Here is a 72,089-nt window from a genome sequence, read left to right as displayed (position 1 = left end):
TATTGATTTTACAGTCGGGTCTGTCGCCGGCTGTTCGGAGGGCTGCAGCAAGACCCCCGTGGGACAGAGGATGGCGTGGGAAGCCTCATTAGGATCCGGAGGCTTCCCCCACCTGAGGTGAGTACCCACCAGGGGATGTTTTTGAGGTTACAGAGTCTCTTTAAAGGTGGCCATACATGGTACAATTTTTCAATTAGATAATTTAGTTCGATTATTCCATTAGATCGAATATAAAGATTTTTCCAGCATGTCCGATAATTTTTCCAGAAAAAACGGGATAATCGTTCGAATTTCTTGATCGAAAAAAAAAATATTTTCAACTTTCATTCAATTCGATCATTTAGATCGAATAAACGGGAAAATCGAACGTTTTTATTGTACCGTGTATGGCCACCAAGATATGCTTGTTTTGAGCACTGTAGCTATAGAGCTGTACGAATACAACCAAAGTCAATAAAAGCGCACCTCTGGTGTAAATAAAAAATGCCTTGATACATTGTGTTACTGATAAGATTAACCAGAGCACAGATTGAGCTGGGTTCCAAGCATATAGCTCCACCCCTTTGCAAAAGCTTATTTTCCATCCCTAGGGCTGGAAATACAGAAAAGGCTGAAGCCTTTTTTCTGTAAGAGGATTGAGCTACTCGCTGGAACCCAATTGAAATGGGGCTCCTACTGACTTTAATGCATTTAGTGAAACATGCCCGTTTAGGAATATTCTCATAAATGTGACTATGTAATACTTTCACGAAAATGATGGTGAGAATATGGCCATAGTTGCCACCTGCCCACGTCAAGTAGGGATCTTCCCCTATATGTGCTGCCACCCACCCACCTCAGGGAGTGATTTTGCCCTACATGTGTTGCCACCCACCCACCTCAGGTAGTGATCTTCCTCTACAAGGGTTGTCACCCACCCACCACCAGTATGGATCTTCCCCTGCATTGTTGCCACCCACCCACCTCAGAATCTTCCCTACAAGGGTCGCCGCTCACCCACCGCAGGTATGCATCTTCCCCACATGTGTTGCCACCTCAGGTAGGGATCTTCTCCTACATGTTTTGCCACCCACCTCAGATAGGGATCTTCTCCTACATGTATTGCCACCCACCTCAGGTAGAGATCTTCTCCTACATGTGTTGCCACCCACCTCAGGTAGGGATCTTCTCCTACACGTGTTGCCACCCACCTCAGGTAGGGATCTTCTCCTACATGTGTTGCCACCCACCTCAGGTAGGGATCTTCTCCTACATGTGTTGCCACCCACCTCAGGTAGGAATCTTCTCCTACATGTGTTGCCACCCATCTCAGGTAGGGATCTTCTCCTACATGTTTTGCCACCCACCTCAGGTAGAGAGCTTCTCCTACAAGTGTTGCCACCCATCTCAGGTAGGGATCTTCTCCTACATGTGTTGCCACCCACCTCAGGTAGAGATCTTCTGCTACATGTGTTGCCACCCACCTCAGGTAGAGGTCTTCTCCTACATGTGTTGCCACCCACCTCAGGTAGAGGTCTTCTCCTACATGTTTTGCCACCCACTCATGGCAGGTAGTGATTTTCCCCTACATGTTTTGTAGGCGTAGCTAGAGATCATGGGGCCCCATAGCAAAACCTTCATGGGGCCCTCAGATGTAGGCACTTAAGCGATACCAAATGCCCCTACACTAGGGATATGAGTTACCGTAATTGGGCAATTTACGTTCTTATGCATTTAACACTGCACATAGTCCATGGGCACTGAGACAAGGCCAGATGGTGAAGAAACACAAGTGGTGAATACATGAAGTACCCACTGGGCCCCCTATGTTCCAGGGCCCCATAGCCGCTGCTATGGTTGCTATGACTATTGCTACGCCCCTGCACCCACCTCAGGTAGAGATCTTCTCCTACATGTTTTTCCACCCACCTCAGGTAGGGATCTTCTCCTACATGTTTTGCCACCCACCTCAGGTAGAGAGCTTCTCCTACATGTGTTGCCACCCACCTCAGGTAGAGATCTTCTCCTACATGTGTTGCCACCCACCTCAGGTAGGGATCTTCTCCTACATGTTTTGCCACCCACCTCAGGTAGAGAGCTTCTCCTACATGTGTTGCCACCCACCTCAGGTAGAGATCTTCTCCTACATGTGTTGCCACCCAACTCAGGTAGAGATCTTCTCCTACATGTTTTGACACCCAGTCATGCCAGGTAGTGATTTTCCCCTACATGTGTTGCACCCACCTCAGGTAGGGATCTTCCCTTAGATGTGTTGCTAACCACCCACCAGGAACCATAAGTATCACAGGCTATGGCTGCTGGCAATACATTCATTTATAAATTGAAGGATATAAATATAAATATCCTATATAATAATACCTAAGAGTCTCTGCGTCCCATGTCCCTGTGTGAGTCCTTTTGTTGCAGTGCGCATGTGCAGGGAGAAACGCAGAGACATAGAGAGCGGTTTGCAGGGAAAGACGGGGCCAGAAGGGGCGACGTACGTTCGGCGGCGGGCGTTCGCGCGCGCATGTGTGGTGACAGACCTAGCCCGGGCTAAGGTCACTAGTATATACAGTGGCTTGCAAAAGTATTTGGCCCCCTTGAAGTTTTCCACATTTTGTCACATTACTGCCACAAACAGGAATCAATTTTATTGGAATGCCACGTGAAAGACCAATACAAAGTGGTGTACACGTAAGAAGTGGAACGAAAATCATTCATTATTCCAAACATTTTTTACAAATCAATAACTGCAAAGTGGGGTGTGGGTCCCCTGAGTCAATACTTTGTAGAACCACCTTTTGCTGCAATTACAGCTGCCAGTCTTTTAGGGAATGTCTCTACCAGCTTTGCACATCTAGAGACTGAAAGCCTTGGCCATTCTTCTTTGCAAAACAGCTCCAGCTCAGTCAGATTAGACGGACAGCGTTTGTGAACAGCAGTTTTCAGATCTTGCCACAGATTCTCGTTTGGATTTAGATCTGGACTTTGACTGGGCCATTCTAAGACATGGATATGTTTTGTTTTAAACCATTCCATTGTTGCCCTGGCTTTATGTTTAGGGTCGTTGTCCTGCTGGAAGGTGAACCTCCGCCCCAGTCTCAAGTCTTTTGCAGACTCCAAGAGGTTTTCTTCCAAGATTGCCCTGTATTTGGCTCCATCCATCTTCCCATCAACTTTGACCAGCTTCCCTGTCCCTGCTAAAGAGAAGCAACCCCAGAGCATGATGCTGCCACCACCATATTTGACAGTGGGGATGGTGTGTTCTTGATGTGCAGCGTTAGTTTTCTGCCACACATAGCGTTTTGCATTTTGGCCAAAAAGTTCCATTTTGGTCTCATCCGACCAGAGCACCTTCTTCCACATGTTTGCTGTGTCCCCCACCTGGCATGTGGCAAACTGCAAACGGGACTTCTTATGCTTTTCTGTTAACAATGGCTTTCTTCTTGTCACTCTTCCATAAGAGACAACTTTATGCAGAGCACAACTAATAGTTGTCCTATGGACAAATTCCCCCACCTGAGCTGTAGATCTCTGCAGCTCGTCCAGAGTCACCATAAGCCTCTTGACTGCATTTCTGATCAGCGCTCTCCTTGTTGGGCCTGTGAGTTTAGGTGGACGGCCTTGTCTTGGTAGGTTTACAGTTGTGCCATACTCCTTCTTAATGATCGCTTGAACAGTGCTCCGTGGGATGTTCAAGGCTTTGGAAATCTTTTTGTAGCTGAAACCTGCTTTAAATTTCTCAATAACTTTATCCCTGACTTGTCTGGTGTGTTCTTTGAACTTCATGGTGTTGTTGCTCCCAATATTCTCTTAGACAACCTCTGAGGCTGTCACAGAGCAGCTGTATTTGTACTGACATTAGATTACACACAGGTGCACTCTATTTAGTCATTAGCACTCATCAGGCAATGTCTATGGGCAACTGACTGCACTCAGACCAAAGAGGGCTGAATAATTACGCACACCCCACTTTGGGGGCCGAATACTTTTGCAAGCCACTATATATACATATATATATATATATATATATATATATATATATATATATAAAATATATATATGTATATGTGTGTGTGTGTGTGTATGTGTATGTGTATGTATATGTATATGTATATATATGTATATGTATATATATGTATATGTATATGTATATATATATATATATATATATATATACATACACACACACACACACACACACACACACACACACACACACACACACACACACACACACACACATTGTTTTTTAATTACAACTTGTCTTCTGTTTCTCTTAATGTTTATGGTCTTATATCATTCATGCTAAATTTTTCCTATGTGCATTTTTACTTACAGCAAAGACATCTGCTGGTGTCACAAAATTGACAATGAAGGCTTCTTAGTGAGAGAAGAGCTTGACATGAATGACTATGTATTCAACACTACATATATTCCACACAACTTGTATATGACACATTCAAAACGGATCTCAGTGAAACCAGCCTCAGTGTATACCGTGTTCAAATGATTTGGCATAGCTTGGTTCTCACATATATGCGTTGTTGATTTGTCAAGACATATGCTGTACAACGTGGAGCAATTACCCAGAGTCCTGTATGTTTTTATTTTTAGAAATGGACGATTGGAGTTGAAAGTTGTTACATTGTAATGTTGTCTATTACGGATGCAGTAATTGTTTTCATTTATCTTAATAAAACGTTTTGCTCTGTCTACTGTATGAAGGCCTGCGACTGGCAATTATTTCAGTGGCAAAAAAAGTTATCTCTATTTTAAGAACCTGCCATAACTTTATCCTAATGTAATCTAATAGCCTTTAATAGTTTAAATCAACACTTCCTTTTTTCCAGATATTCTTATGCATAGGAGTGAGAGCAACTGGAAAGAGTATTTTGATTGCAAAATATGTTGAATTTTGAGCATGTGTGTTTCTCGGATCATGGTTTAAATCCTGTCTGGAACCAGTTACCTATTTAGTAAGGGCAAGACTCCCTAATGCTCCAGGGTGGCCTACTGATCATACTTGTACTGGTTGCAGCTCTCAAGCATATTGAGTCCGACTGGGCAAAAACACTATTCAAAATGTTCACATTGTTATTATTAACCAATTAGCAGCTTCAACAGAGTTATCTCGTTTGAGATACGTGCACTGCTTTTGACCTCAGTTGGTAGAACCCGTTGTGCTGTAAATTATCAGAATGTTTGATCTCTTTCTACTAGCATAAAATATAGAAACCTAAAGTAGAAGTCCTCTGTTATTGTCTCACACTGCCCCCCAGTGACAAGTGGCCATAAATACATTTTACAGCAGTACTAATTAGAAGCATAGAAAATGTAACAAACAAGAAATAAAAAATGTGCTAAAATAAATTGGCCTGGAGCACTTGCAAGCCTTTCAATAAATTGGCTGCTAAAGTGTTAAAATAATCACTCTAAGCATTTTCCCTGTGTTTATCTAGATGGATCTGGAAAACGAGTTTATAGTAGAATGACTTATTTGAGAAATAGTTGTGTAGTACATAGTCAATTTCAAAAAGTGATCCTTTTTTTGTAAACAAGTCTCTGAAAATGCTGGGAGGTATATATGGGCATAACTAGAAACCAGGGGGCAACATTTTGATTGGACCCACCAAAGCAGAAAAAAAGACATATAAATACAATAAATTAGACAGTATAATCAGTGCATATACTGTTTTCCATAACAAACACTTCTAATAATCTTATGGAAAAACAGCCACCTAAAGTTAAACTCCACTTTTCATGCTGACCAAGGCCCATATGTGTCTATAAGCACACATGCATCACCCTCCATTGCAATGGTACAAGTGTCTTAAACTGTTATGGAGATTTAGACTGTTGCTTAAAATTACTTCAGTGAGCTATGGCACCCTGCACATTTATTATATTACCAGGAACAGAATCTTTTTGGAAGTCTAAGGTTTGATTCACATGTTTTCTGCAGGCGCCTGTCATTGTCTGTTACTGCTGGGGTCTACCGAGGCCAATATTGAGATGAATTCATTAAACCTGCATGGAACTTTACTCACATGCAAGCTTTTGCAAAACAGTCAATACTATGCATTATCTACTGAACCACGGAGAAGGGAACACATAATCTGGACAACCATCATTTTTGATGTTCGGGGGGCATCAGCACTCAGCAGGCCAAGTTTGAAGAGTTATGGGTTGGGCTAAACCATGAGTGTGGTTACATTTTTTTCAGTTAAATGAATGGTTACAGCAGGCTATTTTCAATGGCATTTTTTAATTAGCCACCCCTTCCAATTGCTGGTGTAGATAGTAATGGTTGTTGAAATATCTCTCTAAACCTAATCACTCTAAAGGCTCTGGAGGCGTACAATAAGGATCCAGTACTAACCACAGCCAACAAAGGACCCCTGCGTAAAATAAACAGAGCAGGGCCCATTCAAAAACATAGAAGGTGTGGTCACAAGAAAGTGTGTGCGTGAACAGTGAAGTCAAATAATAGCTATAACATATAAGTACGTGAACCTGGGCTACCTGCTTTAGGCACTCTATTTGTGTGCCACTCTTGTTTTACCCATAGGCTCTGCTTTATACTGTATATGACTAACCCACAAGCAAGCATCATGACACAGTGTTACATATGCTCCTTAGCATAATAAACAATAATAAAATGCATATCAAATGCCCGTCCTGCTGATTTTGATTAACCCATTTCTAGGCTGAATACATTATGCATTAAATCTGCATGCCAGCTGGATTATTAGCATCCTAATGACCATCTCTAATTGATACGTACCAAATATCAATAGTTTACCTGGTATACCACCTTGCACCAGTAATATTAGACAAGATTTCAGCATCTTGTTTAAAGCGTACCTGAAGTGGCATGTGACATGGGGTCAAATTCACTTAACTTGGGTAAGATTGCCATGTGGAGGCAGAGCACAGCAATTTTGCCGATACTTACGCAGTCTACAAGGCGCTACTTGTGTAGGGAGCATTACCCTAGCAATGTGAGTATTACCCAGGTAACGTGGATTGCATTAATTGCATAACGTGCTCTGTGCAGTCTGCATGAGTAATGATAAAACTGCAGTGCGTTGCCTAGACATTGCTATCTTACCAAAGTATAGTGAATTTGGCCTATGATAAAATATACAAAGACACAGACATTGGCAAGCAATCAGCCTAGTTGCAGTCCTCACTCTATTTACTTTGTCCGCTCCGTGCTGCTCCATTGTCCCATCTACCTCCTCCACAGCATCAGAACTGTTGCCTGAGGCATTTAGTCCTAATCCCAGGGGGCAACAGTCCTCGTACACCTGTTTGAGGCTTCACTGAAAAAAGTTCCAACCAAGAGGTCCAGAGACGATACAACTTCACTAAGGCAAAAGAGGTAGCATACACAGCATGAATAGTGTATAAATAATTGAAGTCATAATAAAAGAAAAGTTTATTCAGCTGGACATTTAGTTATCATAAACAGACATAGTGGCAGTGTAGGTCTAAAATCCAAATCTGTGATATTTATCCAATGGACAATTCCCTGAAATGTGTTATTGCCGAGGGGTTATTTCCTCAAAGGATGGGTGAAAAGGGTGTATGAAAAAAATCTAGCAGGGCACAATGGACCTAAAAACCTAGTAAGGTGTAATTCTATTATTCACAAAGACAGCACAGGGCACTGCCATCATCCTGGAGTTTTGCTTCTGCAGTGAACCGAAGCCAAGCCTGTTATACTACAATAGTGTAAGAATTTCAAAATATCATAACTCAGCGTTCAATTTCAAAGAATCTGGTGATTTCATTTTATACAGTACATAACTTCATAAAAATGCAATGATAAAGAGATCAACAGAGGCACCAACAAGATAAAATACACTAAAATTTATTTAAAAGGGAAGTAGTGGTGGACTTACCTCCAGGTATACGATACAGGTAGTCTATTTCTAAAACAGGTTTAAACGGTCATTAACCCATTCGCGGTCCGTCCTTTTCACTTGAGAAATTTTTCACTTTTCACTTGAGAAATGTTCACCTCCCATTCATTAGCCTATAACTTTATCACTACTTATCACAATGAACTGATCTATATCTTGTTTTTTCCGCTACCAATTAGGCTTTCTTTGGGGGGTACATTTTGCTAAGAGCCACTTCACTGTAAATGTATTTTAACAGGAAGAATAAGAAAAAAACGGAAAAAATTCATTATTTCTCAGTTTTCAGCCATTATAGTTTTAAAATAATACATGCCTCCATAATTAAAACTCACGTATTGTATTTGCCCATATGTCCCGGTTATTACACCGTTAAAATTATGTCCCTATCACAATGTATGGCGACAATATTTTATTTGGAAATAAAGGTGCATTTTTTCCGTTTTGCATCTATCACTATTTACAAGTTTAAAATAAAAAAAAAATTTAGAAGTATTTCATCTTTACATTGATATTTAAAAAGTTTACACCCTTATGTAAATATTTACATGTTGTTTTTTTTATTGTAATGTTTTGTTTTTGTTTTTTATATTAAACATTTTATTTGGGTAGTTTTGGGAGGGTGGGATGTAAACATGTGATTTATAATGTAAATGTGTGTTTGAAGTTTATTTTTTTTACTTTTAGTTGTAGTTTTACTTTTTGGCCACAAGATGGCGGCCATGAGTTTGTTTACATGACGTCACTCTAAGCGTAACACACGCTTAGAGCGACGCATGGGGTACGTTACAGCCAGAAAAAGCGAAGCTTCCGAGAGAAGCTGTCGCTTTTTCAGCGGGGGAGAGGAATCAGTGATCGGGCACCATAGCCGATACACTGATTGCCTGGCTAACGAACCGTGGGCCAGGAGCGCGCGTGCACGTGCGCGATCGGTAGCGCGCATGGTTCCTGGACGTAGTCTCTACGTCCAGGAACCAAAATAGGTTAAAAAACCTACACTTGCAACTTGTTTCACCGGAAGCTCCTGTTTCTTCAAGTAAAAAATTATGTAAGGTAAGTCCAGCATGTGCTCTGGATTTTAGTGTATTACCGTATATCTTGTTGGATCCTCTATTTACATACTTATCATCGCATTGCTTACCGTCCACCCTTGCGATAAAAGCAACTTTTTTCAACCTGAGTGGGGTTGGGATTATTCTACCCACCTGCCTACACAGAGGTTGCCTTTGAGGTAACCCACCTTTGTGAGTATCACTCTTAATTAATTGTGAAAAAAAAACTATGCATCAGTACCTACTTACTACACTAGATTAGGCTCTTGTTTTTTTGTTTTGTTTTGTTTTTTGTATTTTCAAATTCCAACCATAATGGCATAAAAGATTGTCAGGCAATTTAGAGAAAACTGTATGCAAAGCACAAGGCCAAAAGCCAAATTTTACCAGCCATGATTTTGGACCTCAAGCAGATCTGAATTAAAGAGAATCTGTACTGTCCAATTTGTACAATAAAAACATACCAATCGAGTCACTGTGATGTCCTGGATCCCTCTTTGCCGTTTCTGACGCTCCCCGCCGTTATACTGGCTTTTAATCGCCAGTTTTAGGCAGTGTTTACAAACAAAAAACATGGCCGCTAACCAGGAAGTGATGTATGTGTATATATATATACCATGTTACAGTATACTACAAGTTTTTATTACATAGTGAATTTTCTGTACTCCAGTCAGGGATTCACACAGTTTCTCAGCATGGGCAGCTCCTTCCCCCTCAGACAAGCTGAAATTGAGAGCAGAGACCTGTCTGTGAGGGATAAACAAAGCACACACACAAAGCCTGCAGGGGGCGTGGAGGGGGCGTGCATAACTTCTCCCTATCACAGAGCAACTAGAAAAGGCTGCAATAATCCAGACCACATTAGAAGGTGTAGGAACTTATAGGATAGAAGAAATAAGGCTGAAAATAATGTTACAGTGTCTCTTTAAAGCAGATATATTTCAGTAGTGGGCTCAGGATTGTTTTCACAACATTTTCACAATTTGTGTTGTCTGTGAACACAGCTCATTGCCGTATCCACTGCTCTCTAATGAGACATTATCTACTGACTCTGTCAGCCATTACAGCTGACACCAAATTGTGGTTTCTTGCTACTATTCAACATTGAGTCCATGGTGGCACTTAAAGAGAAACCGTAAACAAGAATTGAATTTCATCCCAATCAGTAGCTGATACCCCCTTTCCCATGAGAAATCTTTTACTTTTCTCAAACGGATCATCAGTGGGGTCTGTATGGCTAATATTGTGGTGAAACCCCTCCCACAGTGTGATGTCAGGACCATGGTCTTGACAGTTTCCTGTCTGTGAACCTCATTGCATTGTGGGAAATAGCTGTTTACAGCCGTTTCTAACTGCCAAAAAAGCCCAAGGAGAGATAAACCATGAGTTAAGTCAGTTTAGGAGAAATAAATCATGAGTTAAGACAAATAAGGAGAGATAAATCATGAGATACCCAGATATGGAGAGATAATTAATGAGATACATTTTATGTATCAACCTCTAAATGTGTTCAAACTCTAATGTTCCCAATAGTGACAAATAGTCCAAAGACAAATTATGTAGTAATGGGTACCCTAGTAACAGGCAGATAGCCTAGAGACAGGAAGATTCAAAAGACCATTAAGTCAAGTGACAGGTAACTATTACTCATGGGCTGGTTCACTGATACGCAGATTCTAGTGGCAGGCAAAAAGTGGTAAGCAGATAAGTGGCAGACAGGGGCAGTCGGGCAGACAAGGAACAGGCAGTAAACAGCATTTTTTTTTTACAGGAATTATTGTACTGATTTCCTGAAACATTGCTTGCAGTGCTGCACTCCAGCTTGAATCTCCTTGCTTGGCCTGGCATCCTAGGTGTTTTGTCTCTTGAAAGGAAGGAAGCATACACCGTGGCCAGAGTCAGCGCTGGTTCTAGACTTTCTGCTGCCTGAAGCAAATTTTGGAGGCTGAACAGTAAATGTGAAACGTATTGTCTTTGTGCAAAATAAAAGTTATTTTGAGTGGTCTCCGTCAAGCAAGGCCAGTTTAAGGGGTCCCGGGGCCCCGGGGCAAATGTGAGCGAGGCCCCCCTATCTCCCCCAAGGTCATTACCTCACTGCTCCCCATGGCCCCCTCATGCAAAGCAGGTAATTTCAGCACAGGGCGCTCAGCGCCGACCGCCGAAGCTGGGCACTGTCATAGCAGCAATGTTTTGATGTGCAACCCGCACTACAGTAATTCGGGAATAGTACTTAATGCAACTGGGTAGTTTAGCGGCATACAGGGAGAGCTATTATTCGGCTCTTACGGTGCCCAACTCACCGGCGGCCGCATCATATGTACGCCGCTCACGTGTGGCAGCATTGATCACTCATCCGTTTAGCCATGATGTCTCCTCTCTATGTGTTATGTGTAAAGACATGCCGGATAGAGCAGAGGCCGACCACATGGCTAAGCGTGCATGGACGGTGCAGCCGCCGCCCACCGGGACAGGTGAGTGATCAATGCTGTTACATGTGAGGGGACCCTGGGGAGCAGTGGGGGAGACAAATTGGCAGGATCTGGCAGCGCAGGGGCCGCTGCAGAAGTCGGGGGCCTTGGAATAATTGCTCCTTTTGCCTCTACTGCAGCGGCAGCCCTGCCTTCAAGGTAGGCCTTTTCCATATTACCCTACACTGCTTTTCCTCAGTTTTTATACTTTGGACACCTCCTATCCAATAACATTCCAAGTTTATACCCTATACAAAGGGTCCTTTATCGTTGTAAAGTACAGTATTTTGGAGTAGTGACTGCAAAAACCTCACAAGGCCGAGTGGGGATGGTATTTCCCCACATGCGCTAATAGTGGTTGCTGGATCTGGCAATCCTGACTTGTGAGTATCCTACTACTTGCACCAGATCTTCTATATTTATATAACATACTACACCGGAACAGAACAGAAGAGTTTCCCTGTGTTTTTGTTTCCTTTCCTATTCATTTGGGTATGTTTCTTTTATTTAAACATGTCTACAACAAAGAGGAGAAAGGAAGCACCTCAAAAGAATAAAACTCTCAAAAACTGTTTAAAACAGTAAGACAAAAGCTTAAATCAGAGATAAAAATGTAATTTATGAAAAGTTACATATTTAACTACTGTCCAAAACCGCATCCAAAGGCCAATGCAGTAGCTGAAAGGTGTGCTGCTGTGGCTGGGGGCCTCTTCCCTCCTCTGTGTTACCCACATTCCCCCTAGGGGGTTAGTACTAGTGGACAGTAACAGCCATACTGTCCTACCCTCTTTTAGTGGAACGTGACGTGCTACAACCTATCCGAGTGAAGAGTGTTTCTTCACAAGTACATTAATGTGGTTTCCAATATTGCAACCTGGATTTGTTAGTAGTACCCCTCTTCTTCTCATTACATTACATACTTATAATTATTAAACTATATGGGACTTCTGGTGTTTTTTGTTTCCTTGGATGGTACTCTCCCCCTCCAACCCCCTCCTTAAAGAGACAATGAAGCAGAAAAAAAAATATGATATAGTGAATTGATTGTGTAGTACAGTTAAGAAATACAACATTGGGAGCAGAGACATAAGTCTAATATTGTTTCCAGTACAGGAAGAGTCAAGAAACCGCAGTTGTTATCTATGCAAAAGAGCCATTGAGCTCCACGACTTTCAAAGTCGCAGAGAGCTCTGTCTTCTGAAGCTTATTATCTCACGTGTCTCTAACAGTATTGGTTTTTTTTTCCTGCAGAGGACAGTTCAAAAGTTCACTAGCCTGCTCTGTAAAATCATTTAGGATGCTGAGTAGTGTGTAAACTGCAAATATTAGAGAATGATGCAATGTTATTAATAAAAACTATATAACTGAAGATAAAAATATGAGAATATTTTCTTTGCTATTAGTGTTCTAATAATTATCCGTACTACACAACCAATTCATTATATCTTTTTTTTTTCGCTTCAGTGTCTCTATAATGTCAACAACAAGGTAAGTAGAAATGGACCTTATAATGATGGAGGCATTCCAAAAAATTGTATAATGGGAGAAAACATATTATTTTTTTTACAGTACATGGATTCTCAAAGGGCCCTAGTACAAGATTCATGTCAGTGGGTTCTTTGGACCTGATGTGCAAACAGTCAGTAACTGCCATGCACAGGCAGGGCATAGCAATTGCCAATACTAATGTCGGGGAACAGTGTTACAGTGTTAGTGCTATGTGCGTTACCAGGGTAACACCTGTGTTGCTGTGGTAACGCTCAGAGTATAACAACCGTACTGGCCTTTAATGCATCTGGTCATACACGCAGAACATGGTATCATTTTTCATTAAACAGGTTTAACATGTTTGTCAATCAGACAATTTACAGCTCAGGTCGGAGTCTGAAGAATGTCATAATGCAGAGCAGCATAGTTTCCCTTAAGGGAGAACCAGCGCTACTGGGCATTGGGCAATGTCAACTCTCCTAATGTTGTGTCCAAAAGCATTTTAGTATGTGCAAGGATATCGTCAGTGTAACACACTGACAGAAAATCTCCAACACCAGATCATAAGATGAAAGCATAAAAAGACTGCTGGAATAATGGACTTGCATGTGAAAGTGGGATTGCTCTTAGTTCTATGTGCTTCTGTATCTACACAAGGTAAGACCATTTATACCATACCATTTTCCTAAATTCTAGCATGTCAAGTAATGGCTTACAGTAATTGGCTATTTTGCTGGTGGCAGTTAGAGAAGACTTGTAGTGAGAGTAATATATAGACTGCCATATTTATTACCTTTTAAAATACTTATTGCCTGACTGATACTGACTGCCATGCTGACTATTTGGCGTTAAAGGACCACTTTGATGAAAAACTGTAAAACTTGAAATGCATTATGTACACAAACATATAAGGTGTACATTTGTCCTAGAGTAAAATGAACTATAAAACACATATTTCATATTTAGCTGTCAATTGCAGTAGGCATTATTAATCTGATGGCTTTAAACTGTTTGACCTCTATTGGATTAGTCCATCTCTTCATGGGGGGTTCTCAAGGTTTTCTTTATGCTTTTCTAAAGCACTCCCTTATACAGAAATGTTAGCTGGCCTGCCTACATTTGTGCTACTATTGGGACAGTTGATCTGTGCCAATACCATTCAGTGCTTTGAAATTAAAGGGAACAAGAATCTCCCATGAGGAATAAACTAGTTCAAAACCTGAGGGTCACAGCTTCCCAGGACGACACCCAACTATATCTTTCCTTCAAGCCTGGTGTGGCAGACCCAACTCTAACTATAAACACCTGGTTATGTGAACTACAGCAATGGATGAATGACAACTGGCTGAAACTGAATGCAGACAAAACTGAAGTCCTTCTGATCGGAGGACAGCGCATGACAACAAAACAACTTAACTTGCAGTCTTCACCACTGGGAATAGGAGGCACGGATCTACGCAGCTCTGATAATGTGCGTAGCCTGGGAGTTCTAATTGATGGGGATTTAAACTTCAGAACTCACATCTCTGCTGTGGTGAAATCATCCTATTTTGACCTTAAGAACATCGCAAAAACCAAGCACCTCATCTCCCCAGAAGATCTACCAACTTTAGTTCATGCCTTCATTACCTCCCGACTGGACTACTGCAATGCTCTCTACACTGGCCTTCCAAAAAAGGACTTGTTCCGCCTACAGCTGATACAGAATACTGCTGGCAGACTGCTAACCAACCAACCCTGTCACTGCCACATAACACCAGTCCTGCACTCCCTTCACTGGCTACCTATAGAATGGAGGGTCCAAATCAAGATCGGCCTACTGACATTTAAATCACTGAATAATCTGGGCCCTGGATACATGAAAGATATGTTGCAGCTGCGTAGCAATCCCCGCATTCTCAGATCCACAGGTTCTAATAATCTATTCATATCCAGAGTCCACTTGGAAACTTTTGGTCCCAGAGCCTTCTGTCATGCTGCCCCTATGTTTTGGAACTCCTTACCTCATCAGACCAGGACAGCTCCATCCCTGGACGTGTTTAAATCCAGACTGAAAATCCACCTGTTCAGTTTGGCATTTGCAGAAATATAACTTTTGTTGTGTGAATAATTCATCCTACTACCAATTATTGAATCTGAGAGAGCCTAAGCGCTTTGAGTCCTAAGGGAGAAAAGCGCTATAGAAATGTTATTGTATTATTGTGTATTATATTGTATCATTTTATAATGTCTACTGTGAGCAACAGCTACATTGCACACTGCAAATTACATTGCATTTGCTCTGGGACAAATATATGTATATACACACATTTATTATAAATGTTAACGTTTTCTTGTCTTTGTGCCACTTTATTTGTGTCTGAATCACATATTTTGACCAAGTATGCAGCCAATAGAGTGAAAATGGGGTCAGATCACCCGATCTGCATATTATACTTGTGCCTGGTTAAAGATAACAGAAAACCTAAAGTGGGAAGAAAACATGAGCAGCAGTATTTATTTCTTGAAAATAAATCCACCGGCTTCAGTAGTTTCTGAGTCACACTTATGCTACAAGTATGCAGGCAGAGGAGTCAGAGCAGCTGATTTGTGCATTCATTATAGAACAGAAAGCATTACAGGCAAAGGATCAGAGCAACAGTAAGGGTGTGATCACACTTTGCACGTAGCAGCAATTGTATGGGTATAGTTACATCTATGAGCTGTAATGGCCCACCTTATTCAAATGCACTTTCTACATTGGCCTTAATTCACTAAGCTTTATCAAACACTTTATCAAACGTTTGATAATTTACCTCATGGGTAAAATCCAATTTTGAATTCACTAAGATTTATTGAACGTTTTATCGATAAAACATTCGATAAATATATAACACCTCAGTGAATTCAAAATTATTTAAAGGGAAGGTTCACGCAGGAGCTAAAAAAAATAAAAATCCAAATCCACTTACCTGGGGCTTCCTCCAGCCCGTGGCAGGCAGGACGTGCCCTCGCTGCGGCTCTGCAGGCTCCCGGTCTTCTTCGGTAGCGCACCCGACCTGGCGAGGCCCGGTTGCATCACCTGTTATACGCACATTGCATTGCACTATTAACTATTAACCACTTAAGGACCAGGCCATTTTTACCTGATCTGTGCTGCGTGGGCTCTCCAGCCCACAGCACAGATCAGGATAGAGCCAGGGCGACCAGACTTCCCTCCTTTTTTCCCCACTAGGGGGATGTCCTGCTGGGGGGGTCTGATCGCCACCGGCTATTTTCGCCTGTGGGGGGGGGGCTCCTCAAAGGCCCCTCCGCAGCGATTTTCGCCCTCCCTGTCCTTCCCTCCCTCCCCTCTTTCACCTGGGTGGCGCAGGACGGAGATCCGTCCTGCACCGCCTCTAATAGGTTTCAGCCTATCAGACTGCGGCGATCCCCGGCCAATCAGATGCCGGGGATCGCTAATATCCTTCACGGCGCTGCAGCGCAGCAGCGCCGTATGATGTAAACAGCGGGGATTGCTTCCCCGCGTGTTTACATTTAGCCTGCGAGCCGCAATCGGAGGCTCGCAGGCTGTTCACGGAGACACCCTCCGTGAACTGACATGGAAAGAGCGGCCGTTTCCATGTAAAACCACTCAACACCTAGGTCCGCCGATCGGCTGACAGTGGTCATTAAGTGGTTAATGTGTGCGTTATGTATTAACCTCCCTAGTGTTCTGGACGAGTTTAGGCTCGTCCAGAGACGCCAGAGGCCACCGCTCAGGCCCTGCCGGGCGGATTTGAATAATTTTTTTTTTAAACACGCAGCTAGCACTTTGCTGCTCGCCGCCGATCCGCCGCCACCCGCCACGTAATAGCCCCCCCCCCCGAGACCCCGTGCACAGCCTGGCCAATCAGTGCCAGGCAGCGCTGAGGGGTGGAATCGGGACTCCCTATGACGTCACGACGTCAATGACAATGATGACATCATTTGGTTCATCGCCATGGCGACGGGGAAAGCCCTGAAGGAAATCCTGTTCAGAACGGGATTTCCTGACAGGCATAGGCGCCAGTGGTGATCGGAATTGTGGGTGGGAATTGCCAGGGAGGGGGGTATCATGTAGCTAGCGCTAGGCTAGCTACATGAGTAAACAAAGAATTAGGTATAAAAAACCATGTGCAGCCCTCCGGCTGCGCAGAATCAGAACGCCCAGCAGGTTAACACTGTGTATGCAATGCATTATGTCCAACGGATCCATCGCATGATGCAGAAAGCTGCATATGAATAGTTATTGTTCAGCATTTGTAAATATCAAGCAGCTGCTAAATTTAGTGGGAGTAGAATGGGTAAAGCACACTTGAACTGTTCACTTTTACTTACCTTGGACTTCTTCCAGCCCCCTGTAGTCTGTCAGGTGGTCCCTTGGCGTGCTCTAGGCCCCCTCCGTTCCCGTTCTCCTGGTGGTAGCTCTGTAAGATCTGTGACTGGAACTCCAGTTGTGCCTACTGCTCAAGCGCAGTCCCATCTGCGCAACCTTATTTATCACGCTCCCAGCAGGTTTTGCCTATGCGAGGTTAATTATTTTGAGAAAAGGACATGCACAGTTTTCAGCATAGTTCAGGTGTACTTTAAGGATTTGGAAACAGGCTATCCTGTCATGTCCCTATACTGCAGGAATGGATGGATTTGTTGGAGAAACAATAGCCCTACAAAAAGCTAACATATGCCCACAGAGGTAGGCCTTGGAGATTTCGCAAGGTCTGGGATTGATGAGTTAAGAGGTACTCCTGATTTGGTTGATGTTCTCTCCTTGCTGTATTTACTGGAAACTGTATCATAACATGGCTCGTCTCACATGTACTAGCCTATTCTCAGGCTTGAACCTTAGCTCAGCAAAAAACTTCAAGTGCAAGATTTACTCACTTGCAGAATGTCTGATGGATAGAATTGCCTCTTAAAGCATACATGAGCCCAAATGAATGACAGCAGATTTACTTACCTGGGGCTTCCTCCAGCCGCTTAAAGCGGACCTAAACCAAACATTTTTTAAATTCAAAATATTTAGTTGCACCACTCTGGCACCACTTAGGGAAAATGCCAGAAGAGGTTAAAAAGAGTTTTTAAAGAAAGAATAAAGGAGGAGAGTTGAGGTATGAGATAAAAGGGTGTTGGAGGAAGAGCGCTACTGCAGAAGACTACAAAAAAAAAAGGCTCTGCAGTCAAACAGGGACATCTTTTCCCTTGCAAAGTAGTTGAACTGTGATCCGGTGTTAGTCGAGGAGCAAAAATGCAGACATCAAACCAACAAACATTGATTCCAGTGAAACCTTTAATGACTACTAACTGTACATGGCTTATTGCAAGCTTTCGAAACGTTAAGTTTCTTCTTCAGGCATTAGAGAGAACTGGATCAGAAGTGTACAAAAAAAAGTTTTGAATCACATACAGACTTACAGTATATATATATGATTCTGTAGGCTCAATCTGACATGTTTCACACAGTTTCACATGATTTCACATTCATTTCTTCACAGTCTGATAACCTTAGACAAGTTCCCCCCTCCCCCTCCCACTAACTCTTATTTATTATCTGAAGATGTTGCATCATATTTCATTAGCAAAAATTTCAAAAATATAGAACAGTTTTAAATGCAACCCTCATTACCAGGCCAACCACCTCCTCCTCCATCGTCCTCCTCTCTGTTCACCCACTAGAAACTACCACTCCTCTTCTCTACATGGCCAGTCTCACATTCTAATCTCATCCTCCCTAACAGCTTTCATTGCCATAATTGAACAACACCTTTATTCACTAATCACTAAAACACACCTCACTTTAAAACACACCTCACTATCTGCTCTTTGGAACCTATAGGCCCATACACACGTCGGACGTTTGAACGTTCCGTCGTTCAGTCGTCCGCACGTGAAATCGGGCGTGTGTACAGACTGTCGTTCGGGTGATAAGACTGGTCTTGAGCGATCCGCCAGGCGGATCGCTCAAAATCAGTCTTATCACCCGTCTGTACACACGCCCAATTTCGCATGCGGACGACTGAACGACGGGACGTTCAAACGCCCCGTCGTTCACAAAAGTCTGACGTGTGTATGGGCCTTATTCCTTATCTCATCCCCAACTATCTTCCTCCTCTATCCCTCCTCTAACTAGTGTAATAGTTAAGGGCTCTGCCACTGATGTAGGAGTCCTGGGTTCAAATCCTGGCTCTTCCTACTCAGTAAGCCAGCACCTATTCAGTAAGGAGTTCATTGTGCAAGTCTCCTTAACACTGCTACTGCCTACTGAGTGCGCTCTCGTGGCTGCCTCGCAAGCGCTTTGAGTCCAACAGGAGAAAGGCACTATACAAAAAAAGGAATTATTATTATTATTATTATTTTAATCTACATTAGAGTGAAAGTGTTTCTAGGGTTCCTCGTAAATTAGAATTACAAACAATCCTCAGGATTGCACACCTGAATGAAGATAGGTGCTGGACCTACCTTGACAGTACAGTTTTCTGTCCAATACCTTGATGAAAGGGAACCATGTGTGGCCCTCACACAAAGTTTTATATACTGTATATATACTGTGCTAATTCACTAAAGTTATGCACACACCCCTTGGTTTTGATAGCTTAATTATTAAACCCCCATCTAGTCTTACTGGAGTTCATGAGCAGGGATTTTATAAGTTAGAAAAATGACCTTTATGCTTTAATGCAATATTATTATGATGATGATTAACCACTTGAGGACCGCCCCTAGCCGATGGGCGGCAGCAAAGGCTGGGCCTAAACGACCGCAATACGCCCATCGGCGGCGGGTCCTCATGTGGCTGCTGGCCGGGGATCGCGCGCTGTTATGCGTGCGCATCCTCCGGCAATAGGCTCTGCCCACCCGCGTCATCAACCCGCCGGCCAATCGGAAGCGCCGGTGGGTTGTTAACCTGACGATCGCCGCATAGGAAGCGTATAATACGCTTTGTAATGTATACAAAGCGTATTATACAGGCTGCCTCCTGCCCTGGTGGTCCCAGTGTCCGAGGGACCACCAGGGCAGGCTGCAGCCACTCTAATGTGCACACAAGCACACTGATCTGCTCCCCCTGTATTAACCCACGGATCACCTGTCAATCACCTGTCAATCACCCATCAATCACCCCCTGTCACTGCCACCCATAAATCAGCCCCTAACCTGCCCCTTGCGGGCAATCTGATCACCCACCCACACCATCAGATCGCCCGCAGACCCGACGTCAGATCACCTCCCAAGTGCATTGTTTACATCTGTTCTCTCCTCTAAACACCCACTAATTACCCATCAATCACACCCTAACACCACCTGTCACTGTTACCCATCAGATTAGACCCTCTGCCCCTTGCGGGCACCCAATCACCCGCCCACACGCTCAGATTGCCCTCAGACCCCCCCTTATAAATTCGCCAGTGCATTATTTACATCTGTTCTTGCCTGTAATAACCCACTGATTACCTGTCAATCACCTGTCAATCACCCATCAATCACCCCTGTCACTGCCACCCATCAATCAGCCCCTAGACTGCCCCTTGCGGGCAATCTGATCACCCACCCACAACATAAGATCGCCCGCAGACCCGACGTCAGATCACCTCCCAAGTGCATTGTTTACATCTGTTCTCTCCTCTAAACACCCACTAATTACCCATCAATCACCCATCAATCACACCCTATCACCACCTGTCACTGTTACCCATCAGATTAGACCCTAATCTGCCCCTTGCGGGCACCCAATCACCCGCCCACACGCTCAGATTGCCCTCAGACCCCCCCCTTATCAATTCGCCAGTGCATTATTTACATCTGTTCTTCGCTGTAATAACCCACTGATCACCTGTCAATCACCTGTCAATCACCCATCAATCACCCGCTGTCACTGCCACCCATCAATCACCCCCTGTCACTGCCACCCATCAATCAGCCCCTAACTTGCCCCTTGCGGGCAATCTGATCACCCACCCACACCATCAGATCGCCCACAGACCTGACGTCAGATCACCTCCCAAGTGCATTGTTTACATCTGTTCTCTCCTCTAAAAACCCACTAATTACCCATCAATCACCCATCAATCACACCCTATCACCACCTGTCACTGTTACCCACCAGATTAGACCCTAATCTGCACCTTGCGGGCACCCAATCACCCGGACACATGCTCAGATTGCCCTCAGACCCCCCTTATAAATTCGCAAGTGCATTATTTACATCTGTTCTTGCCTGTAATAACCCACTGATCACCTGTCAATCACCCATCAATCACTCCCTGTCACTGCCACCCATCAATCAGCCCCTAACCTGCCCCTTGCGGGCAATCTGATCACCCACCCACACCATCAGATCGCCCGCAGACCCGACGTCAGATCACCTCCCAAGTGCATTGTTTACATCTGTTCTCTCCTCTAAACACTCACTAATTACCCATCAATCACCCATCAATCACCCTCTGTCACTGCTACCCATCAGATTAGACCCCTATCTGCCCCTAGGGCACCCAATCACCCGCCCACACCCTCCAAACGCCCTCAGACCCCAGCCCTGATCCCCTTGCCAGTGCATTGCTTGCATATATTCCCCCCTCTAATCACACCTTGAGACACCCATCAATCACCTCCTATCACCACCTGTCACCCCCTAGCACATCTACCCATCAGATCAGGCCCTAATTTGCCCCGTGTGGGCTCCTGATCAGTCAGCCAAACCCTCAGATCCCCCTCAGACCCCCTTCCGATCACCTCCTCAGTACATTGATTGCATCTATTTTCCCCTCTAACCACCCCCTGAGACACCCATCAATCACCTCCTGTCACCCCCCTAGCACTCCTATCCATCAGATCAGGCCCAATACAACCTATCATCTAAGAGGCCACCCTGCTTATGACCGGTTCCACAAAATTTTCCCCTCATAGACCACCTGTCATCAAAATTTGCAGATGCATATACCCCTGAACAGTCATTTTGAGGCATTTGGTTTCCAGACTACTCACGGTTTTGGGCCCGTAAAATGCCAGGGCAGTATAGGAACCCCACAAGTGACCCCATTTTAGAAAAAAGACACCCCAAGGTATTCTGTTAGGTGTATGACGAGTTCATAGAAGATTTTATTTTTTGTCAAAAGTTAGCGGAAATTGATTTTTATAGTTTTTTTTCACAAAGTGTCAATTTCCACAAACTTGTGACAAAAAAAAATCTTCTATGAACTCACCATACTCCTAACAGAATACCTTGGGGTGTCTTCTTTCTAAAATGGGGTCCACTTGTGGGGTTCCTATACTGCCCTGGCATTTTAGGGGCCCTAAACCGTGAGCAGTAGTCTAGAAAACAAATGCCTCAAAATGACCTGTGAATAGGACGTTGGGCCCCTTAGCGCACCTAGGTTGCAAAAAAGTGTCACAAATGTGGTATTGCCGTACTCAGAAGAAGTAGTATAATGTGTTTTGGGGTGTATTTTTACACATACCCATGCTGGGTGGGAAAAATCTCTCTGTAAATGGACAATTGTGTGTAAAAAAAATCAAACAATTGTTATTTACAGAGATATTTCTCCCACCCAGCATGGGTATGTGTAAAAATACACCACAAAACACATTTTACTACTTCTCCTGAGTACGGCGGTACCACATGTGTGGCACTTTTTTGCACCCTAAGTGCGCTAAGGGGCCCAAAGTCCAATGAGTACCTTTAGGATTTCACAGGTCATTTTGCGACATTTGGTTTCAAGACTACTCCTCATGGTTTAGGGCCCCTAAAATGCCAGGGCAGTATAGGAACCCCACAAATGACCCCATTTTAAAAAGAAGACACCCAAAGGTATTCCGTTAGGAGTATGGTGAGTTCATAGAATATTTTATTTTTTGTCACAACTTAGCAGAAAATGACACTTTGTGAAAAAAAACCAATTAAAATCACTTTCCGCTAACTTGTGACAAACAATAAAATCTTCTATTAACTCACCATACTCCTAATGGAATACCTTGGGGTGTCTTCTTTCTAAAATGGGGTCATTAGTGGGGTTCCTATACTGCCCTGGCATTTTAGGGGCCCTAAACCATGAGTAGTCTTGAAACCAAATGTCGCAAAATGACCTGTGAAATCCTTAAGGTACTCATTGGACTTTGGGCCCCTTAGCGCAGTTTGGGTGCAAAAAAGTGCCACACATGTGGTATCGCCGTACTCAGGAGAAGTAGTATAATGTGTTTTGTGGTGTATTTTTACACATACCCATGCTGAGTGGGATAAATATCTCTGTAAATGGACAATTGTGTGTAAAAAAAATCAAGAAATTGTCATTTACAGAGGTATTTCTCCCACCCAGCATGGGTATGTGTAAAAATATTTGTGTTCCAAAAGAGAAGGGTAGTGTGGCACTCCTCCAATCAACAAAGGGGATCTTGTGGGTCAAAGGATACAGGCCAAACGAACTCCCGCACAGTGAGTCCCAATACACAATCATGCACAAAATAGCCACTGACGTGTGCTCCGTGTAGTACATACAGGAAGAAAGGTAACCATGGATCGTTGTCAACAAAGGAAAAGATCGGGCACCATCCGTCATTCAGCTTATTTATTACGTAGACATAACATGTGCGGCATAGGACATGGTACATATCACCTGTAGATCATGGCGACATCTGTGCGGGGTGGAGGTGGGTGCTCAGGGCTGTAGAAAGGTCGGCGACGGCCGTTTCGCGTCCACCAGGACGCTTGGTCACGCTGCGTTCCACCTATGTGTAAAAATATACCACAAAAAACACATTATACTACTTCTCCTGAGTACGGCAATGCCACATGTGTGGCACTTTTTTTGCAGCCTAACTGCGCTAAGGGGCCCAAAGTCCAATGAGCACCTTTAGGCTTTACAGGGGTGCTTACAATTAGGCACCCCCCAAAATGTCAGGACAGTAAACACACCCCACAAATGACCCCATTTTGGAAAGTAGACACTTCAAGGTATTCAGAGAGGAGCATAGTGAGTCCGTGGCAGATTTCATTTTTTTTTGTCGCAAGTTAGAAGAAATGGAAACTTTTTTTTGTCACAAAGTGTCATTTTCCGCTAACTTGTGACAAAAAATAAAATCTATGAACTCACCATGCCTCTCAGTGAATACTTTGGGATGTCTTCTTTCCAAAATGGGGTCATGTGGGGGGTATTTATACTATCCTGGAATTTTAGCACCTCATGAAACATGACAGGTGGTCAGAAAAGTCAGAGATGCCCAAACCAATAAATATACACTGAATTTTTTTTTATCAAAGACATGTAGCACAATAAATTTGGACAAAATGTATACAGAAATTTTACTTTATTTTAAAAATTTCAGCACAGAAAGTAAACAAAATCATTTTTTTTGACAAAATTCATGTCTTTTTTGATGAATATAATAAAAAGTAAAACTCGCAGCAGCAATCAAATAGCACCAAAAGAAAGCTGTATTAGTGACAAGAAAAGGAGGTAAAATTCATTTAGGTGGTAGGTTGTATGACCGAGCAATAAACCGTGAAAGCTGCAGTGGTCTGAATGGAAAAAAAGTCTCTGGTCCTTAAAGAGACACTGAAGAGAAAAAAAATATATGATATAATAAATTGGTTGTGTACTATGAATAATTACTAGAAGATTAGCAGCAAAGAAAATATTCTCATATTTTTATTTTCAGGTATATAGTGTTTTTTCTAACATTGCATCACTCTATAATATGTGCAGATTACACAACACTCAGCATTCAAAATGAGTCTTTCAGAGCAGTCTGTGAAGTAATGAACTCTCCTCTAGCAGAGGAAAAGTAAACAGTTCAATTACAGTTGAGATAATAAAAGTCAGATAACAGCCCTCTCCACGACTAAGTTAGTCGGAGAGCTTAATAGCTTTTTTGCATAGAGATAACAACTGCAGTTTCTCAACTCTTCCTGTACTGAAAACAATTAGACTGATGTATCTGATCTTAATGTTTTTTTTCTTAGCTGTGCTACACATACAAATCATAATATCATCATTTTTTTTTCACTTCAGTGTCTCTTTAAGGGGTGAAAAGACTGTGGTCCTCAAGTGGTTAATTTATAAAGCACCAACATATTGCATGCTTATCTACAAATTGTTGCACTATTGGCTCATTCAGGGTTGCACAGAGTGGTTTTCTCCTCCCTATCTTTACTTTAGTCTAGAGGACACTTTCACACATAGTGTCGCATTGCAGTACTCTCTCCTACTGATCCCCTGCCTCAGCTCGTCGCAGTGGCCATTAGTCTCTATGAGGCCCAGTGCACACCATAAACCTCTAGCAAATCCACAAAACGCCAGAGGTTTTTGAAGCAGATTTTCAGAGAGATTCTAGGCATGTTTAGAGAGGTTTTCTAAACAGGCCTAGCTTTTTTTGGAGTGTTTTTGTGTAGCAGATTTCATATATTGTTACAGTAAAACTGTTACTGAACAGCTTCTGTAACAAAAACACCTGGAAAACCGCTCTGATCTAGAATTTTTCAGAGCGGTTTGAGCTTTTCCAAATTTACATTGAGGCAGAAATGCATCTGCAAACCGCAAAAATGCTGCAGGAGCCACGTTTGCGGTTTGCTAAAAACCTCAAACCGCTGGTGTGCACCATCCCATTGAGATACATTAGCCAAGCGGTTTCACAAGCGGCAGCGGTTTTGAAAACGCTACCAAAAACGCTTGGTGTGCACCAGGCCTGAGACAGGACACAGTACCTGCTGTGCGATGTGATGTGATGAAAATGTTGTAGGCACCACAAGGTAATGCAGAAGCTGCAGCACATCACCCAGTGATTTCCATAAGTAAACCTGAAGTCCCATGTTAATTTTAATTTTTTTTAATGGTCATGCTGCCGTTATAATGTGCTGTGCGTCTTTCCTAGGCTGTTGCGGTGCGATCAATTGCACCACTATAGTGTGTAACGAATCTGAATGCTCTTTTTCATACCCAATTATACTATTGTCCTGTTGCCAATTAAAATAGTTAGTTGTGAAATGTTCCACCTGGTGGTTTGTAGCATTGCTCTAGCTTTTCTATTATGTTTTTGCCTTCTCAGTTTTGCAAGAGTGTTACTTGCATCAAATTTAAAATCTGCGTATATCTTGTTTCATGAAACAATAGCACTTCTATTTTCATTATTTGATCTCTTGTCTTTGTAAAATACCCTAGGGTCTAAAAGTTATTAACAGGCAACTGCTTTTAAAATAAATGTTCTTTATGTCCTCAGCTGTAAATCCAGCATCAATGAGTATGTAAATCCAGGTCGATTTACCGTCTTCATATAATATGCTCTTTCTTGAAGAGCCATCAGATCATCGTCCACACTCACTGCACTCCCTTTGCCAAACGATGGGAGCACTGCCATTAACACATTTGAACTACCGTACCCACCAAAAATGTAAATAACCGCTGAGGATTCTTATTAATCCATTTGTCTTAACTAATGGGAAACCTAATTGGGAAATTCAAACAAGCGAACTCTACAGCTTCCATCATTTGATGGTGGGATATTCATAATATTATAGAAATGATTTTTTTTTCAATAACTTAGAGTGAATGCTCCCAGCTATACCAAGTAAATGGTATAAGTAGGGACGGTCACTGTGTGGGCAACCACGGTAGCTTGTGTGACAAAGACAAGACCAGGAGCCAAATGGTGCAGTATCCTAGGATAAAATTAGCTCAATATTACAAGAGTAGTTATACTCACAAAGGTGGGTTGCAGAACCTGCAACCACTGTATATCGCCTATGGGGAAATAACCATCCCCACTCGGTACTCCAGGTCCTGCCAGAGCCAGGTGGTCACTCTCCTGGGACCCTAGCTGTGGATGGAACCACGCTAGTGGGAAGGGCACCTCCATAGGAGGTGTAGTGGGCAATGAAGAAGGGTGGAGGTGCCCAAAATTAATATTTCTCAGAGTATACGCTATAAGACATAAAAAAATACATGCGGTATCTTACCTGTCCACATGAACCAACCCAGAAAAACAAGGGTTTAGATCAGGTAAGGTTTATTCAAGCAAAATTAAAAAAAGACAACGCATTTCTTGGGTCTCTGCCCGCTTCCTCGGGTCAATAAAGTGCCTTAAGGAAATAGTTTGCAGCCTGGGTGCCACAAATGTATACACCAGATCCTGTTTTTCAATCAACATGATCCAAATTGGGCAGATTTGTCTTCTTCTGTTTTGCTTTTGGAAAAATCTGGCAGACTGCATAATGGTTTAGTGCTTAAACATAATCGTCTTTGTCAGTTTAGATGTAACGCATGTTTCTGACAGTTATTAGTGGTAAGAGTTCAGGTGACAAACACTAGGCTGTGTGAAGAAAGGCACACCTTATTGCTTTAGGGGTTATTGGTGTCTATTAGCAACAAGATGTATGAATAACAAGAGTGAGAAGGAAATAAAAAATCATCTACACTATGGAGAAAGAATAGTTGATTATCTAAACTATGTATTCTTAGGCATTTCTACATTTCTCAGATTATTGTAGTGTGAGCACTTCAATTAAGCAGCTGCCTTTTGACCGTATGAGTCAGAAGAGAGACATTTAAAGAGATTTCTGACATCTTGAAACTGAACTGCATTGCCCTCCCTAGAAAAGTAATATATGAAGAATATTTCTGAGGCTCTCATATATGGTTATATGGTTTATCCAAAGAAAAAATAAAGTAGGCAGTAACTGGAAAGCTTTATCTGCTGTACACATGCATGGCTGTATGATGACGTATTTGCAGGGCCGGGCCGAGGCATAGGCTGGAGAGGCTCCAGCCTCAGGGCGCAGTGTAGGAGGGGGCGCAGAATTCATTCAGCTGTCATTGCTAATTGTGTATGAAGCAGAAAGAAATTAGAAAAGGGGATACATATCAGTGACTGCAAGCCAGATAACTAGATATTAGGGTGTTGGGGAGGTTGTGGGCCCTGTGGCCCTCTTAGTCTAATAGCAATCAGTGTGTGACAGCTGGGGTGGGAGGGATGGAGGGGCGTACTTTGGTGTCTTAGCCTTGGGTGCTGGAGGACCTTGTCCCGGCTCTGCGTATTTGGTACGGTCACAAGCCGCCCAAGAGCACATAATGCGCATGTGCAAAGGGCGCCGACCGCTCTGACCAGGACTAGCGATTCTAGGCAAAGTTAATAAAACAGCATTATACTTTTATGACAAATGTTGAAATTCCCTTCTGCCATTTAAGGATAGTTCTGGTTTTACATAGGTGGCCTCTTGGTTTTCTTCTCTGCCCAAAATGTGCACTGCGGCATCTTTAAAAGAGTGCCCTTTCTTGCTTTATAAAAAAAAACATACCTACTGTGAAACATGGAGGATGCTCTGTTTATGTTTTGTGGCAATTTTGTTGAGTCTGGCATGCAGGGGACAACCATACCTAAAAGTTATGAAGACAAAGTACTCCTCAATATCAGAAAGCTCTGACAGTCACCTGTTATGGCTCCTCCAACAAGATATTGACCCAAAACACACAGCTAAAAGTACTCAGGAATGGTTAAGGGCAAAACACTGGGCAGTTCTGAAATAGCCTTCTATGAGGCCTAACACGAGATATCATTCTATTTCAAATGATTCATCTTCTTATTACTATTATTACTATTGTTCTTTTTTAAAGGATCAGCCTGTTACATGGTGTTGCATTGGTAAGTTACAACCTTTTCATTTTCTTCACATAATTTAACATAGAATAATGTATTTAATATGTTTTTATTTCCAGATGTTCTAGACTACAAGCCAAAGCTTATCTCAAATGGCACCCTGATAAACAACATTGGATACCGTACATTTGTACTGGAACAACCAAACTGTACTTTCAATCAGTTTAACACAACTAATGTGTATCTTGTAGTTGCACAGAGGGAGGGTAAGTAAACCATCTACTATTCAATGTTCACAGCATAAAGATAAAGTGGCCATTATGCCATAAAAAGGGAAATATTTACTTTCCCTGTTTTCTAACACCCCATCTCAAAGAGAATTAGAAAAACTTCCATGACTATGCTTAGGTATTGGACGTGAAACCAGGAAAAGCTTGCTTAATAACATTTAAGTCAGGATATGATTTGGGGACTCAATATATTCTTTATATTCTTGTCTACTCTTTAGTACAAAATAAATAAACTGAAATCTTAATGAGTATCTGTACTCTAAAATTCTTACAATAAAAAGCATTCATTATGTTCTCCTGGGCCCCTCTGTGCTGTTTCTGCCACTCCCTGCTGCAATCCTGGCTTGTAATTGCCTGTTTTAGGCAGTGTTTACAAACAAAAGACAAGGCTGCTAACTAGCTTGTGATAGGCTGAGAGCTCAGTCTGTGACTCACACAGAGCCTGCAGGGGGCGTGGAGAGGGTGTGTATAACTTCTATCCTATCACAAGCAGAGCAGCACGTTCCTGCCTGAGTGCCTGAGCCTGACAAAGCTGACAAAAGAAAGAAGATTAGATTATATAACAGATAATATAGCCACTGTGCAACTAGGAAAGGCTGCAGTAAGACAGACCACATTAGAACAGGTATAGGAACTTATAGGATAGAAGAAATAAGGCTGAAAATGTTGTTACAGAGTCTCCTTAAAGTGAAATATCACTTTTGTATTGAAGCAGACAGTCCCTTTCATTCAGGTTTAAGCATTGAAAACATTATTGCAGCTTACTTACCCTGTATATCCCTACATGTGTAGGAGGGAGGGGTGGGGGCAGAGTTTCTGACATTTAATGAATTATGGACAAGCAGCTGATCCTTGCAGCAGTAACAGAGAGCCTTACATTGCAAGCTCTGTATTTTTCACCAATAGTTCTCTTTAAGTCCAGAGTTCAGTTCTCACCTGCTTTGGCCAAACATGAGACCATGCTGCCTCCATATTCCTATCTCTTTCCAGGAGTAACATCAGTAAAGCAATATATCTACCTTGTGGTATGTTCTTTTTGTTAACAAAAAAACTTTAATTGCAATTAACAATGTATTTATTTCAATTGCATTTATTGCACTTTGGGGAATTTTCTAATTGTATGTTTTTCTAATGATAAAAATATTAGAAATGCTGCTTCTTCAATTCTCCAGAGCATGAATAAATGAAATGTTTACTGCAATCGCTTTGTTGCAGCTGTTAACAATATTACGGATTCGGCACTCGGAGGCCTAGTTAAATATGATTCGTTCCCCACAAATCATTACTATCACACTCTTCCTCTTCCGGCCATGAATTACCCATGCTCATCTGGTGCATCTGGCTTCATTAATGCTCTTCAAGTTGGCTCTGAAATAAACTGCACAAGTGATCAGTACTGCAATAGTCCATTGAATAATAGTGATATATACAGGTAAGTTTAGTTTATCAATGTTCTACTTTTTGATGGATTTATATTGTTATAACTTGTTATAACTAGTTTCATGTGTGCTAGGATGTTTCATTTAAAGGATATCAGAGACGCTGGAAAGTTTTGATAGGTACCCGAGGCTTCCTCCCGCCCCATAAACACATGTGAGTCCCACACCATCCTCCTGCAGTCTGCCGTTCAGCCGCAATCAGCCCCGGTAACAGGCTCAGTCGCGTCAGTCCGGGTCTACTGCGCATGCGAAGGAGTTCCACGCATGCGCAGAAGATCCAGACTGGACGCGACTAAGCATTTTTACCAGGGCTGATCGCGGCTTTAAATTTCAACGCAGTCCTTGTAAAGCAGTGCAACAAGAGAACTCTAATACATTTAGCCATATACCTAGACCAAGCATGCTGATCAAGTGTTTCAGACTGAAGTCAGACTGGATTAGCCACACGCTTGTTTCAGATGTGTGATTCAGACACTACTCATGCCAGAATAATTTTCAGAACAGCCAGGCAACTGGTATTGTTTAAAAGAAAATAAATATGGCAGCCTCCATGTGCCCCTCTCCTCAGGTTACCTTTAAAGGTGTATACACACACACACACACACACAATTTCTGTCCCTCACAGGGATCAAGACTCGATACCTTGGGTGACAGTCTAGTGTTAAGTTATGTACAGACATGTCGATAAACTACAGGCTAGTAATGCATTTTTGTTGCTATGGAGGGGGGCAGGAGGATGTCAGCCTGGTACGGAGCGGAAGGGGTAAGGAGCAGAACAATAGTGTTGGCCAGTACTCAGGGGAGACGATCCAGCAAGCTAGATTTTTTTGGAGGGGGCTGCAGTATACATGCCAGATGCCAGATTCTCGGCAGAGGTGGCCCCACCTGACCGCCTCAGCCAAGGACCATATTGTGGGTGTACAAGGCTTCGGCATATGAACTCATGTCGCTTACATTGTTTAAATGCATACACATGTAGCTGCATCAGAGGGAGGAAAAGGGTTAGGACTCTTTTACATCACAGAACTTCTGGGAGCTTCTTAACGTCCAGCCGCGGCGTTTTCGACCTCGGGTGAATTAGAACTACCGCAATCAGCATTGCACCGCAACTTCCTGACATTCACGCCGCAGGTCATAACACGTGCATGAAATCGGTTTGTGCACACGTTAAGAACTGCGGCGTAAACATCAGGAAGTTGTGGTGAAAAGCTGATCAGCGGCGGTAGTACTAACTCACCCAACAGGAAAACGCAGCGGCTGGACGTTACGAAGCTCCCAGACGAATTATAACGTAACGCTCTGGAATGCTTCGTCTAATGTGTAAGTTAACATGAAAGTCAAATAGACTTTCATGTTACCTTTCTAAACGTAGCCTAGGAACGATCCGTCAAAACACACTGATCAGCTCCTAATGTGAAAGAGCCCTTAGCATATATAGCACTATCGCCTTGCAATACTAGGTTCCCAGTTCGAGTCCCAGACAGGGCACTATCTGCACACCCCGTGTCTGCGTAGGTTTCCTCTGGGAACTCCGGTTTTCTCCCACATTCAAAAAACAGGGATAAGTTAATTGGCTTCCCCTAAAATTGGCCCTAGACTGTGATTTATATAGCGATGCCCCTGACTAAGATGTAATATAGACTATAAAAATACTAAAATAATAATAATACAAATGCACAGCTGCTTTTTAAGCTAAAACCCCACAGACTTATGGATCAGGGATCTCCGCAGATGAACTATCATTCCCCAATCCATCTGTCCAAATCAGGAAAAGAAAAATGAACAACGGGCCACGAACAATCATTTAAATGATCATTACGAATTTCTGCTAAAGTCCATTGACTTTAGTGGAGATGCAAACGATTGGTGTGCCATGGTCCGTCATGACAATCGTCTCAACAAACTATTGTACATAGTCTGCCGTCGTTAAACATCATTTAACTAATTTTCATTAAATGATGTTACGCAATATCGTGAAAACAATCCTTCGTCATAAGAAACATGCAAAAAATTGTGCTGTGGGTATGACCCTTAATTACTCCTATCAATCGCCCAGTTAGTGCAGTTGGAAAGTACAGAACAAACAAGAAAATAGTCAGAGCTGGCGCTTCCATAGAAGCAAAGGGGACAATTTCTCCAGGGGCCACAAGTTGTCTCTCCCGCTCTTCTCCAGCTATGGTGACCCTATTCATGCCTGCAGAGAATGAGGATGAGAAGAAGTCCAGAGGATAGAGCAGGGTGCTGCCTCCTGTGTCCTGCCTGGATTAGAGAAGACTCTGCTATGTGTACACTCTGCATTTGTAGGGTAAAAGAGAAGGAGAATGGGGACCCCACCAATGCTTTTGGGGACATATGATGGACACCTAATGATATTGTGTGACTGGGGGAGGGGTGGGAGGGGGCCAGGCAGCTAGCTCGGGGCTGGTGAATTTGCTGTGGGGAGGTGGGGGGATTGTGCTAGTTCACTTTTGCCCCGAGGCCCCGTTGTAGCTAGAACCAGCCCTGAAAATAGTGTTCCTATTAGTTGCACTTTAATGTGATTTTTCAGCATTATTGAAAAAAAATACATGGCATCTGCCTTGCTAAAATGTATTTTTGTGTTGAGTAAATGCTGAATCTGCCAAAGAAATATACTGGTTCATTGGAACAACTACTGTATTTACTTTTCCATTTTTTGCTCAGTATAGCCAGTATAGCCTATATTGTCCTTTGATTCATTGTACTAATCAAATTAATATTACATTCTTTTTTCAGAGTGAAATTTGTTTTGTTAAATAGCACCGGCATTTTCAAATGCACGAACTGGTCCGATGACATTGTTCTCTTAAAACGTAAGAAAATTCAGTCTTATGCAGATCACTAACCAATGTTCATTTGTTTCATCCACATCTGCAATACAGATCTGTTGAAGAACTGGCCATTTATATGGACATCTGATGCAAAAAGAGGGCATTTTGGTGTAACTAATAACCATCACTGTAATAGAAATGGTGTAATGGAAAACTCATAAAGGCTTTTATAATATAACCTGGATCCACATACTTGCATTGTCCGTTCCTCTCCTCGTTCCTCCCCCACCTCCCTACCACCCCACCACCACCTGCCGATTCTTGCAGCATTCTTCTTTAATATATGGGGGAGAGGTGGCAAAGGCAGTGCTGGTTATATGAAGGGCATGTAAGCTGCACTTGTTTTGATTAAGACAGAAGGGAATTTGCAAAATGTGGGCTATGGCTATGGGCAGCACTGGTTACATAGGGTGGGTATGGTGGCCAGGAGGACTATTAAACTGAGGGGAGCACAGAGCACTTTTGTGCGCTGGCTCGATGCCGGCGCATCCCCGCTCGTCCACGCGGGTGCGTGCGGATCGATTCCCGCTTGTCCCCGCCGGCACTCCTTATCAGTTGTTCGATTCCCTTGTCCGCCGGCAGGGATCGAGCGGGGAATCTATCCGGCAGGTCATTGGACCTGTCGGATATTATCAATCGAGCCATCGGCGGCTCGATGGATAAGGACTGGAAATGCCGTGTATGCCCAGGATAAGATAACAGCTGAATTCAAAGGTCATTATTGCTTATTTCTTTCTTTTTTTTTAATTTGTCCTCCATATTTCAGACTGTACCTCTCTCTTTGGCATAAATTATATATTTAAGCTAGGTTTAGAGTGGTCATTTGCATAATGCACGCGTTATAATGACTGTGAACTGCAATAAAGACTGGACATAGACTTTAATACAAATCTTGCATGCAGTGAGTTAGAAAAACGTGATCAGTTACAATGCATGCAGTTACATAGAATTGTATGGGCATTGAGATGACTTGCAACAGAGTCTTTTTAAAGAAGAACCCAACTCAGGGTTACAGTACTGCCTGCCATCCATTTTTTTGACTCTCCCACAGTTTCTCTGACAGGTGGAAGCGGAGGAACACATTGCCACAGGCTTCCCTCCTCCTATCTGTTTGTTGCATCCCCTCAGTGCTGGGACAAGGCCTTCCACCACCAGAGGTTCAAAAGCCATGGTGCACCCTGCCCCCCACACCTCGCACCCACGACTGCATAGAATGCTCACCTGCAGTCACACTACTGCCACACACAATACACAGCCACCCACACACTGTACACACACACACACCCCCACACACTGTACACACACACCCACACCCACACACTGTACACACACTGTACACACACTGTACACACACACACACAACCACACACACACACACACACTGTACACACACACCCACACCCACACACTGTACACACACACACGCACACACACTGTACACACACACACACACACACACACACACACACACACACACACACACACACACACACACACACACACACTGTACACACCCACACACACTGTACACACACATTGTACACACACACTGTACACACACACACACACACACACTGTACACACACACACACACACACACTGTACACACACACACACACACACTGTACACACACACACACACACTGTACACACACACACACACACACACACTGTACACACACACACACACACACACACACACACACACACACACACACACACACACACACTGTACACACACTGTACACACACACACACTGTACACACACACCCCCACACACTGTACACACACACACCCCCACACACTGTACACACACATACACACACACACACACACACACACACACACTGTACACACACACACACACACACACTGTACACACACACTGTACACACACACTGTACACACACACTGTACACACACACTGTACACACACACACACTGTACACACACACCCACACCCACACACTGTACACACACACACACACACACACACACACACACACACACACACACACACACACACTGTACACACACTGTACACACACACACACACACACTGTACACACACTGTACACACACACACACACACACTCACTGTACACACACACCCCCACACACTGTACACCCCCCCCCCCCACACACACACACACACACACACACACACACACACACACACACATGGAATCTAAATGTGATCAGGGCGGGATTAATTTCCTCCTTACACGGCAAATGAACCTGAATAGATTTCTGCTAGATTTTAGTAGTAATCTGTTGAGCATCGATCAGACCGCTGCTACACCCTGATCAATAGAAATGTACTGTCCTGTCCGAGTGTTCATTTTGATCAACTTTGAGTGAAGATCAATCAATATTCAATCGTTCGGACATGTTGCTATACTTCTATAAACCAAATAATTGTGAGGAGCGCTAGCAATTTCCAAAAAATTTACAGATTTTTTTCACAGATTTTTTTAATGTGATTTGGGGAGAGTTGCTGTGATTTAGATATACGTGCAAGGAAGAAGAAAAAGGGAAAATCTTTATTTGGAAAAATCTGTATATGGAGCAGAATTGTAATATACTATCTATGAATGGATAATTAATGAGGAAGAGATCCAGGAAGTGCCCTGTGACTTTAAGGAAATAATGAGGGGAGGAGCTTGTGGACTATATGAAGATGGTGTCTGGGGGGATTCTTGAATTATTCCAATCATTCTGATGAAGACACACGCTGGTGTCGAAACATGTTAATGTGATCCTAGTGGGGCGCCCCATAAAATCTGTTGAAATATACTGTCACCCAGCATACAGCTTTTAAGTAGGACCAGTGGATATTGAGAGACTGGCGTGAGCTGGAACGAAGGGAAGCAGTAGTGAGACACACGGAAGTGGTGTCTCTGGAGAGAACCCTGACCCAGGAAACACTACTGGTGGCTGCCGCTGAGTGTGGTGAATTACGAGCGGCTTCTGGACAGTACTGATCACCTTCGCCTGGCTCATCTATGCTAACTGGAGGATACGGATGAGGTAATCTGTCAGAGTCTCCCTCCCTTTGCAATATATACTATGGGAATCTTTGTTTGGATCCGCCGCAGTGCGGTCTGGAGGATCTGTCTAAGGAGGTATATTGCAATCACCAGTAAGCTTCCGGAAGCTATAAATCTTGCTGCAACTGCATATTTATAGATAAGGTGTGAACAGAGACAATCATATGATTAGGTAATTTTGAAGTAATATTTGGGACTTGTATGAATAGAAATAGGGACTGCCCTAAGTATATGCATATGGAAGCTTCTCACGCAATTTTGCATATCAAATAGAAGTATATTCGATATACAGATTTTTAGAATTTTTATTCATTTTTTAGTGCATTTTTCTTTTTTGTGCTTTTAAGGTGCACCTGTTTTTGCAAGCTCGTCAGCATACTCTCAGGTTGTATGAGTGGATAATTGGAGAGAGAGTGTGCATGTTATGTGGTAGTTAATTGTATAGCAATTGATTAATAAAGTAATAACCTTTTGGAAATTGCTAGCGCTCCTCACAATTATTTGGTTTATAGTTGTTTGTGTGTAGTTGGGGGTAGGGGTACCCCAACATAGTGAGGTAGCAGTAGGCTATTAGAGGAGGTTTTATCCTTGGATTTTGTGAGGTTATTACCCACAAGTGCCACCTAAAATCTTGTTAATGTTGCCATACTTGATTTTCCAGCAGATTTGATCACAGTGATCAAATCTGCCGTGGTACCTTTTGACACACTGTAAATAAGCATACAACCACTTAGCATCCACACAGATTCAAACACACAATGTACATACACACACGTATTATTATTATTATTATCGATTAAGATAAATATTGGTACTGCCAAGAGCATGCAATTCAATTTAAAGGGATACTGTAGGGGGTCGGGGGAAAATGAGTTGAACTTACCCGGGGCTTCTAATGGTCCCCCGCAGACATCCTGTGTTGGCGCAGCCACTCACCGATGCTCCGGCCCCGCCTCCAGTTCACTTCTGGAATTTCTGACTTTAAAGTCAGAAAACCACTGCGCCTGCGTTGCCGTGTCCTCGATCCCGCTGATGTCACCAAGAGCGCACAGCGCAGGCCCAGTATGGTCTGTGTCTGCGCAGTACACTCCTGGTGACATCAGCGGAAGTGAGGACATGGCAACGCAGGCGCAGTGGTTTTCTGACTTTAAAGTCAGAAATTCCAGAAGTGAACTGGAGGCGGGGCCGGAGCATCGGTGAGTGGCTGCGCCAACACAGAATGTCTGCGGTGGACCATTAGAAGCCCCGAGTAAGTTCAACTCATTTTCCCCCGACCCCCCTACAGTATCCCTTTAATTTTGGGGCAAAATTGGTTGCATGTATCGATCGATAGGAGATGGTGGGGAAACTTGGACCAACGTGCTTGATTGGGTTCACAGTGGTAACAGTGTGCAATAATCGCAAGCGACTTACGCAATGGAAAACTCCGGCTGCATCCCTCCAAATGTCATCTGTACCCCCCAGTGCCCGTGCATTTATACTTTACCTGTCATGCTGCCCCTGAGTGTCTGCACTGTACTTCTTCGTTGGTGCTCCACGTGGTTGCCAGCGTATTGCACTTGGGATGCATGTGTGACGTCACACACGTAGCCCATGTGCTATAACACCGGCAACCATGTGGGGCGCCAATGAAGAAGTACAGTGTGGATACAGCGGCGGACACTCTGGGACAGCGCGACAGGTAAAGTATAAATGCACGGGCACCAGGGGTACAGCTAACATTTGGAGGGACACAGCCAGGAGTAAAGGAGTGACGTCACGAGGCAATAAAGATTTTATTGCCTCGTGCAGTTTATAGCAGCCAACAGATCGCTCACTGATTTGATTTCGATCAGAGTGAGAAGCGTCTCTTGACTGATTTGCTGCTAAAATCACTTGATGTAAGCCGGCCACCTTTAGTTTCACCCATTCCACCCCACCCACAGTAAGTTAGTAAGTCACACACCCCCATCCCACACAGAGTAAGTGACACCAAACACACACACACTCACAGTAAAACAGTAAGCTTCTCCCATATCCCCCCAACACACACAGTAAGTTACCCATACACAGTAAGTTAGTAGCAAGTTTAACCCATCCCCCCATAAGTTAGCAAGTTACACAGACACATACACCCACAGTAAGTTACACACACACATTACCACTTAGTATTAGTTAGCAGAAGTACCCTCAATATTAAAGAGAACCCGAGGCGAGGTTCTTCCATCGCAATCCATATACAGAGGCTGGGTCTGTCTATAGAGCCCAGCCTCTGTTGCTATTTCGTTCCCTCCAAAGCCCCCCCTGCGCGCTGCGAGACCCCATAAAACACAGCCGCGCTACGCGGCTGTGTTTACCTCACTACTGTCAGTCTCGTCGCTCCCCCGCCTGTTGAATCGCTCCAGTCCCCGCCCGCGTCCCTTCCCTCCAATCAGCGGTGAGGGAAGGGACGTGGACGGGGACCGGAGCGATTCAGGAGGCGGGGGTGCGGCGAGACTGACATTAGTGAGATAAACACAGTCGGCTGTGACACGCTGCGTGTCGCCAGCGCGGCTGTGTTTTATGAGGTCTGAAAGTGCGCAGGGGAGGCTTTGAAGGAAACGAACTAGCAACAGAGGCTGGGCTCTATAGACAGACCCAGCCTCTGTATATGGATTGTGATGGAAGAACCCCGTCTCGGGTTCTCTTTAAGTGGCTAGAGGTGCCCCCAAGTATTAGGTAGCTAGAGGAATCTCAGTATTTAGTAGCTAGAGGTACAACTGGCTGAAGGGAGATCTGGTCACTGGAATGTCAAGAGCTGGGTGATTAACCACTCATTTACACACTCATCAGGACTCTGCATAGGGAAGGAGGTACTCGGGGAGGGGAGTGAGCCGCCTTTTCATCATCAGGCGCCTGTAGGCACAAGCTTACAGTGCTTTATGGTAAATCCTAGGTGTGGTAAATTGTACTGGGGGCCCGGCGGTTCTTAAGATAATAAAAAAAAACAGCCAGGTCAGGGCTGGGCCTCCCTTGGCTATGGGCAGCTACAAGCCCCATAGCTGTAGACTAGTCTGAACTGCTTAGTGAATTGAGGCCAATGCCTCAATTCACTAAGCAGTTTAGACTAGTCTACTGATGGTTTTTAGTCTACTGATGGTTTGGTCAGTTGCATCAAAGGGGAATTCACTATTACCAAATGTTTTAGACCTGTTTTAGACCTGGTCTAAACCATTTGGTAATTAGGTGGGTAAAGCAGGGGAAATAATCAAAAGATGCAATTCATCCTTCTTCTTCGATGAGCTCTCCTCTGCATACAATTAAACTCCTGCATAATTAATTCAAAAGGTTCCATTCTCACATCTAAAATACCTCACAATATTACTTTACCTACAGAAATCAGCTGGTCTAATCTCTGTCAGAAAAAGTGGGTGTGGTTACTCCTTGTTTGCCTTTGTGAATTGTGTAATTGCTGAATGTTAGACCAGGTCTAAAAACAGGTCTAAAACATTACACCAAACCATCGGTAGACTAAAAACAATCTGTAGACTAGTCTAAACTGCTTAGTGAATTGAGACATTATGACTGAACTTTGGTTGTCCAGAACCCTGTTGTCTATTGCTTGATGGTAAACAAAAGAAAAAATGTGTTCTAAAAATATATACACAAAATATATACACACACTCATCTATCTGTGTTCCCCAGATTAAAGGAATATTAATCAATCATTAGGGCAACAGTTTTTGGTTGAGTGCTCGACTGTTCCAAGGATGGGAAGCAGGGGTGCCTCTAGCCATTTTGTCAATCTAGGCGAGAAAACCTGTGGCGCCCGCCCCCCTCCCCCCATGAAAATAATTGTAATGTGGCAGCATTTCATTAGAAAATAATCGTAATGCGGCAGCGTTTCACCAGAAAATACACGTATTGTGGAAGCGTTTTACCAGAAAATAATCGTATTGTAGCAGCGTTTTACCAGAAAATAATCGGAATGCGGCAGCGTTTCACCAGAAAATAACGTATTGCGGAAGCGTTTTACCAGAAATTAATCCTATTGCAGCAGCGTTTCACCAGAAAATAATTCTAATGGCAGGTTTTCACCAGAAATTACATTTATTGCGGCAGCGTTTCACCAGAAAAATACACATAAATGCGCCAGCGTTTCACCAGAAAATACACAATGCGGGCAGCGTTTCCCCAGAAAATACATGTAATGCGGGCAGCGTTTCACCAGAAAATACATATAGGCAGGGCCGGCGTTACCATAGAGGCAGAGGAGGCAGCTGCCCCAGGGCCCCAGAGCTTGTAGGGGCCCCCACTGGCTACAAGAGGAAAAAAACATTTCAAATCGGCCTTATAGTTTTTGAGAAAATCGATTTTAAAGTTTCAAAGGAAAAAAAATACACATTTAAAAACCTGCCGACTTTAATGGTTGATCCACCTTAAATGCTAGAAACCCTAAATTTGCAGGATATGTTAAGGAGATCATTAGGAATAAGAGGAAAAAACAATTTTTCAAAAAGACCTTATAATTTTTGAGAAAATCGATTTTAAAGTTTCGAAGGAAAAAAGTATACTTTTAAATGCGGTAAATGTCACTTTTGGTAGCAAATCTAACGGTAGTGTAATTTTACATGCATTAAACGAAAGCGCAATAAATTTCCTGATGGGGTTTCCAGGGGGTCCATACGCAGCCGCAGCGCTTTGGCCAGGGATCGCTATACAGCCGCACTATGGCTGTATGAAGATCCCTGGCATTTTTTTCTATTTTCCTTATTTTTTTTATGTTTAGAGTGTGGGAATGTTTTTTTTTTTTTAAATTATGTGGGGTCCCCCCTCCTGAGACTTGTCCCCCATGCAGGCTGGGATAGCCATAATGTGGAGCTCCGACCGATTGGGACTTCACACCCTGACTATACCAGCTGCAAAAAAGGTCCCCTAATGCCAATTTTTGTTGCGGGGTATTAGTTGGGGGGCCCCCCAGGTTTATTTTGCCCTGGGGCCCCATTGTTGCTTAAACCGGCCCTGCATATAGGCAGGGCTCCACTTTCATGAGGCACAAAGGCGGACAGAAGGGGGCACAAAGGGGGACAGAAGGAGGCACAGGAGAACTGAAGAAGGCACACAGGGGGACATAAGGATGCACAACTGCGACTGAATGAGACACAAAGGAGGACAGAAGGGGGCACAGGAGGACAGAAGGAGGCACAAAGGGGGACAGAAGGAGGCACAAGGGTCTGAAGAAGTCACAAAGGAGGACAGAAGGAGGCACAAAGTGGGGCAGAAGGAGGCACAATGGGGGACAGATTGAGGCACAAAGGGGGGAAAAGGAGGCACAGGTGGACTGAAGGAGGCACACAGGGGACCGAAGGAGGCACAAAGGGGGCAGAAGGAGGCACAATGGGGGACAGAAAAAACACAAAGGGGGCAGAAGGAGGCTCAGGGAGACAGTAGGAGGCACAAAGGGGAACAGAAGGATGCACAAAGAGGGACAGAAGGAGGCACAAAAGGTAGACAGAAAAAGGTAGAGGGGGTGTAATAGAACGCGGAAAAGCCGCCGCGTGTACTGACAGCAAGGCGGCTGATTCCGCGTCCAGCGCGGCGGTTGTCCGCGCAGCAACACATGTCTGGATCGGCTGGGATTTCTAGTGCACCTGGATGGAGAGCTACGCACGCGCGCGCCAGAAGTCAGGACCTTTATACCAGCAGGAGTTGTATCAGCTGATCAGGATGATCAGCTGATTCCTGCTGGACTCCTGATTGGCTGAGTGGCTCGGGCAGGGCGGCAAAGTCCTGCAACTATATATACAGCTTGCTTGCCAATTGCTGGTTGTCTGTCGTTGCGAACACTTATGTGGAAGCACTCAGACCTTAGTCAGATCCAACAGTGTGTTAGAACCAGGAGGACCTGGGAATTCCCACTAAGTCAGATTACTTCTGTGAATTATTGTGTTATACTTCAGACTAGTTCCAGGGTGTCGAGACCACGGACCTCACACCCAAGAATAGGGACTCTGTGTTATCATTCTGTTATACTTCAGACTAGTTCCAGGGTGTTGAGACCACAGACCTCACACCCAAGATTAGGAACTCTGTGTTATCATTGTGTTATACTTCAGACTAGTTCCAGGGTGTCGAGACCACGGACCTCACACCCAAGAATAGGGACTCTGTGTTATCATTCTGTTATACTTCTGACTAGTTCTAGGGTGTTGAGACCACGGACCTCACACCCAAGATTAAGAACTCTGTGTTATCATTCTGTTATACTTCAGACTAGTTCCAGGGTGTTGAGACCACGGACCTCACACCCAAGATTAGGAACTCTGTGTTATCATTCTGTTATACTCCAGACTAGTTCCAGGGTGTCGAGACCACGGACCTCACACCCAAGTCTAGGAATACTCTGTACCATCATATTATACTCCAGACTAGTTCCAGGGTGTAGAGACCACGGACCTCACACCCAAGACTAGGCATTGTTGATATCTGTTATGACCTATTTCATTCCTGACTATCCCTCTGCTTTCTGATTCGGTACCTACGTATATACCGAATCAGTCTTCTGCCTTTGTACTTTATCTGTTTGTGTGTTGCCGACCTGGCTGGCCCGACCAAGAGAGCTATCTCTCCCCTTTATAGATAGTCTCCAGACCTGCTAGTGACGTCCACCTTTCAGGTGTCACTCACTCACAGGTCCTTCCTACCTTCACCCTGGGACTCCACCCCTTTGGAGGTCTCAGGCTGTTGGAAGGTTTTTGTACTTCCCAAAAAGGCGGTATCGCCCGTACTGCCAAAGACCACCTGCTCTTCGGGTGATCTTACTCAAAGTCATTAGTGTTGCACCAAACACTCACACTATAAAGGTGTCCAGAGGTTAGTTATACTTGGATTATCGGTGATTCTGCAGATCATCAATAATCAGGTATAATCTGTATTGTTGGTGATACTGCAGATCACCAATAATCAGATTCTCTCTGTGTGCTGACACCGATCGTTACAGGGGGATGTAAGAAGGCACAGGGGGACAGAATGAGGCACAAAGGGAGACAGAAGGGGGCACATGAGGACAGTAGGAGGCAGAGTGGGACTGAAGGAGGAAAAAGGGGGCAGAGGTAGCACAAGGGGACATAAGGATGCACGGGAGAAAGAAGGAGGCAGAAAGGAGCACAGAAGGAGGCAGAGGTGGCACAGGTGGATTGAAGGAGGCACACAGAGACAGAAGGAGGCACAAAGGGAGACAATATGCATAAAGGGAGACAGAAGGACAAACAGGGGGTCAGACATGGCACAAGAGACTGAAGTAGGCAGAAGGAGACAAAAGGAGGCACAAAAAGAACAGGAGGAGGCACAAAGGGGGAAAAAAGGATGCACAAGGCACAGAGGGACACAGTTGCAGCTGCCTGCAACTTACGTTAAGCAGATGCAGCAGAAGCAAGTAATAGAACCCCCATGGGGCGGGGCTTCAGTCAGGGGCGGGCTTAGTTCAGCAACATGGCACCCCCAAGACCAATGGCACGCCAGGCAATGGCCTGTACTGCCTATGCCTAAAGGCGCCCCCGATGGGAAGGGAGGTACAACAGGCAATAAAAGAAGTGGGCAGCGTCGGCAGCATGGGGACAAAAGAACACTACGTGCTCATTCATTTATCGACCCACCAAAGCTGAAGACATACTAATGTCAGTTTAGACAGCCAAAAGCAATAGTCTCAGCCAAGGATTACCTAGCTTGGGTATAACGCTTAATATATGTAGAAGGGTGGATGGTTATCTAACGAGTCAATACTTTCCTTATCCATCACATAAATATTCTATATACAGGTAGACCCTGACTTCCGAACGCCCGAATTACGAACGACCCGCCGATACAAACAGCATGGATTCTGTGTTTCCATGGGAACAAGTCCAAAAAATTTTTTTCAAACTGGACTTTTAGTTTTTGAGAAAATCGATTTAAAAAAAATTCAAACAAAAAATGGCTTTTAAACGATATAAGCAGTTACAGGGGGCAAAGGTGACACAGAAGGGGCACTGGAGGCACAGGGGGGCACACATGAGGTATGGGGGACAGAGATTGGACAGTGTTCTGACTAAAGAACAGATTCAGGTTAAGAACAAACCTACAGTCCCTGTCTCATTTGTTAACCGGGCACTACCTGTATTACATTCTTGTATTTGAGAAAGGGTCAATAGTTCCTTATCCATCTGCATAAAATTCTATATATTACAGTATGTTCTTATATTTGAGAAGGAGTAAATTATTTCCTTATCCATCAACATAAATATTTTATAAATTACGTTCTTATATTTGAGAAAGGGTCAATAGTTTCCTTATCCATCGCATAAATATTCTACATATTACGCTCTTATATTTGAGAAAGGTTCTATTGTTTTCTTATCCATCGGCATAAATATTCTATACATTACGTTCTTATATTTGAGAAAGGGTGTTATTTTCTGGTTGAACTCGATGGACGTATGTCTTTTTTTTAACCCAAATAACTATGTAGAGGGACTCCTAAATGACATTTGGTGATATCTCGAAAAATCTTACACCGATACCAAAGTACTACTGGTGGTCTTTATTGCCTAAGTAAAAGGCTCAGGGATGAAACATGGCTGGTTACTGTAAAAATGGATCCATGTTTGGTACAATGCAGAAATCTAGTAACTTCATTTTGATCTGCTGAAATACCTCTCAGATGGCTTGTAGGGTATTTATTTGTAAAATATATATATATATATATATATATATATATATATATATATATATATGTATATATATATATATATATATATATATATATATATATATATATATATATATATATATATATATATATATATATATATATATATATATATATAAATTAATGATTTTTTACTTTTTGTTTTGTTTTTTTAGCAAGCGAGTTTTTAGATGTTTCTTCAGATGGTCGAAGTGATGGAAGGGTTGTCTTAACCATGATCCTTTCTGTTTTGCTGGGTATTTTATTATTATGCACCATTGCTGCACTAGCTATTGGAAGGTAAGAATGATTCTATGCAACCTTTAAGAATTAATTATTAAACTTGGAGCAAAGGTGCCCATGGCCACACTACAAGTCATAATGTATATATGTTTATAAGGGTTTTGTGACAGGACTAATAGATCTCCTTCTAAAGCTACATACACATGCTGGTTTGAACTCAGCCATGGCGGAAAATAAAGCCTGTGTCAGCCAAGAAACGTGATCTAATCTAGTGTGTGTACAGCAGCCGCACTACGTTTGCTAAAGATTCGGCATGCATTGGCAATCCCCAATGCCTGAGCACTGCTTTGTTCTCCCAACTCCCCGCAGGAGTCTGCTCGGTTGTGCGCAGCTCGTTCTTCCACCACCCCTCCCCTCCATACCAATAGACATGTCGCTAGCTTGATGATGTGTCTGTACAACGCCGGCACTGTACTGTCGTGTACTGATCCTTGCCTGAAACTAAAATCCCCCAATGTGTACAAGGCTTTTAAAAGTCATCTTCCAGGTTCTGACTATCTCAAACTCAAGCTGCTTGCTTGAGTTTAGATTAATGCCAGAAATGTATGCACAGTACAAAACATACAGATTTTGGCATTGTGATTGTGTGTACAAGATGTGTAGGAATCTCTATATCAGAGACACACAAATGAAATGATTATTGATGGTAGCATAGATTTATATATAGGGTCAGCATATTCCAAAATAACACTTTATAATGGCAGTGGTCCACACAAAGCATGCATACAACTAAATGACACAAACAAGGGTATGGGTGGATTCCTACTATACCAGATGAAAAGCTGATCCTGTAAAAACTAATTTGTTTTCCATGTAAATGGATTCCGTTCTTACATTGTGCATTCGTTTTTCATCCGCTTCTGTGATGTGTTCCCTCAGGGTCGTTTCTAGCCTTTTTGTCACTCCAGACAAGAAGTCCTGTGTCACCCCTTCTCTCCCCCCCCCCCCCCACACAGAAAAAAAGCATCTCCTACCACATGTAGCATGATTACATGAATAGAGTAAGGTGCCAGCTCTAGAGGGAGCAGGAGACAGACAGGATGGTCGCACAGGCACAGCACTGGACTCTAGTGGGGAGGTGAGAGCACAGCTTCTGCTGCACTATACTCTGTATTTACACTCTGGGCTGGAAATTTAGGAGCTGTCGGTCTTGCTTTGCCGACAGCCCAGTACTCTGATCACAGATCCTGTCTTGCCTTGCCTTGCTGAATGCTGTGAATCCTGATTGTCCCACCTTGCCTGTAACCTGCATCTTGGTTGCTTGCATTCCGAATCCTGTGACCGGCCTAGAGTGGCATATCTGGGTAATATAGTGCATATGGCAAACAGTGACATTGTTACATTTGGTATATTGTAGTTGTCTGTGTTTTTTGGCGATTGATATTGCTGAAGTTACTTTTACACTAACATGACTATGTACTCTGTAAAGAGCTGCAGAAGATGTCAGTGCTATATAAATACATAATAACAATATGATAAGACATTAGACTGTGGCTATGGTAGGATTAGATTGTGCGCTCCTCTGAGGACAGTCAGTGACATGACTGTGTACTCTGTAAAGTGCTGTAGAAGATGTCAGTGCTATATAAATACACAATAATAATAATAATAATAATATAGTAGGATATTAGGCTATGACTATTTTATTCTTATTTATTTATTTATTGTATTTATAAAATACCAACATATTACGCAGCACTGACTATGGTAGGATTAGATTATGAGCTCCTCTGAGGACAGTCAGCAACATAACTATGTTCTCTGTAAAGTGCTGCAGAAGATGTCAGTGCTATATAAAGTGGGATGCGAAAGTTTGGGCAACCTTGTTAATTGTCATGATTTTCCTGTATAAATCGTTGGTTGTTACGATAAAAAATGTCAGTTAAATATATCATATAGCAGACACACACAGTAATATTTGAGAAGTGAAATGAAGTTTATTGGAACACAGAAAGTGCACAATAATTGTTTAAATAAAATTAGGCAGGTGCATAAATTTGAGCACTGTTGTCATGTTATTGATTCCAAAACCTTTAGAACTAATTATTGGAACTCAAATTGGCTTGGTAAGCTCAGTGACCCCTGAACTACACACACAGGTGAATCCAATTAAGAGAAAGGGATGTCAATTGTAAGTTTCCCTCCTTTGAATTTTCTATGAAGAGTAGCAACATGGGGGTCTCAAAAAAACCTCTCAAATCACCTGAAGACAAAGATTGCTCACCATCATGGTTTAGGAGAAGGATACAGAAAGCTGTCTCAGAAATGTCAGCTGTCTGTTTCCACATTTAGGAACATATTGAGGAAATGGAAGACCACAGGCTCAGTTCAAGTTAAGGCTCAAAGTGGCAGACCAAGAAAAATCTCGGATAGACAGAAGTGACGAATGGTGAGAACGCTCAGAGTCAACCCACAGACCAGCACCAGAGACCTACAACATCATCTTGCTGCAGATGGAGTCACTGTGCATCGTTCAACCATTCGGCGCACTTTACACAAGGAGATGCTGTATGCAAAAGTGATGCAGAGGAAGCCTTTTCTCCGCCCACAGCACAAACAAAGCCGCTTGAGGTATTCTAAAGCACATTTGGACAAGCCAGCTTCATTTTGGAATAAGGAACTGTGCACTGATGAAACTAAAATTGAGTTATTTGGGCATAACAAGGGGCGTTATGCATGGAGGAAAAAGAACACAGCATTGCAAGAAAAACACCTGCTACCTACTGTAAAATATGGTGGTGGTTCCATCATGCTGTGGGGCTGTGTGGCCAGTGCAGGGACTGGGAATCTTGTCAAAGTTGAGGGACGCATGGATTCCACTCAGTGTTAGCAGATTCTGGAGACCAATGTCCAGGAATCAGTGACAAAGCTGAAGCTGGTCCGGCTCTTTCAACAAGACAACGACCCTAAACACTGTTCAAAATCCGCTAAGGCATTCATGCAGAGGAACAAGTAAAATGTTCTGCAATGGCCATCTTAGTCCCCAGACCTGAATATAATTGAAAATCTGTGGTGTGAGTTAAAGAGAGCTGTTCATGCTCGGTAGCCATCAAACCTGAATGAACTGGAGATGTTTTGTATAGAGGAACGGTACAAAATTCCTTCAACCAGAATCCAGACTCTCGTTGGAACCTACAGGAAGCATTTAGAGGCTGTAATTTCTGCAAAAACTGGATCTACTAAATATTGATTTCATCTCTTTTTTGTGGTTCCCAAATCTATGCACCTGCCTAATTTTGTTTAAACAATTATTGCACACTTTCTGTAAATCCAATAAACTTCATTTCACTTCTCAAAAATCACTGGGTGTGTCTCCTATATGACATAGTTAAGGCCCAGTGCAGACCAAAACCCTCTAGCAGATCTGCAAAACGCTAGAGGTTTTTGAAGCAGATTTCAGAGCGATTCTAGGCATGTTTAGAGAGGTTTTCTAAACATACCTAGCATTTTTTGGAGCATTTTGTGTAGCAGATTACAAATATTGTTACAGTAAAGCTATTACTGAACAGCTTCTGTAACAAAAATGCCTGGATTGATCTAGCGTATTTCAGAGCAGTTTTCCACTTTCCTATACTTTAACATTGAGGCAGAAACGCCTCCCCCAGAAATCTAAAAAATGCTGCAGCCCCTGAGTTTGCATTTGTGGAAAAAACAAACCGCTCTGGTGTGCACCATCCTATTCACTTTCATTAGCCAAGCGGTTTTCCTCCTGCAAGCGTTTTAAAAAACGTTTCAGAACCGCTTTGGTGTGCACCAATCCTAACTGACATCTTTTATCATAACAACCAACGATTTATACAGGAAAATCATGATGATTAACAAAGTTGCCCAAACATTCGCATCCCACTGTATGTTGGCAGAGGGTGAAAGATAGTGATTGTGAACAGAGATTGTTGGCAGAGAAAGCAAGACAGAACCGGTGGGCAGAGAGATGCTGGGAGAGAAAACAAGAGATAGAGGAGAGAAAGTGAGAGAGGGGAGGGCAGTGAAGGAAAGCAAGATATAGTTCTGTATTACATTACACTTTAATTTATGATTATTAGTTAATAAAGCGCCACCATATTCCGTGGCACTGTACAAAGTAAGAAACAAACATGGGGTACAAAATAATACAAACAATGGTATACACCAATATACAAAAAACAGAGTTGGTACAAAATACAATATTGGTAATTACAGTGACAAAATGAATATGAATAAATGTGTAACAAATTCCAAAACACAAAGCCCTGCCCTTGCAAGCTTACAATCTAAAGGAATGGGGGGGGGGGGGGGCGCAAGAAGTAGAGAAGTATACAATATATATTCCTACCTGGAGGCAGTGTGGTTTATGCTATCTAGTAGAAGTACGGAGCAGATGGACGCATCACATAGTGCAGAACAGGTAAGTGACAATGCACTGCTGCGCCACTCTGCATGGGGGACAGGAGGGGGGCCCATGCAAAGAAGGGGAGGAATGATGTCGGCCCCCTCCTTGCAGCTCCTCCCACCCAGGCAGTGGCACCTATACCTGGCTACTATACTAGGGGCACCTATACCTGGCTACCTATACTGGGGGCACCTATACCTGGCTACCTATACTGGGGGCACCTATACCTGGCTAGCTATACTGGGGGCACCTATACCTGGCTACCTATACTGGGGGCACCTATACCTGGCTACCTATACTGGGGGCACCTATACCTGGCTACCTATACTGGGGGCACCTATACCTGGCTAGCTATACTGGGGGCACCTATACCTGGCTAGCTATTGTTAAAGGAAATAAACTTACTCAATGAGACTCCTCCATTTCGTGCCAATGAAAATGAAATCTTTATTCACTCAGCTGAGGACCCTTTTATATACCAGCATTTATGAAAGGAGAAACAGGCTAGCTGCAGCCCGGCTAGTCACAAAAGGGTAGAGACTTCCTTTCTCGGTAAATCTTTATACCCCAGTTAACATGCTAATATATTCCTCCCTCCAAACAGTCTGTAATCCCATAAGTCCAATGAGCAATGTCCAGTTTCTTCTTCTGGGTGTGTCCGGTCCTCCTCTGTGTCCTTCATAAATAATTTAGAAGTCAACAGGAACAAGAAATCTTCTGTTCACCAGTTTCCTGTTTCGTTTCTCTCACCTTCAGGAAACTGGTTTAGACTGGCCCCTTCAACCTGCTCATTCTGCGCCTGGCACAGAATAACACTGGGGGGAGGTTTTGAAGGTTGTTCTGGAATTTCACTGTGAAGGACAAAGGAGACTGCACAGTATATGGTTCAAAAACATATATAACATATATTCAATGGTATCGTGATAACTCCTTGGTTAACAATAATCCTATTACTTAAAGTGTCACTCTAATACAATAATCTAATCTTGTGCATGTGGACTATATAGTCACATAAATTACACAGGATATACAGAATATACAGAATATACAGAATATACATAAAGATTAACAGATTAATTATAAAATTCTTTCCACATTTCCCTCCTGTTTATAATTAATACTGTGGGTTGTGGCTTGATTATATATGTGTTATAAAAAGAATATTTACATTCACATTTCTATGCTTATGCTTACTTAAGCCTCAGGTATCTGCAAATGTGTCTCCACTACAGGGGTCAGAGGTTCAAGCAAACACAGCCTTCTACTCCCCTTTGCTGCAAATGGGTATGCACTACAGCAAGTCAAGGCATAGAAGTGAAATGCTCAAAAACAAAAATCAGGCTCTGGCCGTGAGCTGGCTCACACGTCGGCCTGGCCATCCCCCTCCAGCATACCATCATAATCTCCTCCCAAATCACCGTATGCTTCTTCTTCATGCTGTGCTAAGGCTGCATACATAATAGTACTCATATGCTTATCTATCAACCTTGCAAAAAATGTTCTCAGCATTGGAAAAATACAGCAGGCTAGCAGGAACAGAACCATAAGAACAGTTAGGAATGCGATACCAAAACTCTGAAAAAATGAAGTCCAGCTTCCAAACCAGTTCTGTAACCAGTCTGTTATTGGGTTTGAAACACCTGAGTTTCGTTTCAGCTCTTCGGATAGGTCTTTTAACTGCTGAAGAGCCACTGTCACTTTTCCATCAGGGGATGTATTAACTGGAATGTAGGTACAACATTGTTCCCCAAAAAATTCACATACACCCCCTTTCTCTGCCAACAGCATATCTAATGCAATTCTATTCTGCAGTGCTGTTAATGATGTTGCTTTCAGTTGCTCTGCCAAACCTTCGATAGCATCTCTAGTATAATTAACAAATCTTTGCTGATTGTAATAAATGTAATTAATCCAATCTACATTTTTGTTAACTGTTGGCCATAAGAAAATGGACTCAAAACCATGCAGCAATTTGGTTCCTAGCCTTGAACTCGTCTGGCACCCCTCTGGGGACCCCTATCGCATCAATATATACATATGGGTCCAAACTCCCTTTTGGTGCCTCCCTTTTACTCCGGTGTACCTTTTTATCCACCAAAATTTTAAAGGACTCATAGGGCAATATAGTGACATGTTCTATCATCCAGACAGGGGCACACAACCCTTTCCATTCTGGTGGCAATGATGATTCTGCTTTGTTGGGTTCACAAGTCCACCAAGTATCTTCTAACTGCCATTTTGTTCCTAGGCTCAACCCTTTATCGTTGGTTATTTCCACTATTTCTCCACAATACTTGATCATTGGATGGTTACTGGGGGCAGATCTATTATAGCACGTAAGATTGCTGGCTGTAGCAAATGCACGCTGTGGCGTGCCTGGTACCTTCATACGGACTCTCTCTGTGGTACAGTTCCGTGGTTGATTCACACTTATCATACTTTGTATCATACATTCTAGTTCAGACCCACTCGCCACTACTGATACCAGAGCAATCTGCGGTCTAGCCGCTGCACACACAATACAGTCAGACACATTCACTCGGTACATTCACTCGGTTTGCAGTAAAAATTGCCAAAGTAATCCAAAAATTAAAAATTCCACCGGTCACTAAAACTTTATCACTAGTCACGTTCATCTTGTTAATACTGTCCGGTGGGGATGGGTCAGTAATCTCTTTGTCTATCCTGTCATTGCTGTTCAATGGAGGTCGTATTGTCATTGTCATTGTCATTCCAGGGCTCTTCTTCTTCTTTAAAAATGCTATGGCTCTAACCCAACTTCCCCTATGTAGCCTTTTTAGGTATCTGTTCCCCCTTTTTTTATCTCCTTTTCACCATGGTTCAAGATAAAGAACTACACCTGTGCCTTAGGAAGAATCCTCTAATATCTTCCCACAGCCTTTGAGATCGTGGTCGCACTGAGGCTCAAGCAAATGTTCCCGTCGCCTCAGGATCTCAAATTTCCGCCCCTCTTTACCCCGTGGTGCTAACTATCAAGAACAGATTGGATCTGGCTACTGTTTTAAAAGAAAATGACCGCTAAGCGTTCTTCTTGAGCAAGATTCAAACAACATTTCTTTTGTTTCAAAAACCACCGAAGCTTCATGTGAGTGTTCGTAGCAAGCTGTGGCTCTGGATCTTTTAATTAATCTGGATTCGGAAGGCCCATGTGCGCCCTCTTGCAATGGCTTAAATGTTCCCATGTGGTTTTATTCTAATTTAGCCACTATTATCCCTCCTGTTGACACATTTAAAACTCATGTGTCATTACCACAAATAAATCGGACAAATCAGTCAAAGGAAGGTTAGTAGGTCAGCAGTGTACAGAGCGACCTGTAGGTAAAGTAGGTAGGTAACCTGTAGGTAAAGTTTTAGACTGCAAGTCAGCAGAAGGAGTTGTAGTCGTATATGTCAGGACTGCCAAGTCGTTGCCACGGGAGATGGTGAGGGGACTGGGATGTTGCACACATGTTGCACACATGTGAATGGCCAGTGTCGTGGGAGCCCGGAGAACATCCATGGTCTGTGGGACGGGTGGGCTCCTCAGTTGCTGACACCTAACCCTGCGGACGCCACTAAACCGCAACCGTATGCATGATGGGAAAGCGTACACAGTGTTCGTGAAAACAATGGGGGACGAAATCCCATATAACAGGGTAAATAATAAACACACAGCTTGAGCAGAGACGCAGAAAGAAGCTTATCTATTCCACGATGTTCTTCAGCTCACTACTGTAAGACCAGGACAATCATTGGTGTATTCCCTCCTATGCACATAGAACTGATCCACAAAGATTTATTAATTGCCTTGCGGACAAGTCACTGCGCGCAGATGCGGACGGGAGAAACATCCTCTGGTCAATAAACAACACAGAAAACAAAAGTACAGGGGCTAGGGTGGTGCAGCTTTTTTGGACAATAAAGACGTAAATGCCCAAGCAAACTGGCTGTGCAGCATAGGCGGGGGGGGGGATGGATGGATGGATCTGGAGGGATTGGGCTGGTGGAGGTGGGGTGGGGCAGGTGGAGGTGGGGTGGGCTAGGTGGAGGTGGGGTGGGCTCTTGGCAGAGAACTACAATCATGTATCCCTTTCTGCAGTCGCCGTCAGACAAGGCTTTGTAGTCAAAATATTTCTATCAAAGTCATTTTACTGAACTCCTTCTAACATATCCATGAATTATAAAAAAAAAAAAAAATTTATCAGGTGTCAATCAAAACGGCCAATCAATCGATGACAATGACCCACATACTACAGCAATGCAGCAATCAATTGTTCCCAGAAGCAAAAAACAAAAATCATCATATTTTATTCTTATAATTGAAAGTAATATCTGCGGGGTTTCTCTTTTTCTTTTATTTTTTTATTTATCCCGCATTCTGGGTTTCACAAAATATATACATTAACTTCTTTTTCAAACAAACCTCACATGCATTCTTTCAAATCACCCTGTTCCGCTTCAACACACATACACACATCTAGGCTGCTAGCTGGGATTCATACCTTCTCACAGATCCCAGGCAGAAACTCCACTCAAATTTCACAGAATTCAACAGTACAAACACATCCCAAATAGCATTCACAAACAGACAACTGCAACAGTTAAAATCACTTTTAAATTTTCAATCTTCAGACGAGCATCGGACAAACAGAGTATAAAACTTGTACAGACATTTGTATGCTGTACAAACTACACGAACAACAAACAGACAGACAGCAGCTCATAACTTGTGGATTTTCTCCTGTAGCCCCCCTCCTCCTCCCCCTCTGCTGGATACTTCCCCTGGGAGCTCTGGTGATTTAGATTTCAGAGCTCAGAATTCCCAGCTTCACATCTTACACACCACAACGTAACATTCTATTTTCATCAATAAATTCACTTCCTCATTTGCCTTCAACTAGGGCAGAATTAATACCCTTAACCACACTTTGTCGCTGTTGACCTCGGGCCCTCTGGGGGCAATGCCGGGCCAGGTGATCTTTCGACCCACATTCAAAACATTCTCCGCGTTCTCTGCGACCTTCAAAATCCTTAGATCTGCGCTTTCGTGGGCGTGCGAAATGCCCATTATCATTCACATAACAACCATTCTCATCACTGCAACCATAAACATTTGTAGCAACTTTCTTCCCTTTCTTTTCCTTAATCCCACATACAGGGTGCCGGATGCTTTTTAGAAAATCACTCGGTCTGCAGACTCTATGATCCACAACATATTGTGTGACACACTTGCACAATCCTTCAGTCAAAACCTCACGTCCAGCAATCCTACACCGTTCATAAGGGGAATCTGTTGTTTCAGCAGCAGGGGGAGCTATACCTCTATATTTGCTAAAAACCTTCATCACTTTACCCAGTAGCTCATCTATGTCTGATACATTAATACCATATTCCGCCTCATATGTCTGGGAGGTCCCATCCACCTTTCGTGGGAGGGGCTGGTTTTGGGGAGGGTTCTGAAGAACCTGACATACAGTAGATGGCACCTCCTCCAAATCTTTGTTCTCCGTACTTGGCCCCTCCTCATTTATACCTCTAGTAGCCATCTTTGAGCTTCTGTTAAACAATATTACTTTTCGAAAATCACATTACCCTGAACATCTCCTTTAATTTGAGAAACAAGTTTCTTTACAGCTGTCAAAATGCAGATACCCTAAAACCCTATATTTATTCCCCACAGGCTGCGATATTTTACCCAATTTGTTTTTACTTTTTTCCTGCGCATAACACATACATCATTAATGGCCATAACTTTGCTTGCACCTTGCCCCATTGATCTATATACAGCACTATGATGTAACACTTCCTGCTGTTTCAATCCCGTTCACTCACTTATTGTTGGATTTACAATGTCCCGCGGTCCCCTCCCGGAATATACTGCCTTCTATGCACAAAGATGTAACAATTCCTGCAATTACAGCGCAAAGATCTTACAATTCCCGCTGAGGCAGAGTGCCTGCACTAAGATGGAAACATTCCTGCCAAGGCACCTCGAGGGCTGCAGCTGAGACCTGGACAACACTCAACGTGATGAACCTCTGTGTGGGCTAATCTCGACTGAAGTACAGAAACAATCTGTGATCTAGATCCACTCCGATATTACTGCCTGTTACGCGGCTGTGTTCTATTACAAAAACGTACAATTCCGCTGAGGCACACAGTAGCTTAGGAAACTGACCACAGATTGTGTCATACAAAACAATATAACAACACATCAAAACCTATACTCTAATTTTGCGCAGCCCTGTGTATGAGAAGTTACAGAAACAAAAAGTAGTACTTACAATTTAAGAAGCTTTCAGGACACCCGAGAAGTTTGTTTTAGAATCCTAAGCAGGCGATTTCACCGACCTTGGCTGAAGAAGTCTCACGGTTCGAAATAAACCGTATGTCACAAAGACGTGAGATCTAGATCTTGCATTTGGCCACCTTTTTAAAGGAAATATAATCCCGGTGGGCTTTCACCAGCTTACTATCAGATTCGCCAGTCGCAAACGCGCTCCTAGGACTCACCTCTCTGTGACTATAGGTTTTCCGGTTCGATGCAGACCAGATGTTAAAGGAAATAAACTTACTCAATGAGACTCCTCCATTTCGTGCCAATGAAAATGAAATCTTTATTCACTCAGCTGAGGACCCTTTTATATACCAGCATTTATGAAAGGAGAAACAGGCTAGCTGCAGCCCGGCTAGTCACAAAAGGGTAGAGACTTCCTTTCTCGGTAAATCTTTATACCCCAGTTAACATGCTAATATATTCCTCCCTCCAAACAGTCTGTAATCCCATAAGTCCAATGAGCAATGTCCAGTTTCTTCTTCTGGGTGTGTCCGGTCCTCCTCTGTGTCCTTCATAAATAATTTAGAAGTCAACAGGAACAAGAAATCTTCTGTTCACCAGTTTCCTGTTTCGTTTCTCTCACCTTCAGGAAACTGGTTTAGACTGGCCCCTTCAACCTGCTCATTCTGCGCCTGGCACAGAATAACACTGGGGGGAGGTTTTGAAGGTTGTTCTGGAATTTCACTGTGAAGGACAAAGGAGACTGCACAGTATATGGTTCAAAAACATATATAACATATATTCAATGGTATCGTGATAACTCCTTGGTTAACAATAATCCTATTACTTAAAGTGTCACTCTAACACAATAATCTAATCTTGTGCATGTGGACTATATAGTCACATAAATTACACAGGATATACAGAATATACAGAATATACAGAATATACATAAAGATTAACAGATTAATTATAAAATTCTTTCCACACTATACTGGGGGCACCTATACCTGGCTACCTATACTGGGGGCACCTATACCTGGCTAGCTATACTGGGGGCACCTATACCTGGCTAGCTATACTGGGGGCACCTATACCTGGCTACCTATACTGGGGGCACCTATACCTGGCTAGCTATACTGGGGGCACCTATACCTGGCTAGCTATACTGGGGGCACCTATACCTGGCTACCTATACTGGGGGCACCTATACCTGGCTAGCTATACTGGGGGCACCTATACCTGGCTAGCTATACTGGAGGCACATATACTTGGCTAGCAATACTGGGGGCACCTATTCTTGGCTACTTATACTGGGGCACCGATACCTGGCTAGCTATACTGGGGGCACCTATACCTGGCTACCTATACTGGGGGCACCTATACCTGGCTACCTATACTGGGGGCATCTATACCTGGCTAGCTATACTGGGGGCACCTATACCTGGCTAGCTATACTGGGGGCACCTATACCTGGCTACCTATACTGGGGGCACCTATACCTGGCTACCTATACTGGGGGCACCTATACCTGGCTACCTATACTGGGGGCACCTATACCTGGCTAGCTATACTGGGGGCACCTATACCTGGCTAGCTATACTGGGGGCACCTATACCTGGCTACCTATACTGGGGGCACCTATACCTGGCTAGCTATACTGGGGGCACCTATACCTGGCTAGCTATACTGGAGGCACATATACTTGGCTAGCAATACTGGGGGCACCTATTCTTGGCTACTTATACTGGAGCACCGATACCTGGCTAGCTATACTGGGGGCACCTATACCTGGCTACCTATACTGGGGGCACCTATACCTGGCTACCTATACTGGGGGCATCTATACCTGGCTAGCTATACTGGGGGCACCTATACCTGGCTAGCTATACTGGGGGCACCTATACCTGGCTACCTATACTGGGGGCACCTATACCTGGCTAGCTATACTGGGGGCACCTATACCTGGCTAGCTATACTGGGGGCACCTATACCTGGCTACCTATACTGGGGGCACCTATACCTGGCTAGCTATACTGGGGGCACCTATACCTGGCTAGCTATACTGGAGGCACATATACTTGGCTAGCAATACTGGGGGCACCTATTCTTGGCTACTTATACTGGGGCACCGATACCTGGCTACGTCCCTCCCTGCCCACCCCTCTCTCACTTTCTCGCCTCACTCTCTTGCTGTCTCTTCCAGAATCTCTCTGCCCACCTGTTCTGTCTTGCTTGCTCTGCCAACATTTTCTGTTCACAATGACTATCTTTCACTTTATTTTCTTTTAAACAATATAGTTGCCTGGCAGTCCTCCTGATCATTCTGGTATCAGTCGTGTCTGAGTTAAAAACCTGAAACAAGCGTCCACCTTATCTTGTCATAATAGGGTATAAGAGGCGCCCTTGGTGGTGTATAAAAGCACTTAAAAACAGTTTAAAATGCAAAACGTTTTTGAGGTAGCTTACCTCAAATGACGAAAACAAAAGATTTTTATTGGTAGCACAAGCAACGCGTTTCACGGGTCTACGCCCGCTTCCTCAGGCCGATAGCAGTGCCAAGCTACAATGATCATTTCATTGTAGTTCAGCGCTGCTATTGGCCTGAGGAAGCGGGCGTAGACCTGTGAAACGCGTTGCCTGTGCTACCAACAAAAATCTTTTGTAATACATAAAGATTTTTCGTCATTTGAGGTAAGCTACCTCAAAAACGTTTTGCATTTTAAACTGTTTTTAAGTGCTTTTATACACCACCAAGGGTGCCTCTTATACCCTATTGTGCATATATACCTCCACATGTTCCAATCTGAGGGGTGGAGACAGATTAAGCGTGGGTCCACCACATCGAACATCTGTCCCCGTGGTTTTTCCTAGGAGAGCGACTGCCATCAGATCCCTAGGGATCACCCCGAGTGGAGTCGGATTTATTGTCTCCACCTGCTTCCTGTGGTCGGTTGCCCCCTTTGTGAGTAGTTTTTTTTACATATCTAATTCCATTATTGCCTGAGACGTACTTCACCTTTGGGCTCCCGCTTTCTGTATTTTTCCACAGAGAGGGTGCTTAGACACCCAAACCCCCACTACTTATCTTGTCATATTTTTTAGCAGAAACTTCTGATCTGCATGCTTGTTCAGGGTCTACGTTTAAGGCCTGGGGCACACCAAAGGAGTTTTTCTGAGCGTTTTGAGTTTTTAAATCTGCTGCTAATGTTATCCTATGTGTCTGTGCACACTGGAGCAATGAGGTTTTGTAAAAAAAACCCATAGCATTACATTGGGAAGAGCTTTTAGAGGTTTCAAAAGCTCTTCCCAATGTAATGCTATGGTTTTTTTTTACAAAACCTCATCGCTCCAGTGTGCACAGACACATAGGATAACATTAGCAGCAGATTTAAAAATTCAAAACGCTCAGAAAAACTCCTCTGGTGTGCACCAGGCCTAAGAGGCAGAGGATCAACAGGACAGACAAGCAACTGGTATTTTTTAAAATTAAATAAATATCCTTCTTACTTCAGATTCCCTTTAAATCTGAACTTGCAATATAGCAAACCTGTTTTTTTTGCCAGAATATTTGGTGTACCTGAATGTATTTTCAGGATGACATCAAATGGGTTTCTTAAAGAGAACCTGATCTGAAAATGAAAAGTCAAAATAAACATACACAAGTCATACTTACCTCGCGTGTAGACTACTCCTCAGTCTCTTTCTCCTTTCCTGTGTCCTGTTTGTCCACTGTGATCAATGGAATTCTCCGTCCTCCATTTTGAAAATGGCCACTACCCCATAACTGCTTTCTGGTCAGCACACTGTTAAACTGTAACATCGTCCACTTGAGCCATAGGGAAACATAGACATTACTTGGCACAGCAATTGTCCTCTCAGCTATAACTGAGAGCAACTGATAAATAACTGACAGAAACTGATATATTTCAGTTCTAACAAAATGTTGTCAGAACTGGAAGAGATCATTGTCAGAGGAAAGTTGTGAGCTTCTGAGATGAACTGATGGCAAGGTAACTATGTAATGTTCATTTGATGTTACCTCGTGTTTATTTTAAATAATTGTACTCAGTACAGGTTCCCTTTAACCCGAATCCAAAATGCAAATGCAACCTCTAGTTATAGCATAACTGTAGTGACAGTTGTGTCACTAACTACCATAACTGTACATCACTGTCCTGTCAGGTGTTTAAAGTTCTGATCATGTGAGACAGACTATATTTGTTTTTCAAAGGGTCCATTTAAAAGAATACCAGTTGCCTGGCAGTCCTGCTGATTCTTCTGGCATCAGTTGTGTCTGAATCACACACCTGAAACAAGCGTGCAGCTTACTGTATCTCGTCACATTTTTTTTAGCAGAAACATCTGATCTGCAGGCTTGTTCAGGGAGCATGCATCTCTGATATGCACACCTGCACTGGATGGGAGATTGCATACAAATCCCTCTAGCCATGATATGTACGGCTAGAGGGATTCACATGTGCGACCCATTTTTTCCTGCATGTTGTCTGATTTATTTCCCTGCATGCATGATTTCAATAGGTTGTGTTTCCCATCCAAATTTGCATGCAAGGAAATGCAGCAAATAACCCCTAGTGGAAACAAGCCCTTAGCCTAGTTCTGCAAAGTTAACATAAGGCCTGGAACCCACTAGAAAGTGCAAAACGAGCGATCACTAGTGATTTGTGATAGCGTTTTGCAAGGGATTTTGGGAGCAATTTCCCTGCTCCTATACAATTCATTAGAAGGGAAAGGCTCCCAAAATGCTGCATGTCCTGCGATGGCAATTTTCTTAAACTCTAGTGGAATCTGTCCCATCCATTTACATTGGCAGAGCATTTAGGGAAAGCGCTAGCGATTCAAAGCGCTCCCCAAATGCTACAAAAAAACGCTCTAGTGGGTTCCAGGCCTAAGACTTGCAATATGTTGATTTCTTTTTATTAACATTTGTAATAGATGTTGAATTTTTTTAATCACTCGATTATATCGTCCATAACTCCTTATGCTTTTTTTTTTGTAGTCGAGACATTTGCTGGAAACAATCAATCGGACTGGGCATTTATTCAGACACATATGACAGTGGAGGAAATTTAACTGGTGGTACTTACAGGACACATTATTCCACACAGTTCCCTGTTTCACCATTTCCTGAAAAATTACCAGCCTATGAAGCAATATAAACAACATTATGCTTTTCTAACCTTTTGTAAAGATATTTTTGTTAGTTTGTTTCTCTGTAATTATTCAATCCTATGCAAGTTAAAAAATATTTGAATTAATGATCAGATCAACTGTGATTTAACTGTTTAAAATTCAGACCTGTAACACCTATATATACTCACCAGCGGTGATTTGCTATGAGAAACATATTTTTATCTTTTGAGCAAAAATCTGCATCTGTTCTGTAATATTTTATCAAACAATATTTGAATAAACATTTGAAAAACAAACACAGCCTACTTATTTACTATTTTGTAAACAGAACATATAAATTATGATAGTTTATGTGATGGTTCCTGTGATTGTAACAACCCCCCAGCTCATCTTAAAGACAAAAGGAGACCAGGAGACCAATGGTGCAGAATTGTGTAAGATTCAGAAAAGCAAATGGCTAAGGATCTATATACTCACAAAGGTGGGTTGCAAATCCTTGCAACCACCGTCAGAGCAGGCAGGATATTAAATGTCCCCACTTGGTTTTCCTGGTCTGGAATTGGTGGTCTCACTCCGGAAGTTCTTTAGGACAACTAAAAAACTATCACCTCTAATAGAGGTGTGACAAGACACTTAAAGAGAATCTGTATTGTTAAAATCGCACAAAAGTAAACATACCAGTGCGTTAGGGGACATCTCCTATTACCCTCTGTCACAATTTCGCCGCTCCTCGCCGCATTAAAAGTGGTTAAAAACAGTTTTAAAAAGTTTGTTTATAAACAAACAAAATGGCCACCAAAACAGGAAGTAGATTGATGTACAGTATGTCCACACATAGAAAATACATCCATACACAAGCAGGCTGTATACAGCCATCCTTTTGAATCTCAAGAGATCATTTGTGTGTTTCTTTCCTAGTGCAGCTATCTTCCACTGAAGTGTCAGGCTGTTTCTTCCTGCAGAGTGCAGACAGCTGTGCCTGTATGTAATTCCTCAGTATGTGAAAGCCCAGCCAGCTCAGAGGAGGATTTATCCAGCTTGTAAAAGATAATAGAACAGAGAGAAGCTGCACTAATCTAAATATCACACAGGCAGTGTGCAGAGAGGGGCCTGGATGGGAGAGTTCATAGCAGAACCACAACACTGAAGAACTTGGCAGCCTTCCAGACACAGGCCTGACAAGTCTGACAAGAGAGAGATAAGTTGATTTATTACAGAGATGGTTATAGTAGAACGTGCTGCAGTAAGCCAGAACACATTAGAATAGCTTTTGGAACTTGTAGGATGATAAAAAACAGGATGCAATTTTTGTTACGGAGTCTCTTTAAATCAGGGGTGGGGGCGCTGAATGCATAAAAGATAGGCTAATAAGCTATTAATCTTATAAACAGAGAGGGAATCTTACCTCTCTTTAAAGAGGAGCTGTTAGGTATAAGGTCTCAGAGAAAATAAACACATATATCAGTAGCTAAAGATTGGCTGTACTTACATTACATATGCATTTCACTGTCCACGTTTGGATTTCACAGAATTTGTATATAGTATATGCAGAGATAGATGCTCCTGACAGCTCATGGCAGGCTCCATGTTTTTCTGTCAAATGTGTCGTCATGTCCTGCCTGCTTCCTGATCACAGAAAAGCTCGTACTGAATAACACAGTGTGCAGTGAATATTAATGAGCCATGTGGCTAGGAACAATAGCTGACTCCTGCAGTGTACTCTGCCCGGAGATTTATCAGTGCTACGCGCTGGACTGATTACAAGCTGCTGTAACGTCTCATTAGCAGCCGAGGGGAGGGCCCCAGAATGCTTTGCAGTATAGTATGCGGCTTGCGTCCTCTTGGGTCTATAACAGCTTTTCTGATAAGCACACATCAAAGGTAACTGAGATTTTTATCTTCACTAATGCCTTTTTGGTTTCCTTCTAAACTGTTTAACACAGGAGAATAGAGGTTTAAATTAGCTTCTGCAGCCTGACAGTTACTCTTTAAGGATTTGGACCCTTTTATTGAAAAAAGTCTTTTATTCAAGCACATAAAACTGACTGATTTTATGTGCTCGAATAAAAGTCCTTTTTCAATAAACTGGTCCAAATCCTTCTGTTTATAAGATTAATAGCTTATTAGCCTATCTTTTGTGCATTGGGCGCCTCTGACCCTGTTTTAAATATAAATTGTGATGAATGTTTTTCTGTTAGATGTGTTTCTAGAAGCAAAAGTATTTTTACTTAGCTGCAGTTTACATTACTTCTTAGCGAAATTTGTCTTATAATCACTATAATCTTACGCAATTCTATAGCATAGGAAGGCTAATAATAATTATAAAAGATAATATACATGGAACAAGTTTTAAATGCTAAGGAATTTCAGTATTTCTATATTTATTGCACCATGTACTATTATGGATGGTATAATGTTTTTCTTCTTACTTTTGTGGTGTTTTCTAGTCTGGTGCTCCATTTATCAGAGAACTCCATGTCTGTATGGGCTCCATGTCTGTATGGGATGCTGAACCAGGAATATCAGTCACCTAAAGCTAACCTGTGAGGTTTGCTACAGGCATATTGGAATACTTGCCTAGGGAGCGGGAAGACTCTGGATCCTCAAGAGACTTACCCCATCCTCCTCAGCCGGCCCGATCCAGCGATGGGACACCCGAAGAACATCCACACTGGCGAAGGTCTGTGCAGTAGCACCAACCCACTTGGCTCAGGCAGTAAAAGCTGAGCCCAAGGTTCATGCTACTGCGCAGGTGCAGAGAGCCCACACATGCGCAGTAGCACAGACCCGATCAGGTTCGATTTTTTCTTCCCGAGTGGGACCGTGCTAGTGCGCATGTGTCAACAAGTGGCCTTACAGGGTCCCATCCCTGGAAGGCCCAGTGGAGGAGGACAGAGGAGGCTCTCCAGGATTCAGAGACTTCTGAAGTGAGTACCCCATGAGGCACGTTTTTCCCTACAGGTATACTTTAAAGTAAGCCTAATACTTCTGATACAAACATAAACAAAATGTGCATTATAAAGTGCTTACTTCCTAAGCCTCATTTGCACACTAGATAGTCCTTGGCCGTGGCAAGAATCTAGTGAGTGTATGGTGGCTCCGACACTCCCCAACGCCTCGCCCAGTGATCCAGAGTGCCGGATCACCTCGGCAAAGGAGTTTGTTTCTCCTCTTTGACCCACCCACTCTGTTGTGAGCCACACATCTTCCCTCCTCCCTGCTCTTTAGCAGTACGTCTGTACAGCAATTGGCCCTGAACTGCCATCTGCATGATTGAGTCCCAGTCCTCGTGGCCGATAGAGATGGCCCGAACGGTTCGCTGGCGAACGGCTCCAGGTGAACTTCGGGTGGTTCGCCTTCGCAGGCGAACTTTCTCAGAAGTTCGATTCGCCCCATAATGCACCATGAGGGTCAACTTTGACCCTCTACATCACAGTCAGATTCTATGTCACAAAGGAAGCTTAGAAAAACATCCGGCACTGCAGTAAATGGAGATTTCATTTATTCCAGACTGTGCTCAAAAATAGGATGTTTACAACAAACAGATAAAAAAATGAGAACAATACAGTCCTACCATGGGTGTGTAGATGGCAGTGGGCGCAGGGTGTGATAGGGGCAGCCTAACGGCCGTTTCGCACGGCGGTGCTTCTTCTAAGGCTTAACCCTGGTTAAGTCTTAGAAGAAGCACCGCCGTGCGAAACGGCTGTCAGGCTGCCCCTATCACACCCTGCGCCCACTGCCATCTACACACCCATGGTAGGACTGTATAGTATTGTTCTCATTTTTTGATCTGTTTGTTGTAAACATTCTATTTTTGAGCACAGTCTGGAATAAATGAAATCTCCATTTACTGCAGTGCCGGATGTTTTTCTAATCTTCCTTTGTGACATAGAATCTGCTGGTTTACCTTGTTATCCTGAGCACCCAGTTAGGAACATGGGTGTCATTTTGAGTCCATCCTGCTATTTTTAAAAGGGCAATTTCTCCAGGTAGTGCCGACCACCATACTGTCTTTCTACACTGTTTCTACATCACAGTCAGCAGGTACATTGTAGCCAATCCGGCTACACTCAGCCCTGGAGCCCCCCTCCCCCCCCCCCTTATATAAGGCAGGCTCGCCGGCCATTACACTTACTCGTGTGCCTGCTAGTAGACAGTCTAGGGCGAGCTGCTGCAGATTTTTTCTCCTAGGGAAAGATTAGTTAGGCTCTTGGCTTGTTAGCTTGCTCCTGGCTGAATCTTATTGCTTTAATAGCACCCCTCAACAGTTCTTTTCAGAGCTAATCCTGTTCTTGTGATCTTTTTTTTTTTCTGTGTGTCAAACTGACACTTGTGTTGCATGGACAGCATTGCTAATTCACACTGTGTGTGTGCCACTGCCAGCAGCCCAGCAGCACATTCAGTGACTACCTGTGTGTGTGACAGGGAGCTGCACATTGCACTACCCAGTACTGCATATACCTACTAGTACCTGTTGTGTTTAGTTAACCCACCTCATCACTGCATATACCTACCTTTGTGTTGAGTGAACTCACCTCACTGCATCTATCTAGCTGTTGTGTTGAGTGAACCCACCTCACTGCATATAACTACCTTTGTATTCAGTGAACCCACCTCACTGCATATAACTACCTTTGTGTTGAGTGAACTCACCTTACTGCATATAATTACCTTTGTGTTGAGTGAACTCACCTCACTGCATATACCTAGCTGTTGTGTTAAGTAAACCCACCTCACTGCATCTACCTACCTTTGTGTTGAGTGAACCCACCTCACTGCATATAACTACCTTTGTGTTCAGTGAACCCACCTCACTGCATATAACTACCTTTGTGTTCAGTGAACCCACCTCACTGCATATACCTACCTTTGTTTTCAGTGAACCCACCTCACTGCATCTACCTACCTTTGTGTTCAGTGAACCCACCTCACTCAATATACCTAGCTGTTGTGTTGAGTGAACCCACCTCACTGCATATAACTACCTTTGTGTTCAATGAACCCACCTCATTGCATATAACTACCTTTGTGCTGAGTGAACTCACCTCACTGCATATAACTACCTTTGTGTTGAGTGAACTCACCTCACTGCATATAACTACCTTTGTGTTCAGTTAACCCACCTCACTGCATATAACTACCTTTGTGTTCAGTGAACTCACCTCACTGCATCTACCTACCTTTGTGTTGAGTGAACGCACCTCACTGCATATAACTACCTTTGTGTTCAGTGAACCCACCTCACTGCATATAACTACCTTTGTGTTGAGTGAACTCACCTCACTGCATATAACTACCTTTGTGTTCAGTGAACCCACCTCACTGCATATACCTACCTTTGTGTTCAGTGAACCCACCTCACTGCATCTACCTACCTTTGTGTTCAGTGAACCCACCTCACTGCATATACCTAGCTGTTGTGTTAAATGAACTCACCTCACTGCATATAACTACCTTTGTGTTCAGTGAACCCACCTCACTGCATATAACTACCTTTGTGCTGAGTGAACTCACCTCACTGCATATAACTACCTTTGTGTTGAGTGAACTCACCTCACTGCATATACCTAGCTGTTGTGTTGAGTGAACCCACCTCACTGCATCTACCTACCTTTGTGTTGAGTGAACTCACCTCACTGCATATAACTACCTTTGTGTTGAGTGAACTCACCTAACTGCATATAACTACCTTTGTGTTCAGTGAACCCACCTCACTGCATATAACTACCTTTGTGTTCAGTGAACCCACCTCACTGCATATAACTACCTTTGTGTTCAGTGAACTCACCTCACTACATATAACTACCTTTGTGTTGAGTGAACCCACCTCACTGCATATACCTACCTTTGTGTTCAGTGAACCCACCTCATTGCATCTACCTACCTTTGTGTTCAGTGAACCCACCTCACTCAATATACCTAGCTGTTGTGTTGAGTGAACCCACCTCACTGCATATAACTACCTTTGTGTTCAATGAACCCACCTCTCTGCATATAACTACCTTTGTGCTTAGTGAACTCACCTCACTGCATATAACTACCTTTGTGTTCAGTTAACCCACCTCACTGCATATAACTACCTTTGTGTTCAGTGAACTCACCTCACTGCATCTACCTACCTTTGTGTTGAGTGAACTCACTTCACTGCATATAACTACCTTTGTGTTCAGTGAACCCACCTCACTGCATATAACTACCTTTGTGTTAAGTGAACTCACCTCACTGCATATAACTACCTTTGTGTTCAGTGAACCCACCTCACTGCATATACCTACCTTTGTGTTCAGTGAACCCACCTCACTGCATCTACCTACCTTTGTGTTCAGTGAACCCACCTCACTGCATATACCTAGCTGTTGTGTTCAGTGAACCCACCTCACTGCATATAACTACCTTTGTGTTCAGTGAACCCACCTCACTGCATATAACTACCTTTGTGCTGAGTGAACTCACCTCACTGCATATAACTACCTTTGTGTTCAGTTAACCCACCTCACTGCATATAACTACCTTTGTGTTGAGTGAACCCACCTCACTGCATCTACCTACCTTTGTGTTCAGTGAACCCACCTCACTGCATATAACTAACTTTTGTGTTCAGTGAACCCACCTCACTGCATCTACCTACCTTTGTGTTCAGTGAACCCACCTCACTGCATATACCTAGCTGTTGTGTTGAGTGAACCCCCCTCACTGCATCTACCTACCTTTGTGTTCAGTGAACCCACCTCACTGCATATAACTACCTTTGTGTTCAGTGAACCCACCTCACTGCATATAACTACCTTTGTGTTGAGTGAACTCACCTCACTGCATATAACTACCTTTGTGTTCAGTTAACCCACCTCACTGCATATAACTACCTTTGTGTTGAGTGAACTCACCTCACTGCATATACCAAGCTGTTGTGTTGAGTGAACCCACCTCACTGCATCTACCTACCTTTGTGTTCAGTGAACCCACCTCACTGCATATAACTACCTTTGTGTTGAGTGAACTCACCTCACTGCATATAACTACCTTTGTGTTCAGTGAACCCACCTCACTGCATATAATTACCTTTGTCTTGAGTGAACTCGCATCACTGCATATTACTACCTTAGTGTTGAGTGAACTCACCTCACTGCATATAACTACCTTTGTGTTCAGTGAACCCACCTCACTGCATATACCTACCTTTGTGTTTGGTGAACCCACCTCACTGCATATACCTAGCTGTTGTGTTGAGTGAACCCACCTCACTGCATCTACCTACCTTTGTGTTCAGTGAACCCACCTCACTGCATATAACTACCTTTGTGTTGAGTGAACTCACCTCACTGCATATAACTACCTTTGTGTTGAGTGAACTCACCTCACTGCATATACCTAGCTGTTGTGTTGAGTGAACCCACCTCACTGCATCTACCTACCTTTGTGTTGAGTGAACCCACCTCACTGCATATAACTACCTTTGTGTTCAGTGAACCCACCTCACTGCGTATAACTACCTTTGTGTTCAGTGAACCCACCTCACTGCATATAACTACCTTTGTGTTCAAAGTCAACTTTTTTAATATGTTAGTCAAGAGGGTATATTACAGTTATTTTTTAAATTGTGGGCTTGTAAATAGTAATGGATGCAAAACTGAAAAAATGCACCTTTATTTTCAAATAAAATATTGGGTCCATACAATGTGATAGGACATAATTTAAACGGTGTTATAACCGGGACAAATGGGCAAATAAAATACGTGGATTTCAATTATGGTAGTGTGTATTATTTTAAAACTATAATGGCCAAAAAACTGAGAAATAATGTTGTTTTTTTTTCCATTTTTTTCTTATTATTCCTGTTAAAATGCACTTAGAATAAAATACTTCTCAGTCTAATGTACCACCCAAAGAAAGTTTAATTGGTGGTGGAAAAAAACAAGATATAGATAATTTTGTTGTGATAAGTAGTAGTTAAGTTATTAGCGAATGAATGGAAGGAGCACTGAAATGTGAAAATTGCTCTGGTCCATAAGGGGAAAATACACTGAAGGCAGAAGTGGTTAAAGGGAACCTTAGCTGAGAGGGATATGGATGCTTCCTTTTAAACAATTCCAGTTGCTTGTCATTCCTCCTGATCTCTTTGGCTGCAGTAGTAGCTGAATCACACACCTGAAACAAGCATGCAGCTAATCCAGTATGACTTCAGTCAGAGAACCTGATCCGCATGCTTGTTCAGGGGCTGTGGCTAAAAGTACTAGAGACACAGGATCAGCAGGAGAGTCATGCAACTGGTATTATTTTAAAAATCCATATCCTTCTCAGTTTAGGTTCCTTTTAAAGAGACACTGAAGCGAGAATAAATCTCGCTTCAGAGCTCATAGTTAGCAGGGGCACGTGTGCCCCTGCTAAAACGCCGCTATCCCGCGGCTAAACGGGGGTCCCTTCACCCCCCCCGCAAAATCAACGACCACATTGGTCGTAGATTTTGCTGCTCCTAGAGGCAGGGCTAACGGCTGCAGCCCTGCCTCCAGTCGCGTCTATCAGCGGCGCATCGCCGCCTCTCCCCCGCCCCTCTCAGTGAAGGAAGACTGAGAGGGGCGGGAGAGAGGCGGAGATACGCGCTGACAGACGCGCGTGGGGCAGGGCTGCGATGGTTAGCCCTGCCTCAATCCGGAAGAGATCCCCGGCTGCACGGAGGGGATTTCGAGGGGTAAGGGACCCCCGTTTAGCCGCGCGATAGCGGCATTTTAGCAGGGGCACACATGCCCCTGCTAACTATGAGCTCTGAAGCGAGATTTATTCTCGCTTCAGACTCTCTTTAAGGGCTCTTTTCCACTATGAAATGCGATCGTGATTGCGATCGCGATTCCGATCGCGATCGCAATCGCGTTTCAATTTCCACCATGCGATTGCGATTGCGATTGAGCTACTATACTCATTATAGTCCAGCTCAATCGCATACAAAACGCGGCAGGACAACGATTGCGCTTTGACCAAAATCGCATCGCAATCGGATCGCACTAATGGAAATTGCTGCTGCAGTTTCCATTAGTTTAATGTACCTTGCGATTTGCGATCAGAAGCAAATCGCAAATCGCAGGCTAGTGGAAAAAGGCCCTAAGGGTTACAAACAGGTTCAATTCTGGGAGAGTGTTTGTAAGTTGAATTTGTTTGTAAGTTGTTTCCTGTGTTAAACATGGTAAAATGTGGATAAATGATTTACTTTCGGACAACTATGGATTTTGACATATAGTATGAACAATGTTTTTTGTTGTTTTCAATGTGCTTTTAGGCTAGGTTTACAGTGGTCAGTTATAATACACTCGTTATAATGACTGTGAACAGCAATGGAGACTGGACATACAGCTTAATACAAAGTCTGCATGCAGCAAGAATTAGACTTAGAATAATGTGATCAGTTACAACACAGTACTGTGAACAGGCCCATAGAATTGTATGGGCAGTGAGATGACATGTAGAATTATTCTGCATTGCATCTGACCACTGTGAACAGGGCCTCACAGTTTATATAATACTGTAATATGTAACAACAAAAATATATAATAAATAACAATATTGTAAATTTTGTACATGAAGACAACTTTGTTTGTATCTCTGAAACGTAACTCAAGTAGTTTGTAAGTAGGGGATTAGCTTTAGGCCCTGTTCACAGTGGTCAGTTAAGTTGCAGAATAATTCTGCATGTCAACTTACTGCCCATATAATTCTATGAGCCTGTTCACAGTACTGCGTTGTAAATGATCACATTATTCTGACTCGCTGCATCCAGGCTTTGTATTAAAGGACAACTGTAGGGAGAGGGATATGGAGGCTGTCATATTTATTTCCTTAAAGCAATACCAATTGTCTGGCTGTCCTGCTGATGCTGTGCCTCTAAGAATTTTAGCCACATACCCTGAACAAGCATACAGATCAGGTGTTTCTGACATTATTGTCAGATCTGACAAGAGTATCTGCATACTTGTTTCTGGTGTGATTCCAACTCTACTACAGCCAAATAGACCAGCAGGCCTGCCAGGCAACTGGTATTGTTTAAAAGGAAATAAATGGGGCAGTCTCCATATTGTTTTCACTTAAAGAGAACCCGAGGTGGGATTTAATAATGTTAGTAGGGCACAGAGGCTGGTTGTGCACACTATCACCAGCCTCTGTTGCCGTATAGTGTGCCCCCAGGCCCCCTGCGCTCTGCTGTCCCCCATAATAAAAACTGGCGTGCTAGCGACACGCAGCATGTCGCTAGCATGCTGTTTACCTATGTGCTGCCATTCAGAGCCGCTCTCCCGCCTCCTCTATATCGCCGCTCCCCGCCCGCATCCCTTCCCTTCAATCAGCGGGAGGGATGGGACGTGGGCGGGGAGCTGCGATATAAAGGAGGCGGGGGAGCGGCGGCAGGCCAAAGAAAACATTTACCGCAAGTGTTTTATAAAAATTGAGCAGTCCTAACAACATGTTGCAGTTCTGCTCATCAGCTGAATCTGCAAGACAGGTGCTAAAGTCCTCAGATAGTGAAGCCTGGTCCATTGTAACAAAACAATAAAACTCATAAAACATATGCATGTGCAAAGTTTCGGCAAACTATTGTGTGCTGACGCAGGCGTTCAGGCCAGTCCTCCCCAGCAGTCAGTGTTGTTCATTCTGACAGCTAGTTGGTTGATCTAGCCTTGTGCTCCCAGCCAGCTTTTCCTTGTATCTTGCAAAACAAAAAATTGAGACGGCACACTACTGGCTGCAAAACTTTTTGCTGTATTGAGTGGACAAAAACACTACATGTTACGGATTCAACTATCCTTCATCAGGTGTTAAACAGCAATTAAAACTCTTGATGGGGGCTGTATCTGTACGTCTCACCCTAGATTTGGAGAAGAGGTTGAAGCAAAAAGAGGCAAGGTGGATCTATTCTATCGATGTAGTGACCCCTAGAGGGATGAACGAGAAATTGCCACTGAAGTGTTTTTTTTATAGGGAAAGTGCAATGTGACCAGATTGTATCTATTTATTGTTGCATGTATTGACTTAAGGTTATAACCACATGTTTTTTTCACAGGTGGTCTCATGGCAGTCCTTTCTCGGAAGTGCCTGGAGTACGGTCAGTTATTGATTATTATTTGTTGGTAGCCGTGAAGGAGTGCCATATGACCTTTGGATTTTATACAGATTTGGGACTTAAGAGTTAATGGCTCCAGGGG

General features: G+C 43.2%; 2 protein-coding genes across 4 annotated transcripts in view; both read left to right on the top strand.

The window, feature by feature from the left end:
* LOC137546355 (uroplakin-3b-like protein 1) overlaps positions 1 to 4,705 on the top strand; it is a 162,952-nt gene extending 158,247 nt beyond the window's left edge. For all 3 annotated transcript variants that reach the window (XM_068268697.1, XM_068268696.1, XM_068268698.1), the window contains exon 6: positions 4,324 to 4,705. In XM_068268697.1, coding sequence (XP_068124798.1) covers positions 4,324 to 4,495 — 172 coding nt within the window. In that variant the 3' untranslated portion in view covers positions 4,496 to 4,705. The remainder of the gene's footprint in view (positions 1 to 4,323) is intronic.
* Positions 4,706 to 13,197: 8,492 nt separating this feature from the next.
* On the top strand, positions 13,198 to 61,202 carry LOC137544313 (uroplakin-3b-like). The gene is made up of 6 exons (XM_068265377.1): positions 13,198 to 13,575; positions 28,611 to 28,757; positions 29,997 to 30,213; positions 32,975 to 33,051; positions 44,980 to 45,103; positions 60,773 to 61,202. Exons 1-6 carry the CDS (start codon positions 13,515 to 13,517, stop codon positions 60,930 to 60,932), a joined length of 786 nt encoding a protein of 261 aa, XP_068121478.1. The 5' UTR covers positions 13,198 to 13,514; the 3' UTR covers positions 60,933 to 61,202.
* Positions 61,203 to 72,089: the final 10,887 nt, after the last annotated feature.

The sequence above is a fragment of the Hyperolius riggenbachi genome, chromosome 2 (genome assembly GCF_040937935.1).
Source record: "Hyperolius riggenbachi isolate aHypRig1 chromosome 2, aHypRig1.pri, whole genome shotgun sequence".
Classification (NCBI taxonomy): domain Eukaryota; kingdom Metazoa; phylum Chordata; class Amphibia; order Anura; family Hyperoliidae; genus Hyperolius; species Hyperolius riggenbachi.
The sequence above is the reverse complement of the archived record's forward strand: the minus strand, read 5'-3'. Positions and strand labels throughout refer to the sequence as shown.

What these genes read in the sequence shown, in the direction of transcription:
- LOC137544313 (XM_068265377.1), top strand. Translation starts at nt 13,515, where the DNA reads ATGGACTTGCATGTGAAAGTGGGATTGCTCTTAGTTCTATGTGCTTCT. An exon ending in AATAATAGTGATATATACAG is followed by an intron (nt 30,214 to 32,974) that starts GTAAGTTTAGTT and finishes TTCTTTTTTCAG; the next exon opens with AGTGAAATTTGTTTTGTTAA. An exon ending in TGACATTGTTCTCTTAAAAC is followed by an intron (nt 33,052 to 44,979) that starts GTAAGAAAATTC and finishes TTGTTTTTTTAG; the next exon opens with CAAGCGAGTTTTTAGATGTT.